The sequence below is a fragment of the Magnolia sinica genome, chromosome 13 (genome assembly GCF_029962835.1).
Source record: "Magnolia sinica isolate HGM2019 chromosome 13, MsV1, whole genome shotgun sequence".
Lineage (NCBI taxonomy): Eukaryota > Viridiplantae > Streptophyta > Magnoliopsida > Magnoliales > Magnoliaceae > Magnolia > Magnolia sinica.
In genome coordinates, this window is record NC_080585.1 from 68,686,669 (window position 1) to 68,758,757 (window position 72,089).

The window sequence follows — 72,089 nt, forward strand, 5'->3', positions numbered from 1 at the left end:
CAAGGGGGCATATGTTGAGGTATAAAAATGGAGGTTCAAGAATGAATTAAAAGGAAAAATCGAAAAGAAGTATCTTGAAGAAATCAAGGAAATATAGAGAAAGAAGGGATCCATGGTATTATGTCGACTCGCACAATTAGTACTGATTGTGTGGGACCACACAAACCCCTTCATTCCATGGTGTTGTGCTAACCTATGCAAGGTGTATTCATTGCGCCGGTCCACACAAACCCCCTCATTGGTTGCGCACGCCCATGCAATGTTGGTATGATCAGAATGAGTGGAATAGTTGAGATTTGATGAAAGGTGGGCCCCATGGCACGAAGATCGAGGGTTCGCACATGTGGAGGCCTATAAATACCCCACTTCCTCTCTCATTTGGGCACGAAGAAGATCAGAGCTTTGGAGAAAGAGAAGACTCTGAAGGTATTCAGAAGGAGAAGAAGGAAGGAAGAAGGGGGCATGTTATGCTGATCCATGCAACTACTAGTGCAGTTGTCTGGACCCGCACAATCACAATTGGTTGCGCGGATATGTCCTGAAGTGTTGTCGATTTGGCTTTTCTTCAGTTCCAGGGTTTCTCTGAAAAGAAGACATAGGATCATTATATTCCTCTTAATGAGATGAGCGAATTACAAGCCAAAATGCTGCCGGATTTGATATTCAAACTCTTTCGATTATTGTATTTTAGATAATCTATCTTAGAATCAAGGGAAATCAAATTATGTAAATGAACTCAGAATGAATAAATATGATGATTGTTCACTTATTATTCTCTCTGTTATGATTAAATAAGATAATCCTCCAAATCAAATGCATTTGTTTCTTATCAAAACACGACACTAGATATTCATGGGTAGCTTTCTTAAGAGAAAAGGCAAATGCTTTTAATGAAGTCAAAAAATTAATTAAACATATCTAGAATGAAAAAGAACTGTCTATAATTAGAATAAGAAGTGACTATGATACTAAATTTGAAAATATAAATTTTGAGAAGTAATGCAATGACCATGGAATATTGCATGAATTTTGTGCTCTTAAAACTCCTTAACAAAATGGAGTTGCTGAGAGGAAAAATAGAGATCTACAAGAAATGGCCAATGTTATGCTAAATAGCTAAAAATTTATGGGTTGAAACTGTTAATACCGCCTGCTACATTATTAATCGTGTGTATATGAGAACAAGTAAAAACAAAACAGCTGTGAACTTTGGTTTAATGAAAAACCTTTTGTGAAATATTTTTGTGCCTTCGAAAGAAAGTGCTTCATTTTACGAGACCGAGAAAATTTGGAAAAGTTTAAAGCTAAAATTGACGAGGGAATATTTTTAGGATATGCTCTAAATAGTCGAGCATATTGTATTCTAAACAAAAGAACTGGGGTGATTCAAGAATCCATAAATGTTGTATTTAATGATCAACCGATCAATCCCAATCATCACCAAGATGATGATGATGATATTATTATGATTAATCAAAGTGAACCATCATCCAAATTAGATTCTACTGATTCAAGATTGGTAAAAGACCATCCAATGAATAAAATACTTGATAACCCTCTTTCTAGTGTTCAAACCAAAAGACAATCGGAAAATAATTGCAATTATATTTCCTTTACTTCCCAAATAGAATCTGCTAACATAAATGATGCACTAACTGATGAAAGTTGGACTTTGGCTAAGCAAGAGCCTAAAAACCATTAGTCTTAAGATGCCTAGTCCATCTAAATATTTTGTAATAATTTAAGTTTTAGCATGTTTACTTGATTTTCTTAGACAATTCATCTATTTTGGTCTGTAATAACTCTGAATGTTTTTAGATTATCTACACACTCTTGTTTCCACACTCTCTGCATTATATATGTCCTTATCTTTGATTTTCATGATCTACCTTTAATTTTTTTTATTTCTTCCCTTGTCAAATTTTGACAAAAAAGGGGGGAGAAATGGATATATATATATATATATATATATATATATATATATATATTAAAGTACTACATGCATGATATGTTTAGAATTGGAATTGGATTTTTTTTTTTATGCATGTGTTTGGCTAAGTGCTCAGGGGGAGCTACAGATGATTGTTCTAACGGTGAGCTTCAAGTGAATGTACTACAGGTGCTGTACATATGTTCTCTTGAACCAAAGCTTCATGTTAATGATGAGTACATGAGATGTTGTAATATATGATTGTATGATGAGTTATGTATAATTGTGTTTTTTCACGAAATTAATAAAGAGAGAGATTGTAAGTGCTTATACTTAAAGCACAATTAGGATTGTCAAATTTCGTAGTCCCAAATGGATCGCAAGCACTCATGAAGATGTTCGACGACTCATGAAGACTACGTAGAGACTAGATCAACATCTCAAGCTTTAAATATGCATGGTTCGAAGTTTGAAGCATTTTGTATGCATCAACCATCAGGTGGTATAAGCTTAGAATGACCCTTGGTTAGGTGTATTTCACATGGTGACATGATAAATATAATTCTAAATAAAATACATCAAAGTTATGCCAGCCTGACTTTTGGTTTGGCCAGCCTAACTACCTTCGGCTAACCCAACACATTACGGGTAAGTATACAACAACATTCGAAAAAACTATTACAAGTTCAGCTAGCCTAACTTGGGATTGGGCCAGCTCGTAAGTTCGCAGGTCAAGTTTTGCCATGCCCTAGACTCGGTGATCGGACTCACATGGAACCCGATAGCCGATTCCGGCCGCAACAACCTCCGTAGTACCCCATTCTCGGTTCCTGGCTCAGGTTCTGATCTTGGGATCCCACAAGGAGGATTTTCATAGCATAAATCTAATCCGATAGAGCATACCCAAGATCATAACATAGTAATATCAGAAAGTAACCATAGGAATGCATTGCAAAATCCATTAGAATTTTAAACTTTTACAGGTACATAAGGTTCAAAAGGAAATACATAAGGTAAGAAAGGAAAAGAAAAGTCTGCAACGGGTCCTCAGCACGCTCCAATCTAATGCCCCACTGCTACTGCACCGACGTAGGATCACCTGCACACATCAATCGTGCATAAGCTTATAGAAAGCTTAGAGGGTGGTGAAGGTGTGTGACAATGGTGCTTAGAAGAAGATATGAGAGAATGCAGAAGGAAACATGAATGATACTAGTCATACAGAGGCTAAGCTATGAATACAGTAAGCCGTAACCAGGGTTATGCAATGCAATACATGAGTACTGGGCACCATACCAAGACGATGTAACATAAGGCTTATATAGCCGATGCTAATGCAATATAAAGTAATGCTAGTCCTCATATCCAATCCACACGTCAAGTACAGTTCCATCATAAAGAATCCACTGGGGTCAAGTATACTGAAGGATGAATGCCGCTCTCCAAGACCGCACAGTAACGCGAGCATAGGAGACCTCACTACCCGCATGTGAACAACCAATCACCAGTGAGGCTCAATGGTAGCAGACCCATTTATGAGCTAGTCAGACTCAGCCTAATTATGCCTTCTCTCTCAGGTGAGTAAGGCTAAACCCCATCTCAACCAATCTCGCAATAGTGGGAGTCGCGGCTTAACGGTATAAGGCACTCGGGTGCTCATGATTTCCACTCGGTCTTGGCATTGAGGCGTCTCCTCAATATCATGAAGGTATAGGGGCTTTCACCTAGGGACATCCTATGCACCCCAAATGCTCAAGTATTATTTTCGGTGTCCACACATGGCCATCCACAATATACCTATGGAGGCTATGGCCCTGATGAAGCAATGACGGATATCCACATGCTATGCAATGCAAGATGCATGAATCACACAATCACCCATGCATCAATCCCAAGTATCTATCGTGCTCAAGAGAGAAAAACTCCATCCCTCAAAGAGATACCAACATGTCCTACAACCATGGCCAATCATACCTCAACCAAGCATGCATATGATGCGTATGGGAGTGGGCCATGAAGATGAATAGGGGTGCCAATGAGGTGAATGAGAAGATATACTTTCTACCTAACCAAGCAGGGTGTAGGCACTTAAACAATCCCTCATAAGGAATATATAACCTCTAGTGGGGGCCCATTTACCTGGGGTAGCCCACGAGACTAAGTATACAAGCTACGAGCCTAAATAATATGGATATGTGCCTAGCAAGAGTCTAAGGTGGGCATTCAACCACACTTAGATACGAACAGGCCTAGAGGGGTCCATAATGGAGACATTCAACCACCATTTCCCAAAGGCATAGCCAACCATAATACATATAGCTACAAGGCCCAAGGCCCACATCCAAACCATATACATAAGCCCCACATAAGGACATAAGAAAAAGGGTTCAATACTACCTTCAACAACATGGACCCAAAGAGGGGCATCAAGGCCCAAATCTCAATGGCCATAAAATCCATGCATTAAGTTGGACTTGGTGGGCAGCCCATGTACACAGATACATGGCCTAAAAGCAAGTCTAAGTTAGGTGAAATGGGCCTCACAACATCAGCCCAATAACTGGTAATTTAAGTGGGCACTCAAGGGCCCAACTCCACCCTTACCTCAGCCCACAAGTCCAGCAAAATGGTGGAAGCAACCCTTACATATTGCTGGGCCAAGCTGGGACGTTCCAGTCCAATCTAAGCTCACTAGGAAGTCCCAAAATCTAATCTAGTTGGGGTCCACATATGATCACTAAAGGTGGCCCAACAATGCTCTAATTAAGCCTAAGAAAATCCTAGCAATATAGACATGTAACATTCACACAAGTTCTCAATATGGTGGGCCACACATTCAATAAAAATTTAGCCTCAAGCAATGTACATTTAAGGCCTATTGCTGGAATTTCAGCCCACCCAACTTCCTGGGCCTACTAAAGTCCAGAAATGGGTCAAACCATGTGGAAAATAATCTCATGATGGCCAACAACACTCTCAAGGAGCCCCACCATATGGAGAATGGGGTACAGCATAGAAAATCAAGTGGGCCTGCTGCTGGACTGTAGGTCCAGCAGCAGCCCAAAGCAGTGGGCATCCTTATGGGTGGGTGGTCCGAGGCCTAGACAGCCTGGACCATACATGCATCAAGGTGGGCTCCACATGCATTAAGGTGGGCCCCACAGGGGACGTCCACCAAGGGTGGACGCTCCCACATGGGCCACACCAATGGAAGAACAGCATGGATGAAACATACATTATGGTGGGCCTGCACGTTGGACGGCCAGCCATGCTGGATGTCCATTAAGGCTCACTGGTCCAGCTAGTTGGCCCCACAAACATGGCCCAATGGGCCTCCAGATACATTAGAGGTGGACCCCAAAAATTGTGCACAAGTCCAGTGGGCTGAGGCCCAAAATCTGCTGCAAACACAAAGAAGACAACAAGGTATGGAAGGAATTTCTGCAATGCATGTTGCTGTCCCAAGTTTAGGCACTCCATTGGAGTGGATCCAGGGCCTCTAAAATTCTAAAAATTGAGGACCAAGGTCCCTCATCATGTATACAATAAGAAGAAATCCATAAAGGTGGCCCACCTATGCCAGAAAAATTTAGGAATTAAGGATTTTATCATATTATATTGTTGGGCTGCACAGCAGAAAAATCTGGCAGTCCAACCATCTTGGCCCACTCTTTTAGATGCCCAAATGAGGTCAGTTGAAACTGAAATTTGACATACATGTAGGTGGGGTCCACACCTTCAAGAAACATATACTACATGGGACTAAACACCCCACCAAATGTCCAAAAATTTGGGCTCAAGATAACCCAAAAATCCGTCCAGATAGTTTCTGGACAACAACAAATAACTAAATTAAAATAATTATAAACATCATAAGATGGGGAAATTATCCCAAATAATTTGTGGTATGGACCACCCCAGTAGGCCCCACAAATATCCAGACCATCCCCACCCTTAAAAGTCCTTTGCATGTACCCGTTTTGGAGCATTTTGGGCCACAACGTCCAAGGAGTGGACTATCAAGAACGTCCACTCCCTTAGGACAGTCTGAATATTTTTGGACCACAAGGTGGGCCACACACACATGATCAGAGATGTTAAACAAGAAAAGAAGGAATATTCGGCCACAAGGGAAGAGGCTCTGCCACATTAAGGCCCTTCCCTTCATCACACAAGCTCAACACATCCACTATTATAAGATTACAAAGATCTACATGATCATGGGACTTTCTACTTAAGATCTATGGTGGAGATGCAATCTCCATCAAGGATCAAGGTTCTAGATGACCCAAAGACTCCTGATCATGAAAGAAGCCATGAAGGGGTCCGTGGAGAATAGCCCCTTACATGGAACATGCATGCAATGTAGGATGGGCTACAAGCCACATTCATGGAGCTTGGGGCCACCACCATAATTTGATGGGCCCTGCAAGCCCCAACATGGAAGAAATGGGAAGAATAACTAAGAAATGAAAGAAATCAGAATTTGTAAGTACATGCACACCCACCTTAATGATCTATCTCCAAATCTACACCACCATGATCTAGAAGCTCCAATGAAGAGGTTGAAAAGGCCAAGCTATATGTCCTAGAGGGGGGGTGAATAGGACAATGCCAAATAAAAACTTATAACAGCGGAATAATAAAGAAAATGATAGCCAAATTAAATAATAATGCAGGAAAGAAAAACAACCTCAAAATTCAGATCTTGAGAGGTTGATACAAACGTTATTCTAAGGACAACCATACACCAAAAACAGAGTTTATGGTAGGACAACCTTATTTCTAGAAAGGTCTTTGTATCAAGTCTCAAATCGAAGAGGAATACAAAAACAAATATGAACTGAATTGAAATAACTTGTAATTAAAGATGTATTGTTCTAGGGACAGCCATACACCATAAAAATGGGTGGGATTCCTTGCTGGAACAACTTTCAAAATGAAATTGAAAAACAAGCTTATAAAGGAATAGCAGAAAGTAAATTCTAAGCTATTACAACATTCTCACAAAGCTTGAAATAATTGCAACATTCACCACCATACATACATCCCACAAAAAGAATAGAAACAATTAAAAGAATAAATCAATCAACCACAACTCAAAGGATTTATAGTGGTTCGCCTGTGTGTTCACCAACTGTTATCCAACAGCCACACAAAAAGCTACTCCACTCCTAATATCCTCACACAGGGGATATTAGCGTTCACTAAAGATAGGTTTTCCCAAGTTAACCCAAAACCCTTACAATTGTGTCTTTGTATGTGGGCTTACACAATTAAAAAAACCCCACTTCGGAGTTTTCCTGGCTTTCCTCAGGATAACCAAAATAACAAGATTTTTTCGGCAAATCTTGAAAGAAACCAAAATAATAGAAAGGAATTTACAATATGTAAAATACCTGAATATCTTCTTCGTTGTAGCAGCCCGGTAGAACCAAATCAAAGTAGATGATTGAATGTCCAAGTTCAATGTCCAGTACTCGATTACAATGGTTCTAATTCTAATAGATTTTAAATTAAACCAAATAGGGCTTGCCTTAATTGATTTTGATTCCAAAGAAAGGGAATAACAATTCCTCTTTTCAAATCAGATTGGAATATAAGAAACAAAATCAATTAAAATAAAGCTAAGAAAAGAAGATATTAAATAAGCACACTTAGCTTAGATGGAGCACAAAATTATCTCTCGAAGTTCGACGAAGATTGGCTTGAATACTATAATTAAATCGATGATTTCTTCCGAGATTCGTGCACTATTTATAAGTGAGAAGATCAGGTCTTCGAGTCTAGAGTGCTCTACGACTAGTCGAAGCTCTAATAAGATATTTGAAAAATCCAGGGGATATGCTCGACCGTTCTACGAGTGGTCGTAGCCTCCTACGACCGGTCGTAGGTCACTTACGACCGGTCGTAAGTTTCCTTCGACCGTCGTAGGTCCCGCAGGTTCGGCTGGACTTCGAGTCGTAGATTCTACGATTGGTCGAAGATGCAGAAACACTTCCTACGACTGGTTGAACAGATTTTCGGACTAGTCGAAGGCTAACAGATTTTATCCGTAATTTGTAACAAACTTACGATCGATCCAGGAATTTCTTAGATCGGTCGAAGCACGTCTAGGACTAGTCGAAGCAGACCTAAGACTGGTCGAAGAACAGACCAATCACTTGTAAAATAACATTCGGCTTATGTATCCGAAATGACCTACTTCTAAGGTCATCCTATGGTCAAACAAACCTCAATCATGAAGTATGGACATTGAAACAAGAGACCATGAAGAATGAGCCTTGAAGTCTTGATGTAGACTAAACCTTGAAGTAGCTCAATCATGAAAGTGACTTGAGTTTGAGTCTTGAGTTCAGCTTGACTTTCAACTTGAGTCTTGAGTTCAGCTTGAGTCTTGCCTTGTACTTTCTTTTTCTTTTCAGCTTGAGTCTTGTGAGCAGTTCTTGCATTCAAGAGTCTTGTCTTGTGATCAGTTCTTTCATTCAAGATCTTGAGTCTTGTACTTGAGAGCTTTGCTTGATGTGAGCTTAGCTTGTTCATGTATGTTGATCCTTGAGAGAGCTTCACTTATGCAAGTTATGTATAACAGAGTATAATAGTGATTTTGGCACTACAAATTTGACAACAAACAGGGATATAAACTATAGCACTTACAATCTCCCCCTTTGTCAAATTAGTGACAAAACACATAACCAAACAAAAGTAAAACAACTGGTTAATACATGCAAATCAATAAGCAACATTTAACATTCAACCAGTTTCAACATTCAACAAGATTAAACATATACTCCCCCTAACTCCCCCTGGGTAACATAACCACTGCTACTCCCCTCACAATCACATTAAGAACAAACCATTCTCTCCATTTTTGTCACAATATGACAAAGGAGAACTAAATAAAGGAAGTCATGAGAGGAAACATGAGGAAGTAAGAGAGTATAGCAAAAGAAATATTCAGAGCTACATAGAGATACTCAAGATAGCATCACATATATCCAGCATTACATCAAGAACAAATATTCAGCATAATACATAAATAGAATCCAACTCATACCCAAGCAAATAAGTGCTAAGTAAAAAAGTTATTACAGACCAAAAAGTCTCATAAAAACTAGTCAGAATTAGAACTTGAAGATGGAGCAGGAATAGAAGGATCAAGTTGGTGCATGCCTTTGTTCAAGCGCCTAAGATATTTGCTCATATACTTGAATTGCAAATCATGAGCAACAGACATGTTTTCCAACTTAACATATATATCCTCAACTCTACCTTCTAATGCACTCAGACGTGCATCAACATCAGATGGTACAAAATCTGGATCATTAGCTGAGTCAAAATCCAGTTCCTAAAAAATATCATACACATATTTCTTGCAATTTAAACAAAAATTGGAATTCAATCTAGCAAATATATACAATATTATACAAGAAAGCATAAATTATCAATTTAAAATGCACATGCCAAGATCAAATTTTATCTTTTTGAACCTGCTTTTATTAAGAGGTTTTGTGAAAATATCAGCACGTTGATCTTCAGTAGGAATATATTCTAGAGATATAACTTTTTCTTCTACTAATTCCCTTATATAATGAAATCTAATGTCAATATGCTTAGTACGAGAATGCTGAATAGGATTTTTTGAAATATTTATCGCACTGGAATTATCACAGTGTAATAACATAGAATCCTGTTTAATTCCATAATCACTTAGCATTCGTTGCATCCAAACAAGCTGTGTACATGATATACTCAGCTTCAGCTGTTTAAAGTGATATAGAATTTTGTTTCTTACTAAACCAGGAAACTAGACAATTTCCAATGAAAAACAACCACCACCGGTTGATTTTCTATCATCTAGATTACCAGCCAAGTCAGAGTACCCAACTAATTGAACATTGGTTTCATGAGGATACCAGAGACCGAGATTTACGATTTGCGACATATCTAATAATTGCTTAGGAATCAAGTGAGATTCTTTTGGATCGATTGATATCTTGCGCAAATACCAACACTTAGAGAAATATCAGTCTACTAGCATTAGATATAACAAACTACCAATCATACTCCGATAAAGTTTTGAGTCAACATTTTTACCATTAGAGTCTTTTGATAGTTTCAGGTAGTACTCATAGGAGTATCGAAATTCTTGCCATTCTCAAATCCAAATCTCTTAATTAGATTCAAGGCATACTTAGATTGAGAAATGAATATTCCTTGATTGTTACTTTACTTGCAATCCAAGGAAATAAGTCAATTCCCCAACCATGCTCATTTCAAACGTGATTTCATCAAATCTGCAAACTCAGTAGTCAAGTCAATACAAGTTGATCCATAAATGATATCATCAACATAAATCTGTACCATTAAGATATGATCATTATGTTTTTTAACAAACAGAGTTTTATCAACAGATCCCATTTGAAAATTATGAATTAAAAGAAATTTTGTTAGTTTCTCATACCATGCCCTAGGTGCTTGTTTTAATCCATAAAGTGCCTTTTAAGCCGATATACATGATCAGTATTTTTGGAATCTTCAAATCCCATTGGCGGTTCAACATAGACTTCTTCATGTAAATCGCCATTTAGAAAAGCACTTTTCACATCCATCGATAGATCTTTATCTTTTTAAAACATGCAATGGATATAAATAGTGATAGATTCAAGACGTGCTACTGGCGCAAAGGTTTCATCGAAATCAATTCCTTCAATTTGAGTATAACCTTGTACCACCGTCTAGCCTTGTTTCTCATTATATTTCCACATTCGTCGGACTTATTTTTGAAAATCCATTTTGTTCCAATGATGTGTTTATCTTTAGGTCTTGGTACGAGATACCAAACATCATTTCTTATGAATTGGTTGAGTTCATCTTGCATCGCAACAATCCGGTTCTTCATTAGTAAGCGCTTCTTTTACGTTAGATGGTTCAATTTGGGATGTAAAACATACATAATTACATATATCCTCAAGTTGTCTACGTGCGAACACCGGTGAGAGGGTTTCCAAGAATTTGTGTGGTTGGATGATCTTTAACAGTCCTCAACTCGGAAATCAGTCTGATTTGATGAAATATCGGGTTTATCAATGATTAGTACTTCATCATTATCTGAATTAGAAGTTGGTGTGTTTAAATGATCATCAATGACAACATTAATGGATTCTTGAATCACACCATCCTTTTGTTCAGAACTCTATAAGCTCGACTGTTTAAAGAGAATCCTAGAAAAATACCTTCATAACACTTCGTATCGAACTTTCCCAAATTTTCACGATCACGTAAAATATAGCACTTCCTGCCAAAAACTCGAAAGTATTTAACAGTAGGCTTTTTATTTAACAACAAATAGTAATCCGTCTTATTATTATCTTTTTGTGTGTAGACTCGGTTAATAATATAGCAAGTTGTGTTGGCTTTGACCCAAAGATTTTTAGAGAGCTTCATGCTATTCAACATGACATTAGCCATTTCTTGAAGCCCCCTATTCTTTCTTTCTACAATTCCATTTTGTTGTGGAGTTTTGGGAGCAGAGAATTCATGTAAAATTCCTTGGTCGGTACAGAACTTCTCAAAATTGCTATTCTCAAATTCAGATCCATGATCACTACGAATTTTACTGATTTAAGAAGATTTTTTAGTTTGAATCCTTTTAAGAACTTTTCTTACTTCTTCAAGGGTTTCAGATTTGTCCCTTAAGAAGACTACCCACGTATATCTGGTAAAGTCATCAACTATTACCAGGATATACTTTTTACCACCACGACTTTCCGTTCTGGTAGGTCATATCAAGTCCATGTGGAGAAGTTCGAGTGGTCTTGATGTGGTATTTGAATTCACCTTTTTGTGTGAGTTCTTTGTTTGTTTACCTATCTGGTACTCACCACATATTTTATCTAATTTCTGAAGTTTGGGTAAACCTCTTACAAGTTCTCGTTTGTTCAATCGATATAAATTTCGATAATGTACATGTCCAAGACGTTTGTGCCATAAGTCAGTCTCGTCTGTATGGACCATGTAACATGTTTGATTAGATGAGCTGGATTCACTAATAATATAGCAATTTTCAGACGTTCTACGTCCAGTTAATATTACAGAACCCTTATTATTTAATATCTCACAGCTTTGATTAGAAAACCGAACATTATGGTTATTATCACATATTTGTGATATACTAAGCAAGTTGTGCTTTAGACCTTCAACGTATAAAACATTTTTAAACACAGGAAGATTAAAAAGTTGAACCGTACCTTGGCCTATTATCTTGCAGTTGCTACCATCACCAAATGTGACTGAACAATCAGACATAACTTTAAGATCGGTGAATAAGGCTTTGTAACCTGTCATATGCCTGGAGCATCCACCGTCTAGGTACCACTTTGAATGACTTGTTGCTTTGAAAGCAGTGTGAGCAACCAAACAGGTGACTTTAGGAACCCATTTCATAACTGTTTTGGGTTTAGGAACATAGTTGGTCTTCTTTTGTGTATATTTGTAGGAATGACCTATAGAGTTAGATTTTAATAGCTCCTTGAGTAAATCAACTATCTTTTCAGCTAGTGGATTTCGATTCTGATTATAGTTGACTTGTATGTTTCTAGGTTTTTGAAAAGTTTTTTAATTTTTAGAAAAATCTTGATAAGTACTTTTCCCTTTTGAGTTTGAGGACTCTCCTTTAACAAACATAGGAGGAGTATACTTTTGTTTAGGAGGTTGATTTTTATCATAGCCCAACCCGAATCGATCACCACATTTTCTTGATCCGGATAAAAGTTTTTCTAACTTTGGATCACCTTGGGCATATTTCCATGTGTCCTTTAAACTTAGAAGAGAAGATACTTCAGTTTTAAGATTCTCAATTTCAGATTTTAAATCAACAATTAGGGAGTTTTTGAATTCCAAATCACATTTTGATTTTTCAAAACTATCTGAAATTTGTGATTTTTCTAAGACAAGCGATTCAAAACAATTTTTGAGTTTAGAAAACTTTTCTTTTTGAAGTTTAAGTTTGAGAATTTTACAACTTTCCTTATATAGGGCATTGTAAGCGTCTTGAAGATCATCTTCATTTTCACATTCACTATTCAGATTTTCTTCACTTGTAGAGTCATTATCTGAAAATGTGAATTTGGCTAGAGTCATAAGAGCTTTGACCTCATTGCCCGACTCAGTTTCAGACTTTTGATTCAGAAGAACCTTCAGAATCAGATGATTCATCCCATGTAGCCAACATACCCTTCTTCTTGGGTTTGTCCCTTTTAGGACATCTATTTGCTAAGTGCCCATATTCTAGACAGTTGTAACATTGACTATCTTTCAAAGATTTTCGAGATTTGGGTCTAAACTTCTTTTTGTCATTTGATTTTTGAAAATCAACTCTTTTCTTGCTTTTGAAAATTTTATAAAATTTTTTAGCTAAAAGAGCCATGTCATCTTCTGAATCAGAATTTTCTTCTGAACTACATTTAGAAGATTTTAGAGCGATAGATTTACCTTTAGGAGCTTTAAAGTTTAACTCGTAGGTTTGTAGAGAACCAACTAGTTCTTCAACCCTCATATTATCCGTATCACGAAGTTCCTGGATTGCGGTTACTTTTGAATTGAACCGTTCAGGAAGTGAGCGTAATATTTTTGCACACACTTTACTTTCTGGGATCTTATCGCCAAGACCCCACATTGAGTTTACAATGTCATTTAATCTAGTGTAAAAGTCCATAAACATTTCATTTTCCTCCATATGAATTTCTTCAAATCTGGTTGTGAGGAGTTGGACTTTAGATTTTTTGACAATTGTAGTACCCTCGTGTGTCATTTCTAATATATCCCAAGCTTGCTTTGCAGTATCACAAGAGATGATTCTTTTGAACTCATCCGGTGATAGTACGCAAGTAATTGCATTTAGTGCTTTAGCATTTGCACTACTCTCACTTTTCTGAAGGGTGGTCCATTGGTAATATGGTGTGGTTTTCATAGACTTTGAACCATCAACCCCAGTAACTTCCATGATAGGAGGATTCCATTCAGTCACTGTGGCTTGCCACACATTTTCATCCATTGATTTGAGGAAGATCCTCATTCCGGCTTTCCAATAAGCATAGTTGGAGCCATCAAAGGGTGGAGGCCTAGTGATGAAAGGCTATCAAAATTTGACATCTTAATAGCTTAAATCGTTAGCTCAGGAATTAAATCCAAGAATTAAAAGGAGCTATTAGGCTTTGATACCACTTGAAAAGGCCAAGCTATATGTCCTAGAGGGGGTGAATAGGACAATGCCAAATAAAAACTTATAACAGCGGAATAATAAAGAAAATGATAGCCAAATTAAATAATAATGCAGGAAAGAAAAACAACCTCAAAATTCAGATCTTGAGAGGTTGATACAAATGTTATTCTAAGGACAACCTTACACCAAAAACGAGTTTATGGTAGGACAACCTTATTTCTAGAAAGGTCTTTGTATCAAGTCTCAAATCGAAGAGGAATACAAAAACAAATATGAACCGAATTGAAATAACTTGTAATTAAAGATGTATTGTTCTAGGGACAGCCATACACCATAAAAATGGCAGGGCAACCTTGCTTGGAACAACTTTCAAAATGAAATTTAAAAACAAGCTTATAAAGGAATAGCAGAAAGTAAATTCTAAGCTATTACAACATTCTCACAAAGCTTGAAATAATTACAACATTCACCACCATACATACATCCCACAAAAAGAATAAAACAATTAAAAGAATAAATCAATCAACCACAACTCAAAGGATTTATAGTGGTTCGCCTGTGTGTTCACCACTGTTATACAACAGCCACACAAAAGCTACTCCACTCCTAATATCCTCACACAGGGGATATTAGCGTTCACTAAAGATAGGTTTTCCCAGGTTCACCCAAAACCCTTACAATTGTGTCTTTGTATGTGGGCTTACACAATTAAAAAACCCCACTTCTGAGTTTTCCTGGCTTTCCTCAGATAACCAATATAACAAGATTTTTCTGGCAAATCTTGAAAGAAACCAAAATAATAGAAAGGAATTTACAATATGTAAAATACGTGAATATCTCTCGTTGTAGCAGACCGGTAGAACCAAATCAAAGTAGATGATTGAATGTCCAAGTTCAATGTCCAGTACTTGATTACAATGGTTCTAATTCTAATAGATTTTAAATTAAACCAAATAGGGCTTGCCTTAATTGATTTTGATTCTAAAGAAAGGGAATAACAATTCCTCTTTTCAAATCAGATTGGAATATACGAAACAAAATCAATTAAAATAAAGCTAAGGAAAGAAGATATTAAATAAGCACACTTAGCTTAGATGGAGCACAAAATTATCTCTCGAAGTTCGACGAAGATTGGCTTGAATACTATAATTAAATCGATGATTTCTTCTGAGATTCGTGCACTATTTATAAGTGAGAAGATCGGGTCTTCGATTGGTCTAGAGTGCTCTACGACTAGTCGAAGCTCTAACAGATATTTGAAAAATCCTGGATATGCTCGATGGAATCAAAAGAAGTTCGATGACATTGCGATCGGTCGTAGGTCACCTACGACCGGTCGTAAGTTTCCTTCGACCGGTCGTAGGTCCTGCAAAGGTTCGCTCGACTTGAGTCGTAGATTCTACGACCGGTCGAAGATGCGAAACACTGTTCCTACGATCGTTGAACAGATTCCGTGACTAGTCGAAGGCTAGATTTTATCCTAATTTGTAACAAACTTACGATCGATCCAGGAATTCTTAGACTGGTCGAAGCAAGTCTAGGACTAGTCGAAGCAGACCTAAGACTGGTCGAAGAACAGACCAATCACATGTAAAATAACATTCGGCTTATGTATCTGAAATGACCTACTTCTAAGGTCATCCTATGGTTAAACAAACCTCAATCATGAAGTATGGACATTGAAACAAGAGACCATGAAGAATGAGCCTTGAAGTCTTGATGTAGACTAAACCTTGAAGTAGCTCAATCATGAAAGTGGCTTGAGTTTCAGCTTGAGTCTTGATTTCAGCTTGACTTTCAACTTGAGTCTTGAGTTCAGCTTGAGTCTTGCCTTGTACTTTCTTTTTCTTTTCAGCTTGAGTCTTGTGAGCAGTTCTTGCATTCAAGAGTCTTGTCTTGTGATCAGTTCTTTCATTCAAGATCTTGAGTCTTGTACTTGAGAGCTTTGCTTGATGTGAGCTTAGCTTGTTCATGTATGTTGATCCTTGAGAGAGCTTCACTTATGCAAGTTATGTATAACAGAGTATAATAGTGATTTTGGCACTACAAATTTGACAACAAACAGGGATATAAACTATAGCACTTACAGAGGTTTCTAAGGTGAAGATGGGCTAGAGAAGGTTGGATTGGAGGGGATTAGAGGGAGAAGGGGCTGGAGGATATGCAAAGGGTAGGACAGTTTGGGGTTGCTAGCAAGAGAAGAGAAGAGAGAGTGAGAGAAATGAGAGGGAAAGAGAGGGTAGCTAGGGAGTTGTAGAAAAAGGCAATCATTGTCTCTCTAAAAGAGACTACCTAGATTAGAGAAATGGAATGATTAGGCTAGGGAGATACAACCAATGTTGGTAGGGGCTAGGCTCTAGCTAGGGTAGGCTTGTAGGCTGTCTAGAAATCCTAAGCCTAGGCAATGACATCACCCATGGAAAAACGTGCATGGCCATGGTGGGGTCCACCAATCACATATCAATGGTACAAATCGAACATGGCCCATAACTTGTGATGTACACGTCGGATTCACGCACGAGATGCGACGTTGGAACCGCAGCGCTGATGCAGATGCTATGGTATAGATTTCAGGTCGATCCGAGTCGGGTCGACGTGACCGAACTTGAGGATGACCACAAATATTATCCGTATGTCACGGGTCGCCGGGATTCGACTGGTAGGACCGCAAGACCTAAAGGAATGGCGTTCACACTTGGGTTAGGGTCTTACAAGTTTCCAGCAATGCATTTCTTCAGATTTCAGGAAAATTGGGTCCGTTGAACCATATATTCAGCCAGCTGAACTTAAGGTTCGTCCAGCCAAATTTTGGTTCGGGCCAACTGAATTTTTGAAAGATCTTATCCTGCAAAAGTTGAGTGCCCTTGGAATGCAATCATTGGAATTTGTCCAACTGAACCGAAAATCAAGCCAGTCGAATTTCCAAGTCCCTTGGCTATAAATAGAAGCCTTCTCTCATTTATTTTAACAATGAAAAATTGTGAGCAATATACTCAAGCAAGTAGAGAAAGTCAGGGCATTCTTAAGCTATTTGTGTGGTAAATTTGATACTTAATTTAGCTTATTCTATTCACTTTCTCAAGTTACTTTTAATCATTTTCAATATAGTAATCGATATTCTACTTGAGAATTAGAGAATTAAATTTGCAGCATTAGGATTTTTATTTATTAATTGACAATACATTAGATCCCTACATTCTTTTAGGGTTGAACACATATACGTATTCGTCAATATCTCAAGAAAGAAGATCACTGCGATCAAGCTACAGTTACATCTTTGACTAGACATCTGAAGATAAGTATTGTATTTACTTTTATTATCTTTTGGATTTTTCTGAGATAGCTCGGAAATCTCAGCGGGTTGTTTTGTGGTGAGCTCATGAAAATCACAAATTAAGTTTTGTCGTGATATCCTGTGAAAATCATAAGAACTGTATAAGGTTATCAAGGTAAACCTGTGAAAACCTTGAAATAGTGAAAGCCAAAATTACGTGGGTAGTAATTTTGAGCGTGGAGTAGGTGTGGGGTTAAGCACCAAATCACTATAACTCCTTGAGCAATGGTGGTGAATCTTTATTTATTTATGGTTGATTGTCGCTTACTAAGTTTGATATTTTGATCTCAAAGATGTTGTGAAATAAGGTTGGTCTGCCTACATCTTTTAGGTGAAGGTTGTCCTACAAATTATTTGGAATCAAGATTTCAATACTCTAAGAAATTGAGAGTGTTTGTTTTATTATTCCTTTGATAAATCTAGGACATCTACAGCTCGTCCTTTCAAGTGGTATTAGAGCGAGGTTGCTCCCTTTTGGGGGGGATTAACCTCCTAAAGAAAGATATAGAGTTATTAAAATGTCAAATTTTGATAATCTGTCCATTACCAAGCCACCTTCCTTTGATGTCTTAATTTACTCTTATTAGAAAGCCAGAATGAGGATTTTCCTTAAGTCTATTGATGAAAGCGTGTGGCAAACTACTTTTACTAAATGGACCCCTCCAATGATGAAAGTATTAGCTGAGGATGGAAACACGTCCATGAAAGAAGCCGCTTATACTTTTTCTTGTGCGGATCCTCCTTAATATATTTCTCTTCTTTGGATAGGATCAGTAGAGAGCTTTAAATTCTTCGAAAAAAGTGACAAATGAGTGGGTTGAATGGGTATTTATAGGAATTCGCATGTGTGATGCTAGAATTTTGCACAATTTAATCCAATTGTGTGGTCGTGTAAGATTGATATTTAAGATTGTGTGGTCGCGGAACCCCTCCTAGTTGCACGGTCGCACCACATGAACCTTCTACCAGTACTCTAGCCATGCCTCACACCACCTTTTTCTTTAGGATCTTACTTCCCTGCAGCCGCACAACTTATACTTCTTTTTTTTTTTTTTGTTAGCTTGTTAGTACACCCCATCGTCAGTTGACACTTCACTATTAGCCACCCCTACTAGGGATTGATACCAAGACCTCAGTGTTGAAACGAGGTATCTTTCACTCAGTCTACCACTTGAGCTATGGATCAGGGTGTCCGCGCAACTTATACTTGTTGTGTGGTTGCGCAACTTATATACCAGACATGTTTTTTAATGTCTCAACAGTTCGATCGATCAAAGGCATCACTCGATCGATCGAATGTGTCATTTTTTGTCCCTTTTTTTTTTCAAATCAATGAAGTTGGCAATTAACCTAATTACTATACATCATTATGTTTGTAATTGTTAGTGTTTGCAATTTTATTCAAGCTTATATGTTTAATTAGTTAAATTAATGAATGATTGAATTGGATTGTATTTTGGGCGCTTAACTTGTAAGTACACACAAGATTACTATCTCTAACACATAGAGTAGTTGCTTAATTAGTTGTATTAATTGTAGTCTATGAGAATTGGAACCTTATGCCTTAATTTTTCATAATTGGTAAATTAGTTAATTAGGTAAAAAAAATAAAATAAAATTAAGTGGTCCTGTTCACCCCCCCTCCCCTCTAAGACTTAGTCGTAATTCTTAACTCCGCTAAGCTTCTACATGTTGTGGTAGATAATTTATGCAATTTACGAAATCTCTCATGAGAACTCCCAACGGTTGCGAGGAAGCTTCTAGGCATTTCCCCCATATTCAGTATCAACGCCTTGGATGATATGAAGAGTTCTCGGATGACTCAGATTCATTCTAGGTTAGAAAATATCTTCAATGGAAAAGATTCATAGCTACTTTCTTTTGTTGAGAAACCCTAATTCAGAGGTTTGGTATTCATCTAAATGAATGGCAATGAATGGCGGAGATCACGAGAACCGGCTCCCCTCATATCGCCAGCATGACAGCTTGAAACGGGAACTTCCATTTTCGAAAACTTCTCCTGCGCAACTCAAATTGCATACCACCTTGTGCATGCAAATTCTTGTGGATTGCACTTTTTTGGTCAAAATCCCCTCCCGAGCAAAATGAACAGTTAGAATAATCTATATGGGTGAAGATGGTGAGCCTCATTTCAAACGAACGGACCTGATTCGTTGCTAGCTGGAAAACGAAAAAAAAAAAAAAAAGAGTAAGAGGAAATTCTTCTTTTGCTCGAGGGTATTCGGTCAAAGCCTGATTTGCATTTCGGCTTTGGTTATTAGTAGGTGCACACCCACGGGTCCACATACGAATCTAAGGTGAGGCCCATAGTGATATTTCGCGGGATCTACTCTGCTTATCTATTTGATTAGTTAATTTCATATCATGGACCCAAGAATAGATTGCATCTAATGCTTTGCTGGGCCACACCACTTGACTTTGTGCGTCTACTGACGATTTCCAGCAATCCAACAGTCAAATCAATTCGAAAGTGTTTATTAACGATCTAGAGGTTATATGAACCACTTAGTTGCAATCTAAGGTTGCTTTTACAATGTGATGGTCAAATTTGTGTAATCAATTGTTAAATCGATCAGAAGAACGTTGGGGACCCAATGATCAACGGATCTGGTGATCTAAGTCTCAAAATTTATTTTCTACAGTTTAAATTGTTTGTCAAAGCATCCTATAAAGTTTTGTTGGATTCATAAATCTAAAAATAGGGTTTCATGTAAAAATTTTCTAGTTTTCAAATAATCATGATGCGTGTACTGTTGGAAAGTTCAGGCTGTTACAAAGGCCCTTACTCGAAATCCTAGGTCACGCCCTTACTCAAAATCCTAGGTTACAAACCTACCATAGTAGTCACTCAAGTCAGAGAGCCTTCAATTTTTCAACTCGTAGTGATTTTATGATGTCTAGTCAGCAGCAGATTTTGAGCTTAACTGGCTAGTGGCAACTCCACTCCAAGTTAATCATACCACTTCTTCAAACAACACAACACTCCACCCACGAGCAAAGCGAGTGCGAGGCGCGAAGCGACAGTACATGCAGGAAATGAGTTTTCCACCAATTAGAATTCAATAATAGTGAGATGATCACTAGAAAAGGTGGGTTAATGTACATCACAATAGGCACGTATGTCAAGGTGACCATCAAAATCATAAAGCATACCATTCCCACTGCAAATTTGATGTAACACACTTAAAGAAAAGGGGGCTTTAGCCTAGGTCCAAAACTGTGGCTAAAAAGGCTAAAAACTGAGGATAAAGCCTTTAGCCTCAATTTTGCCTCGGTTATCCAAATCAAGGTTGAAAGCCCTGAGATTAAAGGATTTAGCCTCAGTTTTAGCAACCAAGGCCAAAATGACTTTTATAGCCTCAGTTCTTCAAGTGAAGCTAAAAGAACCTTTTTAACTTTACTTTTATCGAAATGAGGCTAAATCAAAATTTTAGCCTCCATTGTTTCCAACCGAGACTGAATCCAAATTTAGCCTCAATTGGCTCCAACGGAAGCTTAAATTTTGATTGAACCTGTGCATATTTCACCCATTTAACATTCATCAAGACAATAATCAGCACAATATCAACAAAACAATTAATTTACCAAAACAAACTACAAATGTCTTCCTTTCCTAGCCTTCCACCCATAACATCTTTGAGAGAGTAGTATGAATTTACCAAAAAAAAAAAAAAAACAGAGAACAAAAGAGTACAAGCAGATCATGATGAACTAATAATATTGGATATAAAATGCCAACAGACTTATATGCTCCAGCCGGCACATCAGCGAAGTAGGTCTCAACAATAACCTTAAGACCAGATAAGGACTCTTCCATCTGTAAATGTTTTCAGTTGATGAAAGTCCAAATCCAGCACAAGCGTTGGCTCATCAAACTGCACCCAGGTAGCCCCAGCTGCTTTCAAGTCAGCCAAAACCTCTCTGCATTGATCAGTAGAAAACAAGAAAAAGAATCAATTGCCTAATTCTAACAAATTTATTGCCTTCACTCAAAACACCACAGCTACTTCGAGGAGAGAGCTAACTTGTAAACTGGAATGATCTTCCCAAGAAAAGACAGGAGAAAATGATTTTTCCACACCCTTCGCCAGCTTTGAAAGCAACAGGTACGAAACAGGACCGACGAGAACTGGGACAGCCTCAACTCCAATATGCAGAATGGCCACAGAACGTCAGCCTATCACTGAAGTGTGTAGAATTTGACTGAAAAACGTTGTCATACGTTAGTAGCCTGGTAGAAAAAAGAAGTAATTGCACATAATCTACCTCCTTAGCTTCCTTGTATTCAGACACCACCCTTCGGCTTGCATAAGGGCCTTCAGATGTGTCGTGCAACGCCGCCCTCCAGCCCATGGCGACTGCGATTTCCTGAACTTCTTCAATGATGGATATAGTGTCAAGAATGTAGGCACGCCCACCGGGTCTCAGCATCCAATCCATCTCAAGAATGATGCTGGAGATGTTGCGTCTGAGACAGAACAGAGAAATTGTTAAAGAGGGTCATATGCTATTGAACATGCTCGGCCAAACCTAGCAATTTCCCAGTCCATCCAGTGGACCGCAATGTAGCTGTTGGATGGCTAGAGATTAGCTAGCCCCACATGCACCCTGTCCAAAAAGCACCTCCATATGCAGCATTGTGCAAAATCAGGTGAGTGTGGGGCAAGATGGCCCCCACCATGAGGGGAACATAAGAACAAAACCTGGCTGCATGGTTTTAGAAGAAGGAAAAAAGAAATGCTAAGCATTGACATCCAACAAACCCGTGTCACCAGCTCGATGAGTGAACCATCCTGATTTTTGCAGATGATGTTTCATTTCAATGTGTGGTCCACCCTACATGTCCCATGCATTCTCTGGTTGGCACTTTCGCTGTGTGTAAAGGTGCTTGTGGAGAGAGCTACACATGGGTCTGGCAAACTTCTGGATGACTGATTACATTCATCACATAATCCCACCTATCAGATAGGTGTGCCTTCGGGTACATGTGGAATGTTGGCTATAGTTTATTTTTTAATCATCCATCTGCAGGCCAACAATCAGATGGATGGGATTGCAGGACATGATATATTTTTGCATCATCCCCCAACTTGGTGAGATCCTCTGTACATAACGCTGTTGCGAACCAAAAGCTACAAACATGGACCAATTGTATGCTTAAAGCCTAGAATTGTGTACTAAAATGATGCAGAGAAGACAAAAAAAAATTGCAAATATGTCATATATGCTGGCATCCCACATTTAATGTAAGGGTAAGCCTACCGTTTTTGCTCGATGGAGAAAAGGCCAGATGCATGCAAGAGATCGTAAGTTCTTAAGTATGTGTCAAACAGCTCGCACCTGGAGAAGCAAGTCATGAGAACTAGTATGGGGCATTGGCAGAAATGTGTCATGCAATAGAGAAACACAGGGAAAAATGCAATGAATTCAAGGCGAATGGACAAAATCAGTCCATGATTGAACAATTGTTAGTTGCACAGATCATGAAATGAAGTGGCAATAGACTCAGTTGCAGGAGTCGGGAAGCATCTGTTTCAAAATGACGTGTATCACTGCTAAACACACTTCTATAACCAACTAGGCCCCTGTAAGCATGCAACCAGATAAAAAAAAATCAGCAATCTCTGCAACGAGACACAAGATAGAGTGGATTGAATACAAAAACATGGACAACCATGCAGACAGCCATAAGAGAACATCAATTTTGTAAGGATTGAAGAAAACAAATATTACAAAACACCATGAAGTAACAAAATTAAAGAAAAAAAGAGTAACATGTTGCACTCATGATTCTTCAAAAGAGAACAAATGTTAGATAAGCAGAGATTTTTATGAATGTTCACTCCAATGACTCAATGAAATTGGCAAGGGCTGAAAGTGTTAATATATGAATGTAGCTTCTTTAGGCACATGAACCCTTGAAATAAATCTTGATATCTCAAGGAATTTTGAGCCAATGTTAGACATCTTACACAGTAGGAGTAGGTAGGCAATCTGACCGAGCTACAGTTCTATTTGATTCATCTAATGAAAAATACATGAGTATGGACTACACAAATGACATTCAGGTTTTTCCATGGATAACCTTCATATTAAATATAAATGAACAATAACCTTCATATCAAATATAAATGAACAATGCGCACAATCTATGTAAACGATTAACAAAAAAGAGAAGGCAAGTCAAGAAGTCACATTATTTCTTCTTTACCTTTATCTCCAACCCTGTATTATTTGGAGTTCATTTCAGATTCTACGTAAGTCTAATAATGTAAATTCTTTTTTAATAGGTAATGAGAAAATAAGTCTGACAATGTGAGTTCTTATAAACAAATTGTTAGATACTTACATATTAATATCTATATTTTTTGCAGACTAACAAAATCAAGTTAAAACCATTGAAGTATTTATATTTGGTTAAATATAATACTTCAATGTTCATGTATGTGTTCATATAGGAGCTTGCTAGTTGATAGACCCTTCCGCTTCCTGACATTATTAGAACAGATGTTTCTCACACCTTCTTCACAGAAGTTGGACAAAACCATGGCAACAACCAAGGAAGTTATATGTTCACACACAGTCTACTGGCCAGAGAGTTAAAGAATCAATAAGCTCACATATATCCACTATATCAACATTGTGGTTGGTTAGGATTCCCTAGACATTTCATCACAAGATCTTGCTATTAGGTGTATGTCTCTAAAGTCCTAATTGGTAAGAGTATGCCTAGTTCAAGTTCCCTTGACAGATTGATCCCTTCTTTAGTCTGTGGATGTGGCTTCTATATTCATTATCGAAAATTCCACATGAAAACTGGTATATGATCATAATTTTGTCTCGCTTGTTGGAAGAGGATTCAACCACAACAGTGGAAACTGCAGAGAAGTAAAGAGTATTGCAACAAACGACATGCAGAAATACATTTACCATTGACAGCTTAAGTATCAGAAACATTGGTCAAATTTTGAATGGAGAATGAAAAATTATAAATTAAACCATGGTTAATTTAATAACAAATGGCTATCATGTTAATCTAACTTAACACCATAGTCCAAACCCAATCCTTGCGCATACTCAAGGATGGCAGGAAAATGGCTATCATGTCAATGAAGCAGTGCACACAAATCCTTGCGCCATAAACATTTTCCTAGTAAAGTTAGAAGTCGCACGGTTAGGCAATTCAGATGCATTAACATCACAGTGTAGCAAAGAAAGGCATCATTAGAAAACTTCATCGCTTTGATGTTTGATCAGTAACAAAAACTTTAATACTTACAGTCATTCTATGTTGCAGGAAGTGGGGTGGCACCTGGATAGAACATCCTTTCAACTAAGGCTACTCTAAACAACACCAGATGCTTATGGGTCCACACAGATATCAAATTAATAACTGCTACTGTAATGAATGAGCTGATTTTTCAACAGTATTATCAGTAGCAAAAAGAGGTTTCATTGCTCATTTCAGACCATTTCAGATGCCAATCTTTCAAAGAAGCAAAACTAGAAAACTGATAGTATACATTTTCACATATTTAAAGAATAAATTGCAAGACAGACCTGACCAAAGTATCCTTGAAAAGCAGATCCATACAAGGGAGTGAGATCAACCCCATAATAATTTTGTTCCTGCCAAAAAAGGGCCTAAATAACAATCATAAAGAAATTAAATAATAATTAGGAAAAAAATCTCAAAGACATTGCCAATAGATAAACAGGAGAAGGAACAAAAACAATAACAAGAAATCATAATCTCCCTAAGGTACCTTATTGGCAATTTCAACATACAGTGGTGCCATGTGTATCCTACGAAAATCACAAAACTTCATTTCTCGCCAACCGGAGCATTTTGAAGATCGACGTCGACAGTGTTGGCAGCGCCAGACTCAGATTCGCGATCGAACCACAGGTGCAGAACTCGGGAATCGGGGTTGAAACGAGCGATGAACTGTCCGGAATCAACAGAAGATGCGGAAGAAGAGACGGATGACGTCGTAGAACAAGGAGATACAGAGACGGACTTGCAGATGAACTCCTGGTTTTTGTGGTTTTGCCCCAGAGAAACATACATCCCTCTATCTCTCTCTCTGTCTCTCTCCCTCTCTGGTGGAATTGGCGTTTTTGGATGTTGGGGTTGAGCAAAAGCAGGAAGATTGGAATCTGAGCCGCCAAGGAGTGCAGAGGCTTGGCAACAGCAGAAGAGAACCAAGGATACGTGCTCCGCTTACTTTAATACCATGTGAGGGGTATCGTCTGATGACGTTACAGATGGGGCCAAGTATAAGTGATCTGGACCGTTCATCTGGTGGGTTCTTCCTTTTTTGAAAAAAAAAATATATATATCTTTTTTGGGTTAGCTTGTTAGTACACACCGTATCAGTACACACACTCCATGTTAGCCACCCCCAGAGGGATCGATACCCGGTGGGTTCACTTGTAGATGGAATAATGGCAGGGAAACCTCTCCCATCTGGTTATCTCAGTGGTTCACTTGTAGCCTGCAAATGAACGGTTCGTGTTAATTGAATTCGTATTCGCTGATCAGGGGTTTGGGGAGCATGGCCATTCATGTTGGCCCTTATGGAAGTGGGGCCCACTCGTCAGCAGCGAGTATGTGGTTTGCTGGAGTGTGAAAGATTTCCATCATGTTGGCCCGACAGTGCGGATCCAAACCATTGATCTGATGGCCCCACGATGGATGGGTAAGTGGGTGATGCCTTACAGATCGGGATACCCCAGCCCTTCGATATGGTGGCTTGCACGTACACTGTTGAAATGATAAGTGCAGCAAGAGTCCAGATTCGGTGGGGGAAATGACCAGGTTTTGAGAGGTTTGGGATTTTCAGTCTCAAAGATCACGCCAGCGTTTTTTTTCCCAGGTAGGTCCAATCAGATCAACGGTTTTATCATTTAACCATTAGTCACGCATGAACAGATGGATCTACAAACTCATTTTGGCCTCACTTTTTCACTGACGGAGGCAAAAGGGCAGACTTTTGGCCTCAGTTTCTCACCAATCGAGGCAAAATAACAAACTTTTGGCCTCAATTTCTCACTAATCGAGACAAAATAGCAAACTTTTGGCCTCAATTTCTGACCAAGGCAAAAGGAAAAACTTTTGGTCTTAGTTCCTCACCAAACGAGGCAAAACAGCAAACTTTTGGCCTCAATTTCTCACCAACAGAGGCAAAAGAGAACTTCTGGCCTCAATTTCTCACCAACCGAGGCAAAAGGTTAGAATTTTGGCCTCAGTTTCTCACCAACCGAGGTAAAAGGGTAGACTTTTGGCTTTAGTTTCTCACCAACCAAGGCAAAATGGATGACTTTTGGCCTCAATTTCTCACTAACCGAGGCAAAAGTGTAGACTTTTGGCCTCAATTTCTCATCAAATGTGACAAAAGGGCAGACTTTTGGCCTCAGTTTCTCACCAACCAAAACAAAAAATGAACTTTTAACCTCAATTCCTTTATAACCGAGGCTAAAAAGTACATTTAGCCTCCTTTTTTTAAACCGAGACTAAAAAAATTGAGGCTAAAGGCCCACTTTCTTGTAGTGACATAAAATGTGAAATACGATATCAAGATGATATGAGCAAGGAGTCTTTAAGAATTGGCTAACCACACTCACAACATATGCAAATTTCGATTCAGTGATGGACATTTAAAAGAGTTTTTTAACTAAATGTCGATATAGCTTAGGATTGATAGGAGTATCGCTTTACATGGTGACAATGTATGATTGTTATCAATTGGAGACTCAGCCTGCCAAGCGCCTAGTAAGCTAGTGTAATACAGCAGGTTTAAGGTATACTTATTTTGAGAGATGAAAATCTCCTTAGAGAAATGTGAAACTTCAATTCTAAGGAAAAAAATGGAGGGACCTAAGGTCCATCTCAAAGTTCTTGAACAAGAATAACTTACTCATGGAGATATCAGTAGCATTATCCCCAATAATAAGAACAACATCAATGTAAATGGCTAACACAATAGTGGCATCACTATGTCGTTTGACAAACGCAAAATGATTAGATGAATAACAATGAACATAAATATAGAATATAGGATTGCTGAAGCACTTGAACTAACCACGAGGAAACTGCTCGAGTTCATATCACTACGTGAAAAAGGGAAAAAAAGGACGAATTTAGAGACAGTTCTGGACCGTCTCTAAAAATGCTTGGTTTAAGGACGCTTTAGAGACGGTCGTAAACCGTCTCTAAAATTTTAGACGGCCCCTGACCGTCTTTAATATTGTCTTAAAAATTTGAACGTCCACAAATCATTTAAGACGGTCGTTGACTGTAATGACCGTCCGCATTAGAGACGGTCCTTGACCGTCTTATATGCGGGCATTTGAGACGGTCATTGGCCGTCTTTTACTTGCAATCTGAGACTGTCAAAGACCGTCTCTATTAGAGACGGTCCTTAGCCATCTCACAACCCTGTCAAAAACCGTCTCTATTAAAGACTGTCAAAGACCGTCTCTATTAGAGACTGTCAAGGACCGTCTCTATTAGAGACGGTCCTAAACCGTCTTATAGCCCTATCAAAGACCGTCTCTAATGCTCAATTAAGCTATTCGAAAAAATTATGAATTTCAAAAAAAATTAGTTAAGAAACTTAGAAAAATAATTAACAATGCTTAAGAAAAATTTTAAATTTTTTTTTTTTAAAAAAAAACTACTGATAATTTTGAAAAAAAAAAAAAGATTTCGATAAAAAAAATGATATTTTGAAAAAGAAAATTTTAAAAATTAAACAAAATTGTGAAAATTTTGACAAATTGAAAAAAATATATATATTTTTAAAAAAAGAAAACTAGATTTTGTATTTTGACAGGAAAAATTGAAAAGTTATATATAACAAAAATGAGATAAAAAAAAAATGATATTTTAAAAAAGAAAATTTAAGAAATTAAACAAAATTGTGAAAAAATTGACAAATTGTAATATATATATATATATATATATATATATATATATATATATATATATATATATATATATATATATATATATATATATATATATATATATATATATTAAAAAAGAAAACTAAATTTTGTATTTTGACAAGAAAAATTGAAAAGTTGGATAACAAAAGTGAGATTTCGATAAAAAAAAATGATATTTTGAAAAATAAAAATTTTAAAAATAAACAAAATTGTGAAAAAATTGTCAAATTGTAAAAAAATATATTTAAAAAAAAAGAAAACTAGATTTTGTATTTTGACAAGAAAAATTGAAAAGTTATATAACAAAAATGAGATTTTGATGATGTGTTGTATATCCTTGCCGCCCATACGTTTCTCCAACCCATTTTTTGGCCGGGTATAAAAAATTGTGTAGATTTAAATCTTAAGTGGACCACACCATTGGAAAGAATGATAATATAGTACCTTACCATTAAAAATTATAAAGAGCCCATCGTATGGTTTTAGTAATGTTTATTTGCAATCCAACTTGTTGATAATGTAAAGAAGATCTAGATGAAGGTAAACTACAAAGATCAAATTGATCCAAAACTTTTGTGGCCTTCAAAAGGTTTTTAATGGTTATTCATCATATTATTTTGATTGGTATGGCCCACCTAAGATTATTTAGTTCTTATGATTTAAAATCATATCCTAAAATATGATGGAAAAATATATGGACGGTGTCGATATACATAAAATATATCAAGGTGGGCCCTACTCGGTTAGAGTAACACCCATGAAAGACTTAAAATAGTGAAATGGTACTATAAGGTCACCTCATGGGAACTTCCCATGAGGTTAATCTGTGTGCGCCCCACCATTAAGTATGTAGAACATCAACACCATGCATTTAATGTGTACCCTTTAAGTCCAAAAATCAATCATATACGAAACTCAGGTGGGCCATAGCATCTAAAACTATGTGAAGACATCCCTAAAACATATAAAAGCATTTGGTGGGGCCCACATGAGTTTTAGATGTGTATGAAACTTGGTCTGACTCCTCATCCAAGTGAGACACATATAATGAATGGGTTGGATCTATGAACCACATCTAGGTAGGCCCAATAAATGATTATGAATGTTTTAATGGGAGGGTAACCCTTTCAACTATAGTATGGGTGTGGCCCACCCAAGTCATAGATTGACTTTATTTTTAAGCTCGTGGCCCACCATGGAATGGTGCATCTGATTGACGGGGTAGATCCAAAGTTCAAGTGGACTCACCATATAAAAGAGTGGGATAGTGACAACCACTATTGAAACCTTCTTAGGGCCCGCCGCGATGTTTATTAGAGCTCCAATCTGTTTATAAGTTAATACAGACATGGATGCGGTTGAAACTTGGTATGATATCCCTCATCCAAGTGGGACACACCTAATGACTGGGATATGTGAATCACATTCAGGCAGGCCCAATATATGATTATGAATGTTTTAAGGAAACCCTTCTCTACTACATTTAGGTAGTTACTTGTTACTTTTACCAAAGTAAACTCTGTGGGATCCACTATTATTTATTTATTTTATCCACTCCATTCATCCATGTTAACAGATAATTTGAGGTCTAAAGAACAAAAAGGAAGCATATCCAAAGCTCAAGTGGACCACACCACAGGAAATAGCTAGTGTGATTGAACCTCTACCATTTAAAATTTCTTGGAGGCCATAGAAGTTTTGGATCAAGCTGATGTTTGTGTTTTCTATTCATTCATATATTTTTGATATTATGAACAACCTTTAATCGTTTTTGGACAATCTGATCAGTCCAGATTGAAAAGTAAATAACTTCAGATGTTTAAATCAAAATTCACTCAAATTGTTAATCAATCTTATTTACCCAATATCTCTCTCGTATGTAGCATGATCGGGGCGAGTAACTAGTCAATTTGAGGGTAATGATCAATAAAATAGAGTGAATGGACCCGACATGTAAAATGGACCAAATATTCTAGTCAAAATTGTGACCCAACTTATTGACCTCGTGAGAACCTGTTATTTAATTTATTTTATCCACTCCGTTAATCTATGTTAATGGATAATTTTAGGGTGTGATCTGAAAAATGAAGAAAATTAAAATCTCAAGTGGACCATAGCACAAGAAACAGTTTGATTGAAGATCTATCATTAAAAATTTTTTGGAGGCCAAAGAAGTTTTGGATCAAGCTGATGTTTGTGCTTTCTCTTCATCCATGTCTTTGTGATCATATTAATAGGTTGGATGACAAATAAAAATTACTTTAGACCCTAAGAAGGTTTCAACAGTGGAAATCACTATTCCACACTGTTTCTTATGTAATGGTCCAATTGAGCTTTGGATCTACTTCAATTTTGGGATCAACCCCTAAAATTAGCATTAAAAAGGTAATATTTTATATCTAATTAAAAGGTAATATTTAAATGATTTAAAATATCTAAATATATATATATATATATATATATATATATAATTAAAAGGTAATATTTAAATGATTTAAAATATTATATGAAAAAGAATATTGAAAAGTTTAGAAATTTTAACTATGTTTGAGAAAAATTTGTAGAACAAAATGATGCTTTTGAAGAAAAAAATCGAAATTTTGAAATTTTTGAGAAAAAAATTAAAATATGAGAAATTTTTTGAGATTTTGAAAATAAAAATTCAAAATTTGTATTTTAATTTTTTTTGAAATATTTTATAATAAAAATGATATTTTTAAGGTTGTGGCCCACTGTAGAATGGTGCATCTGACTGACGGGGCAAATCCAAAGTTCAAGTGGACCCACCATAGAAAAGAGTGGGATAGTGACACCCACTATTGAAACCTTCTTAGGGCCTGCCGCGATGTTTATATGAGATCCAACCTATTTATAAGTTAATACAGACATGGAATAAGGTGGGACATACACAGTTTTGATGTGTCCCCTTTAGCATATGAGATATCTCAAAAATCATCCGTATACGAAACTCAGTGGGCTATACCATATCTAAAACTATGTAAAGACATCTAAAAAAAATATAAAAGCACTTGGTGGGGCCCACATGAGTTTTGAATGCAGCTGAAACTAGGTCTGACCCCTCAGTGGGACACACATAATGAGCTTGATCCAAAACTTCTCCAGCTCCCAAGAAGTTTTTAATGGTGGAAGTGCAATGCCCAATTTGTAGTCTACTCAAGCCTTGTTCCTGCCTAATGTTTTGCATGATACCTTATAATGATCTGAGAAAAAAGATTAGGTTATAGGACTCTATAGGGCCTACAAAAATATATGTTTTATATCGAAGCCGTCCATCTATTTTGAAATGTTATTATAGGGCTCTATAGGGGCTCTATAGGGCCTACAAAAATATATGTTTTATATCTAAGCCGTCCATCTATTTTGAAATATTATTATAGGTCATGAAACTAAAAATTAGGTATATTGAAGGCTAAAGTGGACCACACGGTAGGAAACATGGAGATTAAATCACATGTGCTTCCTATGGTGTGGTCCTCTTGCGCCTTCAATCTACTTTATGTTTGGTATCATGTACTAAAATTATTTATTAAAATTAATGGATGGAATGGATAAACAAAATACATCATGGTGGGTCCCATAAAACTCTAGACAGGACATCCATGTTCGTCTTACCCCATCCACCGATTGGCTACTCTCCCAACCACCAGCCCCATGGCTGGTGGTCGGTGCTCTGTGGGCCCCACCATGATGTATGTGTTTCATCCATTCTATTCATCCATTTTTAAAGATCATTTTATCGCTTGATCCTAAAAATGAGAGGGATATAAATCTAAGGTGGACACACCATATGAAAACAATAGTGATTGGATATCCACCATTAAAATCCTCCTAAGGCCCACTGTACTGTTTATTTGACATCCAACATGTTGATTAGGTCAAACAGGCCCAGATGATGGGAAAAAACAAAAATCAGCTTAATCCAAAACTTTTATGGCCCCTAAAATATTTTGTGGTCGACGCTCATTCAACACTGTTTCCTGTAATGTGGTCCACTTGAGATTGGGATATACCCCATTTTTGGTCTCATACCATAAAATGATCTGTAAAAAGAGATGGACGACATGGATGCAACACATACATCATGTTGGGTCCCACAAAGCACACCGTACGTTTCCCAAACTTGGGCGCGCGCTCAAAACAGAGCCGCGCCCAAAAATGACTCCATTTCTCTCTCTCTCTCTCTCTCTCTCTCTCTCTCGCTGTTCCCTAACCCTCTCTCCCGATCTTGTTCCAACTCTCTATCTTCCTCCCTCTCTCTATTCGTTCCCCAATCTCTCTCTCTCTCTCTCTCTCTCTCTCTCTCTCTCTCTCCGTTCCCCAATCCGTCCCTCCCTCTCCATCTCTTGTGGTCTGTTGTCAAACGCCCTACCCACGCATGCCCTCTCTCTCTCTCTCTGAAGCTCGGTTGAAGGTCATTCATGACAGTGAGGTATCTCTCTCTCTCTCAATCTCTCTCAATCTCAATATCGATTTAGGGATTTGGGGATTTAGGGATTTAGGAATTTGGGGATTTAGGGATTTGGGGATTTAGGGTTTAAGGTGGGCCCTACTGAGTTTACTCAGTACAATAAGGGCCTGTTTGGCCGGGCAGAATGGATGGGATTGGATGGTATTAGAGTGGATTGCATGGATTTCAAGGTAATGCTAGCTGCGTCAGTGGATTGGTGCAAGGTCTATGGGATTGTTATATCTGGTCTGTTTGGCACGCTCTCTCTCTCTCTCTCTCTCTCTCTCTCTCTCTCTCTCTCTCTCTCTCTCTCTCTCTCTCCCTGCTATGGTGGTGCTGTTGGTTATTAAACTTGTCATAAGCTGTTACTATTAGGCTTTGATTTTGTTTTGGAGTCTTGGTTTTGCTCAGATCAGATTCTGCTTTTTTAAAATCTTTTTAAAGTCAAGCTAGGAGAGTTTTCAACATCATCAATGTTTTTTTTTTCTCTCTGCTTGTTTGTTTGTTGATGAAGGCGACATTTTGAATGGTGGGCTGTGAGATTCGAATTGTAAGGTGCAAAGATGGTGTAAGGCAGTGAGATCATGGTATCTTCTTTTATTTGATTAACAAATGGTTCCTGAATGTTTGAGGTATTATAGAATGCTCAAGCTAAGTTCCTGAATGTTTGAGGCCTCATTATACAATGCTCATGCTGAGTTTGTACAGTATGTTCAGGTGAGTCAGTTTATACAAGTCGGGTCCATGGTTCAGTAATCCGAACTTTTCATAGATGGGCCACATATGGAAGGATCCTGAGATTGGAAGATCCCAGCTATAGAATATTTGGCCTTTTCCAGGTTGAATGTAAACCATTGCTGAGTTTTCTTTCTCCAGCGACTATTTGTCAGAATAGCCCCATCTGTACAAACTGAAAAACAGAAATGGCTGAGCATTGTATGAAAGGCCAAATGGCTTAGATGTATATAATTTTAAGGATGGGAAAGTTTCAAGTTGTAACTGATGAGCATTCACTGAATTCAGAATTGGGGTGGATCAGGTTTTAGTTTTTTGGTTTTCTATCTCTTGCAAATAACGGATGGTTGGGTATCTGATCCAATTTTGAAGGGTTTCAGCTTTGTAACTGGTGTAACGAAATTTTGGGTCGTTTGAATTTTGGGTTATTTTGGAGGGTTTTATGTGTGGAAAGGGTAATGGCTGCAGGGACTGATTTATCGCATCCTTTTACTGTATTAGATGGTCGATTCTGTAATGATAATAGGCCACCCATTGGCGATGAGAACTCCGAGGCCCTGGAGAGCTTGAAACAGATGAATACTGGGAAACCTCCTCGGCACCTTTCGGTCATTCGGCATTGCATCAGCAGTGCTCAGCTGGTGGCTGAAGACGAATTGGTGAGTTTTTGAATTTCCCCTTTGTTACGGATTTTTTTTTAATTGGACATTTTATGTTTGAAAATTACGGATATGCCTGAAAAATTATAACCATGGGCATCTTGCTGCCTTGGGAATCGAGCTAAATCTAATGTAATTGCTACCAATCTCTCTCTCTCTCTCTCTCTCTCTCTCTCTCTCTCTCTCTCTCTCTCTCTCTCTCTCTCTGCATGTAGGAGTTGAATATTGAGAATATTGGCCCCAAATCACCAGCAAACGAGAAGTCTGTGTTTTTACCCATTTTTCACTCTGGGAGTTGTTCAGATAAAGGACCCAAACAGTACATGGAAGATGAGCACTTATGTATAGATAATCTACTTGAACATCTTGGAGAAGTTGCAAATTTCCCACCACTAGGGGCTTTCTATGGGGTGAGTAACATAAATACTGCTGATGCATCTTCCGATTTGTCATTGGTTGTTAATTTGCCATACCATTCATCCTCATCTAGTACAATAAAATCATGGTATGGCTAGACGCTTGCTTTTATGGCTAATGAAGATAAATGGTGTAATTTATTTTATATTTTCAGTTTCTTTACTAATTCCATTCAATCATGATCATGGAACCTCTCATTTTCCATCATTTGAAATTTAAGAGATAATTGGGGAACAAACTATTTGGTGGATTTGCACCCGTTCATTGATTATGAAGATGATTATGATGATAGATTATGTTGGAGATTTTGTTTGAGTTTCAGTACATTTAAGGATGGGAAAGTTTCAAGTTCTTTTATCGGTAGTTCCACATGTTGCATATCAGTTGGGTTAGTTTAAAACAAAGAGACATGGTGATAACCCTCCTGCCTGTGAGTTGATAGTTTTGGAACTCAAAAGAGTTGTATGCATTTGGGTTCTAGTTAAAATTGCCAAGGCCACAGTACAATTATCAGTCACCTTTGTTTCATGAACCAAGTCTCCAACATGCCTTACATGCATCAACTTGCTTAAATACATCTTGATTTTTAAGTTGGTATTGAAATGGGTGAGCTAATGCAATACTGCGGGTTCTAAATACCTTAAGTAAAGATCTCTCTCTCTCTCTCTCTCTCTCTCTCTCTCTCTCTCTCTCTCTTTTTTAAACCTCATTTGGGTTCCTGATAAAATTACAATGGTCAGCCTAAAATGGTCAATCCACCTTACTCTTATGAACCAATCTCCTACATGGCAGAGTGAGATTCTACTGCTTTTCTTACCAATCCTTTTTTTTTTTCATGTCCGCTCTTTTATGTGTATCTTTCACCTGTCTCAATTTTCTTGGATGGATGATGAATGTATTTGCGAATGTAAATGAAAATAAAGAATTTATAATATATAACCTATTCTCAAATCCCAAAACCTATAACCTAAACCTTAACCTTAACCTAAACCTAAACCTATAACCTATAACCTAAACCTAAACCTAAAACCCAAATGTAAACCCAATCTCGAACCCGAACCCGATTTCCTAAACTTAAACCTTAATGTATTCTAGAATCCCTAAACCTAAACCTACACCTAATCCTAATCTCAACTCCCTAACCTAAAACCTAAACTCAATTCCCTAAACCTTAACCTATAACCTAACTTAAACCTAAACCTATAACGTACGCTTATAACCTAAACCTAAACATATAACTTAAACCTATAACTTTAACCTAAACATAAAACCTAAACCTAAACCTATAACCTAAACCTAAACATATAACTTAAACTTATAACCTTAACCTAAACATAAAACCTAAACCTAAACCTATTCTTATAACCTAAACCTATCCTTATAACCTAAACCTATTCTCAAATCCCAAAACCTATAACCTAAACCTTAACCCGAACCCGAACTCGATTTCCTAAACCTAAACCTACACCTATTCTCAATTCCCTAAACCTTAACCTATAACCTAACCTAAACCTAAAGTTATAACCTACACTTATAACCTAAACCTATAATCTTAACCTAAACTTAAAACCTAACCTAAACCTTAACCTATAACCTCTAACTTAAACCTTAACCTTAACCTTAACCTATAACCTAAACTTATAACCTTTACCTAAACTTATAACCTTAACCTAAACCTATTATCAAATCCCAACCAGAAACGATTTGAGACGACATTCAGTGATACTTTGCTAAATATGAAATTTATGACCTTTAGTAACTTGGTTAATTAAAAAGAAATACGTAGTGGCTTGATCCCAATTTGACTTTTTAGATACGTAGGCAGCCGTTTGTAATGTACTAGAATATTGGTGCAGCCATAAATCTTTTTTCTCCTTTGAATTGTAATAGATTGTATTGGTTGCATTTTTCTCTGTCATATAGGTTGTGGCTATCAAAGATATAATATCACCTCCTTATAGGGAAACATTTAATGATGTGTACAGGTAAATTTATTTTTTTTATTCCTTATATTGTTTCCCAGTTATATTTATGTTAGTTTCAGAGTACAGGTAGCAATAGAAAGTGTTGGTCGATTGTGGCTTATAGACAAAGGGGTGAGTAACCAATAATACGAATATGGGAGGCCTTCCCCAGGTATCCAAATGCTTTTAGATATAATTATGTTGTTTTTAAATGTATTAGATCGAAATTGATGGAGCAGACCCGGATGTGCGTCGGAGCTATCCGGATGTTGAGCGGGGGTCCCTGGAAGGTGGGAACCGCTGTTATGACCATGATAAAGCTGTCCATTTCCTATGGACAACATTGGAGTGGCCTGACCATTTGGACAGGCCATGTTTATGTATTAACTCGAAATTGATGGAGCAGACCCGGATGTGCGTTGGAGCTATCCGGATGTTGAGCGGGGTTCCCTGGAAGGTGGGAACCGCTGTTATGACCATGATGAAGTTGTCCATTTCCTATGGACAGCATTGGAGGGGCCTGGCCATTTGGACATGCCGTGTTTATGTATTTAATCGAAATTAATGGAGTAGACCCGGATGTGCGTCGGAGCTATTCGGAAGAGCGGGGTTCCCTGGAAAGAGGAAACCGCTATTATGACCATGATGAAGCTGTCTATTTTTTATGGACAGCATTGGAAGGGGTTGGCCATTTGCACCGGATGGCCGTGTTTATATCTATATTTGTAGGGACCATACCCTTAACCTAAACCAAAACCTATGACCTAAAACCTTAACCTATAACCTAAACCTCAACCTTAACCTAAACCTAAACCTTAACCTAAAACCTAAACCTAAACCTAAAACCTAAATGTATTCTCAAATCCCTAAACCTAAACCTACACTTAATCCTAATCTTAACTCCCTAACCTAAACCTATACCTAAACTTGAAAACCCAAACATAAACCCAATCCCGAACCCGAACCTAAACCTTAACCTTAACCTATTCTCAATTCCCTAAACCTATATCTTATAACCTAAACCTAAACCTAAACCTAAACCTTAACCTATACCTATAACCTTAACCTAAACCTAAACCTAAACCTATAACCTTAACCTATAACCTAAACCTAAATCAAAACATATAACCAAAACCAAAACCAAAACCAAAACCTATATCCTAAACCCGAACGCATTCTCAAATCCTATAACCCATAATCTAAACCTAAACCTAAACCTAAACCTAAACCTATAACCTATAACCTAAACCAAAACCTATAACCTAAACCAAAGCCAAAACCTATAGCCTAAACCCGAACCCATTCTCAAATCCAAAAACCTAAAACCTAAACCGTTAACCTATAACCTAAATCAAAACCTATAACCTAAACCAAACCTAAACCTAAAACCTAAACCTATAATCTATAACCTAAATCAAAACATCTAATCAAAACCAAATTCCAAAACCCAAACCTAAACCTAAACCTAAACCTAAACCTAAAACCTAAACCTAAACTTATAACCTAAACTCAAATCCCTAAACCTAAACCTAATCCTAATCCTATAACCTAAACTCAAATCCCTAAACCTTAACTTATAACCTAACCTAAACCTGTACTTATAACTTAAAACTATTCTCAAATCCCAAAACCTATAACCTAAACCTAAACTTTCCCTAAACCTATAACCTAAACTCAATTCCCTAAACCTAAACCTAGACTTAAACCTAAACCTATAGCCTAAACTTAAATCCCTAAACCTTAACCTATAACCTAACCTAAACCTATACTTATAACCTAAAACTATTCCCAAATCCCAAAACCTATAACCTAAACCTAAGCTTTCCATAAACCTATAAGCTAAACTCAATTCCCTAAAGCTAAATCTACACCTAATCCTAATCTCAACTCCCTAACCTAAACCTAAACATAAACTTGAAAACTCAAACTTAAACCCAATCCCGAACCTGAACCCAATTTCCTAAACCTAAACCATAACCCATTCTCAAATTCAAAAACTATAACCTAAACCAAAACCAAAACCAAAACTTATAATCTAAACTCGAACCCATTCTCAAATCCCAAAACCTATAACCTAAACCAAAACCAAAACCTATAACCTAAACCCGAACCCATTCTCAAATCTCAAAACCTATAACCTAAACATACACCTTAACCTGAACCTATAACCTATAACCAAAACTTATAACCTAAACCCGAACCCATTCTCAAATCCCAAAACCTATAACCTAAATATAAACCTTAACCTAAACATATAACCTATAACATAAATCAAAACCTAAACCTAAACCTAAAACCTAAGCCTATAACCTATAACCTAAATCAAAACCTATTACCTTTCCCTAAATCTTAACCTAAACCTATAACCTATAACCTAAATCAAAACCAAAACCAAACCTAAACCTAAACCTATAACCTATAACCTAAACCTAAACCTAAAACCTAAAACCTGATGTATTCTCAAATCCCTAAACCTAAACCTACACCTAATCCTAATCTCAACTCCCTAACCTAAACTTTAACTTAAACTTGAAAACCCAAACCTAAACCTGATCCTGAACCCGAACCCGATTTCCTAAACCTAAACCTTAACCTATAACCTAACCTAAACCTATACTTATAACCTAAACCTATTCTCAAATCCCAAAACCTATAACTATAACCTAAACCTTAACCAAAAACCTATAACCTAACCTAAACCTAAACATATAACCTTAACATAAACCTAAACCTATAACCTTAACCTTAACATATAACTTTAACCAAAACCTATAACCTAAACCTATTCTCAAATCCCGAACTCGATTTCCTAAACCTAAACCTTAACCCATTCTCAATTCGCTAAACCTATAGCTTATAACCTAAACCGAAACCTAAACCTATACCTTAACCTAAACCTACAACCTATAACCTAAACATAAACCTAAAACCTAAATGTATTCTCAAATCCCTAAACCTAAACCTACACCTAATCCTAATCTCAACTCCCTAACCTAAACCTAAACCTAAACTTAAAAACCCAAACTTAAACCTGATCCTGAACCCGAACCCGATTTTCTAAACCTAAACCTCAACCTATTCTCAATTCCCTAAACCTTAACCTATAACCTAACCTAAACCTAAATCTATAACCTAAACCTAAACCTATAACCTAAGTGTATTCTCAAATCCTTAGACCTAAACCTACACCTAATCCTAATCTCAACTCCTTAACCTAAACCTAAACCCGATCCCGAACCCGATCCCGATTTCCTAAACCTAAACATTAACCTATTCTCAATTCCCTAAACCTACATGTTATAACCTAAACCTAAACCTAAACCATAACCTAAACCTAAACATAAACCTATAACCTTAACCTAAACCTAAACTTAAACCTGTAACCTATAACCTAAACCTAAACCTAAAACCTAAATGTATTCTCAAATCCCTAAACCTAAACCTACACCTAATCCTAATCTCAACTCCCTAACCTAAACATAAACCTAAACTTGAAAACCCAAACCTAAACCCGATCCCGAACCCGAACCCGATTTCCTAAACCTAAACCTTAACCTATTCTCAATTCCCTAAACCTATAGCTTATAACCTAAACCGAAACCTAAACCTATACCTAAACCTAAACTTAAACCTATAACCTATAACCTTGATCTAAACCTATACCTAAACCTGTAACCTATAACCTAAACCTAAACCTAAAACCTAAATGTATTCTCAAATCCCTAAACCTAAACCAACACCTAATCCTAATCTCAACTCCCTAACCTAAACCTAAACCTAAACTTGAAAACCAAAACCTAAACCTGATCCCGAACCCGAACCCGATTTCCTAAACCTAAACCTTAACCTGTTCTCAATTCCCTAAACCTATAGCTTATAACCTAAACCGAAACCTAAACCTATACCTAAACCTAAACCTAAACCTATAACCTATAACCTAAACATAAACCTAAAACCTAAATGTATTCTCAAATCCCTAAACCTAAACCTACACCTAATCCTAATCTCAACTCCCTAACATAAACCTAAACCTAAACTTGATAACCCAAGCCTAAACCCGATCCTGAACCCGAACCCGATTTCCTAAACCTAAACCTTAACCTATTCTCAATTCCCTAAACCTTAACCTATAACCTAACCTATACCTAAATCTATAACCTAAACCTAAACCTATAACCTAAGTGTATTCTCAAATCCTTAAACCTAAACCTACACCTAATCCTAATCTCAACTCCCTAACCTAAACCTAAACCTAAACTTGAAAACCCAAACCTAAACCCGATCCAGAACCCGAACCCGATTTTCTAAACCTAAACATTAACCTATTCTCAATTCCCTAAACCTATATCTTATAACCTTAACCTAAACCTAAACATAAACCTAAACCTATAACCTATAACTTTAACCTAAACCTAAACCTAAACCTGTAACCTATAACCTAAACCTAAAACCTAAATGTATTCTTAAATCTTTAAACCTAAACCTACACCTAATCCTAATCTCAACTCCCTAACCTAAACCTAAACTTAAACTTGAAAACCCAAACCTAAACCCAATCCCGAACCAGAACCCGATTTCCCAAACTTAAACCTTAACCTTTTCTCAATTCCCTAACCAATATCTTATAACCTAAACCTAAGCCTAAACCTAAACCTTAACCTAAACCTAAACCTAAACCTAAACCTGTAACCTATAACCTAAACCTAAACCTAAAACCTAAATGTATTCTCAAATCCCTAAACCTAAACCTACACCTAATCCTAATCTCAAATCCCTAACCTAAACCTAAACCCGATCCCGAACCCGAACCCGATTTCCTAAACCTAAACCTTAACCTATTCTCAATTCCCTAAACCTATTGCTTATAACCTAAACCGAAACCTAAACCTATACCTAAACCTAAACCTATAACATATAACTTAAACATAGACCTAAAACTTAAATGTATTCTCAAATCCCTAAACCTGAACCTACACATAATCCTAATCTCAACTCCCTAACCTAAACCTAAACCTAAACTTGAAAACCCAAACCTAAACCCGATCCCGAACCCGAACCCGATTTCTTAAACCTAAACCTAAATTTATTCTCAAATCCCTAAACCTAAACCAACACCTAATCCTAATCTCAACTCCTTAACCTAAACCTAAACTTAAACTTGAAAACCCAAACCAAAACCCGATCCCGAACCCGAACCTGATTTCCTAATACTAAACCTTAACCTATTCTCAATTCCCTAAACCTATAGCTGATAACCTAAACCTAAACCTAAACCTATAACCTATAACCTTAACCTAAACCTAAACCTAGACCTGTAACCTATAACCTAAACCTAAACCTAAAACCTAAATGTATTCTCAAATCCCTAAACCTAAACCTACACCTAATCCTAATCTCAACTCCCTAACCTAAACCTAAACTTGAAAAACCAAACCTAAACCCGATCTCGAACCCGAACCCGATTTCCTAAACCTAAACCTTAACCTATTCTCAATTCCCTAAACTTATAGCTTATAACCTATACCTAAACCTAAACCTAAACCTATAACATATAACATATAACCTAAACCTAAACCTAAAACCTAATATATTCCCAAATCCCTAAACCTAAACCTACACCTAATCCTAATCTCAACTCCCTAACCTAAACCTAAACCTAAACTTGAAAATCCAAACATAAACCCGATCCCGAACCCGAACCCGATTTCCTGAACCTAAACCTTAACCTATTCTCAATTCCCTAAACCTTTAGCTTATAACCTAAACCTAAACCTAAACCTAAACTTAAACTTTAACCTAAACCAATAACCTATGACCTAAACCTAAACCTAAACCTAAAACCTAAATGTATTCTCAAATCCCTAAACCTAAACCTACACCTAATCCTAATCTCAACTCCTTAACCTAAACCTAAACCTAAACTTGAAAACCCAAACCTAAACCCGATCCCGAACCCGTACCCAATTTCCTAAACCTAAACATTAACATATTCTCAATTCCCTAAACCTATAGCTTATGACCTAAACCTAAACCTAAACCTAAAGCTTAACCTAAACCTAAACTTAAACCTATATCCTATAACCTAAACCTAAACCTAAAACCTAAATGTATTCTCAAATCCTTAAACCTAAACCTACACCTAATCCTAATCTCAACTCCCTAACCTAAACCTAAACCTAAACTTGAAAACCCAAACCTAAACCCGATCCCGAACCCGAACCCGATTTCCTAAACCTAAACCTATAACCTAAACCTATAACCTAAACATAAGCCTAAAACCTAAACCTAAACCTAAAATCGAAATGTATTCTCAAATCCCTAAACCTAAACCTATACCTAATCCTAATCTCAACTCCCTAACCTAAACTAAACCTAAACTTGAAATCCCAAACCTAAACCCGATCCCGAACCCAAACCCGATTTCCTAAACCTAAACCTTAACCTATAACCTAACATAAACCTAAACCTATTACCTGCACTTATAACCTAAACCTATAACCTAAACATAAGCCTAAAACCTAAACCTAAACCTAAAATCGAAATGTATTCTCAAATCCTTGAACCTAAACCTACACCTAATCCTAATCTCAACTCCCTAACCTAAACTTAAACCTAAACTTGATAACCCAAACCTAAACCTGATCCCGAACTCGGACCCGATTTTCTAAACCTAAACCTTAACCTTAACCTATTCTCAATTCTCTAAAGCTATAACCTATAACTAAAACCTAAACCTTAACTTAAACCTATAACCTAAGCCTAAACCTTAACCTAAACCTAAACCAAAACCTATAACCTAAACCTTTACCTATAACCTATAACCTATAACCTAAACTTATAACCTATAACCTAAAACCTAATCCTAAACCTAAACCTAAAACCTAAAACCTAAACCTAAACCTATTTTAATGATCAGTTTTATTTTTAAAAAGTGCCCGCTTTTTTGGAAGAAGTTTATGCAATTCTTCATGATTCTGAATTATAATGTTTAGTTGGTTTAATATTTTTTTTTTCAGGTGGAAGACACAGAGAAAATTGTTGCTGATTTTTTTTCTTTTTTTATTTATGATGTTAAACTTATATGTATTTGTGTGGATGAATGTAATGTGGATAAGATTGCTTGTGTTTGGATGGATGTAGTTTATATTTGGATGAATGTAGTTTATGTTGGATTTACGTAGTTTGGATTGTTTAGATGGATGTGAATATTAATATGATGAAATATTATTATATAACAGGTGTATATCAGGAAGAATACGATGAAATATATATATTGACCCTCGTATAAAGAACGGTCTATGGCCGTCCTTCGAAGGCCTATAAGAGACGGTCCATGATAGTCCTTTTTAAGGACAGTCCATGACCGTCCTTTTAAAGGACGGTCTATGGCCATCCTTTGAAGGCCTATAAGAGGCGGTCCATGACAGTCCTTTTTAAGGACGGTCCATGACCATCCTTTTAAAGGACGGTTTATGGCCGTCCTTTGAAGGCTTATCAAAGACGGTCTACGACGGTCTTTTTTAAGGACGGTCCATGACCGTCCTTTTAAAGGACGGTCGATGGCCGTCCTTTAAAGGCTCATAAGAGATGGTCCGAGACCGTCCTTTTTAAGGACGGTTCACGACCGTCCTTTTTTAGGACGGTCCATGACCGTCCTTTTTTCGTCAATAAAAATGATGGTTTTCGACCGTCCTTTAAGTAATACGACATGTCAAAATTTGACGGCCCTTGCGACGGTCCATGACCATCCTTTTTGGTCATTTGAGACGGTTTTCGACCATCCTTTTTTCACAGTTTTGGCGTAGTGTATAAAGTCTTCTTAAGACGACATACTTCGCCATAAGATTCTTGATGGAGAAACCAAGTGGAGGATGTATGCAGATTTCTTCGTGAAGATACCCATTAATAATGCAGTCTTTATATGCAACTAATAAATAAGCCAATGCTAATTGGCTATGATGAAAAGTAGGACATGCATTGTTGAGTTGCCATTAGAGGGGTAGATACCCCACCCAAAATGACATAAACTAATCTACAGGATTTTAGTTAAACTTCATAATCGACCTTCAATTGGCCTAAAACAATACCGCAAACTCGAACAGAACATATGGAGAGCATCCCCAAGACGTCGAAGAGCCAAACAATGGACTTGATTGGGCAAAATCCACTAATGGGAATTGTGACATGGTGCTCTCTGGATTTGTTAGGTGAGATGTGTGGCCGGTAAGGTGGCGAGACTATCCTGAAAATGTGAAAAACTATTGGCAAGAATTGGATTCATACTAGTCCAAAAAGTCCACTTATAAACTTGCTATAACTCTTATCACCCAAAGGGCCTCAAAATATGTGAAATCAAGCCATATCAACACCAATGAGAATCCAATTACCACCAGCCACCTATATAAAAATTTAACTCCTCTCCCCCATTTATAACAACACAACACTTGGGCTTACTTATGAAGGCTTGAGCACGTTTAAGAGAGGGGTTGTAAGAGCTAGAAGAGGTTTGTAGGGGCTTGGAAAAAATCTTTCATAAGCAATATCTCTCCATTATGTTGGAAGGTTGCCATATTCAAAATAAAAGCTTTTTAGAAGAAGTTTGCTAAAGTCTATGAGTAGCGTTGGGATCGGGGATACCCTGTCAACTCTTTGATAGAAGAGTGTCTGGTATCCCCTTTCCCTCGTTACATCTCAAATCAAACTTGCACTCTAGTCTACACATTTTATCTTGCATCTCTACTGCTACTACTTCCATTTATTTCTTACCACATTCATCTCATTGTTAGTACACCGATTTGTGCATCTTGTTTGTCAATCACATAAGTCCATGTGTCATATAGTCTGTTGAGTCCTTCGAAGCTTAAGACCAGAGACAGAAGATGAAATGAGAATCAAGGATCAAAGAACATGTAAATGAGGTACCTTAGTGACCCTAGCCCTTGACCCAAACCAACCATTGAATGTCTAAATGTTCCTGACCTTATAAGTAAACCTTGTTAATCATCCCTTAACTTTATTAGCTTAATTAGAACATGATAAGTAAGGCTAGTAGAGATGCAAAGCTACTATGAAATCGTAAGCCCAAAACAATAGTTTTTGATTGATCTTCGATCACATCAAGTTGTCGATGGGACTTGATCCAATTGAAGGTCCACTCAATCAGATCAAAAAATGAGTCCAGCAACCAATAGAGATAATTCTCAATTTTCTCGATGAGATCGACAGAGGGTTTGATCCTATCGAAGGACCTTTAATCCCATCAACGGGTCATTCAATCATATCGAAATAACCATTAACTAGTCATTTTATAACTGTTACAAATTAGTTTTTTATAAAAGGGCATTTCATTTTTAAACATTTTGATGGGTTTTTTGTGTAATAGAAGCTTAGGTGATTCCATGATCATATCTCCCATCCTAAGCCTCTTAGTCCATGAGATCTAAGTTATTTTCTTTATGATTTATCACTTGAAAGAGGATTTGATCCTTAATGATAAAGATGAACTCGTTCTCCTCCTTATTATAGATTAGACTTGAACTAATAGTTATATTTTTGTCTAAACCCTATAAAACACCCATCCTTGTGAATCCCCTAGGCATTACAACTTCTCATTAGTTATATGAGATTCTACCCAACCTCCCATCACCTTGGTCACTCATTGGATCATCACATGCAAGGTGTTTAATCTTAGAGCTAAAGCATTGGCAATGCATTAGCATCATGATTGGGGGAGCAATTAAAGAGTTAATTTAAGCACGGAAGAGCTTTGAAGAAACGACTCAAGAATGGTGCATCAACGGGGCTTAATTCTATAAGTGTCATTAGGTAAGTCTATAGTCTCTTTCCTTTTGTGTGTTGAGGGTAAGAGTTTGTGACTCAAATTCGATAGGTTCTTGTGTAGTACTTAGGCTCTTGTGTAGTGCCAAATTCAACGGAAATGAGTGTGTATGTGTTAGTCTTCGTGGGAGCCTCCAGCGGAAGTGAATGTAGGTCCTTAGACTAGAATCAAGGTTATTGGTTAACTGATAGAAAACCAACTCAAGTCTCTTGTGGGAGCCTCCAACGGGAGTGTTAGCCAATAGGTTCTTGTATAGGACTAAGATTCATAGCGAGTCTATAAAAAACCACGTAGAGTCTCTTACGGGAGCTGATCTCTATATAGGATTGTAAAGGTTAGAGGTGAACTTGATTTAAAACCTCCGATAATGAAATCTGATATACTCATGGGTTGAGTGCATCCATTGGGAGTGTAGTAAAAAACTGAACCAATATACATGCTTATGTTAGGGATTGTCTTTTAAGCACTTGTTTAGTTATGCTTATGTAGTGAATATTTAATTATATGTATGTATGATTAGATGAATGCTAGAAGTCGATTGGTAGCACATCCCACACACATGTACACTATCATTTATAGACTACTTGCTTGAATGCCATATCATTTGTAGTCTATGTGATTAGACTCACAAATGACTTAGAAGCCTTAATGTTAAATTATTTTACTTAGTTTGTTTTGCACATTAGTTTAAGCTAAGCAATTATGTTTAAAATGCATAATTTTTATTTAATCTTAATCACCCCCCTTCTAGGACAAAGCCATCATTCACTAGCTCTGCCAAGCTTCCGGGCATAGCCCCTGGGCCCACCACGTGCAATTTCCCTTACATCTCTACTGTTATTGCTTCCTTCTCTTTTCCTTCTTTTACTCTGGTAATTGTCCACTTCGACTCTGAATGTAGTCATCTAAAGCTCCTCAAATCCTTAGAAAATTTAAAATCCCGTAAAGTAGAGATTGCACTATGTTGGGTGAAAAAGAGTGCCTAACTCCTTCCTTTTCTGTCATAGAGGTCATTAGAATCTTAAGTCATATACCAATTTCATGAGTAACTTGATTTGAAAAATCTTTGATTCCCCAACTCTTACATGATTCAACAGTTTCTAACCGATCGTAGATTCTAAGCTCTCATTGGCTAGGGGCAACACCAAGTTAACTGCGTTATCATATCTGAGTAAACACTACACCCTAACTACATTCAACATGAGAAGAAAGCCAAGAGTGTGCGTAACCTGCTCGTACAAGGTAGCATTCACAGAATGACGACTCTACTAGGGATTGTTCTAGTGGTTAACCACTAGCTAAAGCCCGACTCGAAATACAGGATTTTTCATTTTTTTAAAGAATTTTTATAGTTATAGGTTTTTACATTTCTACACTTATTAACAACTTCACAAATAACTTGTTGGTCCTTCACTTTACATTTTTGTCATTTACTTTCCAGCAACTCCGGTAACTTTATGGTCCTATTTACATTACTGTGATTTAAATTCCTACAACTCCAAATTTAAATTGAACCCATTTACATTTCTATTATTTAAATTCCAATAACTCCAGTATCTGCTGGTCGTTTACTTTTTATCATTTACTTTCCTATTATTTCAGTACCCACTAGTCATATTATATTTCTATCGTTTTCCTTTCCATAGACTAGAGCCCTTATATCACTAGTATCTTGAGGCACACACTTCATTGCTAAGCTTCTAATATAAATAAAAAAGCAAAAGAAAAAAAAGGAAGTCGATAAAAAAGCAAGGGGAAGATCTGTCACAGTTGGACCCAAGAACCATCTCTGAGTCCATTGCCCATTAAGGTCTACTCCCACCTACCACAGCATTATTCGTACCCATTCTCATGTTGCGATGTCCATCCACGACGATTGCCCACACTACCATCTCCCTAAGGCTCGTCGAGGCTCCTTGTGGAAGAATCCTCAGCTCACCCATCCATGTTTGATATGACCCTCATCCTGAAAGGCTAAAGGAGCTCGTGAACCACTTTCTCTAGGGTGGGGCCGCTCCCTTTGAATAGAGCCCATTTATGCAACCACTGAGTATCCCAATCATCTAACCAATTCCAATATTATCTCTAACCAAGTCATTTACTAGCACAATTATAAATATCCTCCCATAGCAGGGAAACATTTTAAAACATATGCTCCCCCTAACAGGGACTAGTGTCAATTTTCAACACACACTCCCCCTAATGAGAACCAAGGTAGACCATGACAGATACCCTTGGTGGGAGCCAGTTTCAATGTAACACCCCAGTGTTACCATGAAGATCTAAATTAACTTACATGTGTGTGGGAACGCACATGACTTACCTTACACATCATCATTCAATGGTCCTCAATCTATCCATCTCGACCCTCTAGTACAATCTTCATTCATATATCAAGGCATCTAACCATTGATTCTCAAAGACAAACATCCTCTCATCACGAAAGTGACATTTATCTTTTGGAACCCATCGCGTTGTTAGGATCCTAATGGCGATGAAAGTCTAAAACTTGCCTTATTAAAAAGATTAAACCACATGTTATCAATCTTAGGCCTTAGATCGTCAAATCCACCCTTAGTTGGCTCCATAATGTCTGACATAAAGGCCCACCACCTAATTATCACATTTAGGCAATTAGACCGCCAATCCAACCTTTGAATTTCGTTTAGGCAGAAGTTAGGGCCCTTGTAGCCGTTGATGACCAAATTGGACATTATCTAGCCATCGGATTGAGGCGATTCTACACATGAAAGGTAAAAATCTTAATGTACAGCCCACCTGAGCTTTGGATCAGCCTGACCTATGGCCAGGGGTCCTGCTTGGACCAATGGAATCTAATGAATGGATTAAATTTTGTGAGGCAAAATGTGGACCCCACTTTTAGAATTGTGAGTGCACCAGGGGGCGTGCACCCATTTTGCACCGAACGGGAGACCCAATCAACCTTGACCCGACGAATGAGGAAAGAGCTCTCCTCCCTTTCAAGTTACCTACCCTTGTGCTGACAAATGGACAGTGTCCGTTTGGGACGTGCTGTGGCCCACCACCTATGATCGGATGAAAGATACAAACCATCCATCAGGCACGACTCCTAAATCTGACCAAAACCCAGCTCCTTCCACATGTGGAGATGTTGTATTTTGTTTCAAATTTTATATTAAAAATGAAATTTTAAATATTTTGGCTTCCCTCCACATTTGAAATTTTTAGTGTTTTTGAGTTGTGGGTTTTGTCCCACATCGGATCTAACAAAGAAAAACATCTTATATATAAGATAGGCATTTTGCTCTGGGGCTTAAGCCCCATTCAAGGGGCATGTGAATTTTGGTTCTGTGGGGGGGTTTGCTAATATCTCTAATCTATGCCATTGACCACACATACATGTGCATGCCGAGCCAAGTCGTGTCGTGCTATACTGAGCGAAGCTGAGCTGAGTCTAAGTCTATGTCTGTGTGCGCAACACAACGGGACGGGACGGGATGGGCTGGGTTGGGTGCAGGTGTGGGTGCGGGTGTACTCATGTGCATGTGTGTGTATGGGTACTTACGGGACTTTATTTGCGAGAGTGTAATCGCACTTGCACCTTTTCGTTTTAAACTAGAGAGATGTATCTGTTCGGTTGGTCGCACCTGTTGGGTTTAAACTTGTAACACCCTATACTTTTCAGTACTCGTGTGTTACCATATAACCTAAATATAAATACAAACATATCCTATTTGAACATTTACTTTCATTCTAGCCTAAATTTGACCATTAAAAGTTACCTTCATCTAAAGAATTGACCATGAATATGAAGAATGGACCGTGCTTCTATATCATAGCGACCAAAGATCTTAAAAGAGACACGATCCACATCTATAGGAGATCTAACTGCTCAATTAAACTTATTATAAATATCCACCTCAAGTCAGTAAACGTGGAAGTAAGTTTAGATGGTTCAAATGTTCCTAACCGTCGGATCGAGATCGACCTAACAATTCTTAAACCTGATCCTCACCATTGGATCATATGGCCCCTAAATCACTATAGACTATCACTAAAAACAGAGCTTAGAACACCTTGGACCGTTGATGTTTAGCTTCAGTTTGATCTGATTGTTAAAACTGTCAGTAAATGTTAATAAAAATCACAAAAGTAGTGTGGCCCACTTGAGCTTCTGACCCCCTTCATCTTTGGCCAGATGTCGCAATAAGACTGGTAGAACCTGATTGATGGTGCAGATCTCACCGAGAAGCACTATGGGCCACACAACCGCAGTGTACATGCACCAAAGTCATGTACACTCGCTGTGCACAGGAAACTAAAAAAAAAAGGAAGGACTCCTTCCCTTTTCCAGCCGTGTGAAATTTTAAACAGACAGAGTCCATTCTTTATCATGAGATGGCCCACCGTCAAGGACCGCCTCCATAATCCAAACCGTTCATCGTGTTTCACTAGTGGAGCCGAACAAAACCTGAGCAAATCTAGCGTGTCGAACCCCTGCACGTGCACACAATCAAGAGTGTAAACTGGCTATGCACGACCGTTTTTCTGAAAATGAAAACCACGTCCATTTCTCCTTGTTGCGCTGACACTTTCCAATCCTAACCGTCCATCTGTGAGCAATCTCTGCCCCATAGTCGTACCTAACCTAATTTTATGGTTGGAGACGCTAGAGTCATGCGGCTGAAGGAATCTCCTATGGAGATAAATGGCTCGATCTCGTTCACTCAGGAGCTTCTAGAAGCTCTTTCAACGCATCAAGAGCATTGGATATAGGGCAAGAGATAACTAATCTCTTTGGATTGGAAGTTCAGCGAGAAAATTTCCCTCGCACGATATTTCATCCACAGCTGAAAATATCGAATCCCACTATGACGTGGGGATACTTGTAATAGATGGTGGGTCCCATAGTGACCTCTGATCAAATCCACACAATCCATACAAATTAGATAGAAGGAAAAGCCATTAAACTGTAATCCGCCATTATCAACCTCATCATCTTCTCCATTAATCCGAAAAACCCATCTTCCTTAAGTGGACCCCATCTTCAGATCTGAGTCGTTCATCTGTTGGCTTATAGCCTCAGAGGTTCATCCAGATAGCTGGATTACAGCCATGTGATTCTGATTCAAACATATCACCTCAAAAACTCACTTGCTCGGACAACTAACCTATAACTAATCAAGTGATTAGTTGGCATCTGAAGCCTTTAAAAATAGGTTAATAAAGCCTTGTAAAAGGCTACCTTTTAGGACAACCCTTTCCAAAAAAGGAAAGCCAGAAAGAAAAGGAGAATGCGCCGTTTCGACTACCACATCGGGTTGAGTCGACTCGGTTCAAGTCGTTGCAAGTTCAGGCCGAGTCCAGGGCATCACCTGGTTGTTTCCAATAGAGAATGAAGAAGGAGAAGAAGATAAGCAAGAGAAAGAGAAAAAAGAAAGTGAGAGGAGATGAATCGAACTATTCGAGTTGTAGCGAAGCCAGGCTCTATCTGATGCATGGAGGACGAACAAAATAAGAAAGGAAGGAAGGAGAAAGAAGAAGAAGAAGCAAAGAAGAAGGAGACATGAGAGAGAGAGAGAGTGCGTTGGTTTATTGCACCAGCTTGGTTCGAGTTGAGTCATTGACTTGGTCGGGCTCAGTCGAGTTGAGTCTAGACTATGTTGGGTTCGACAGAAGCTAAGAGAAGAAAGAAAGAAGAGGGAAAAGAAGGAGATGTACCGGTTGGGTTGCTGGTCTGAATCCATGTAGAGATCAGGTTGTGTAACTTGTCTCTGGGTTGACTTAGCGAGTCACGTGGTGAGTTCAGCATAAAACCTAGCCTGAGTTCAGTTATTTTCATCCTCTGACTGAGATTAGATAAACTCAGCTATGTCAATGAAGAGTTGTTACAGCCACTGTTCAAACTCAGGTTCGGAGCCGAGTTTAAGCGATATTCTGGTCGGATGTCGGGTTGACTTAGTAGGTTCTTCATGGTCTGCGATGATTGAGTTCTATTAAAGGCTGGGATCTGATTCAACATCTTTTGGAGAGAATGCTTGGCGAGGCATCCATTCCATGGGACCAAATGGAAATTGAAGCTTCATAAGCTAGAACCGAATGAGCTGAGTTATGAACTCGGTGAGTTAACTATTTATTTTCATGATTCATAAGTTGAATTAACGGTCAGATTAGGAATGTTACTAATTATTAATGTTTTGAGTGCAGGAAAAATCATTTTCCTCATATTAGAAGTTACCTCTTTCAATCAACAGAGTTGATCGTCTCGTTTGAGGTGAATTAACCTCTCAAATTGGAATTCAAGTTTAAATCTAGGTTAGGATTAATCGTGGTTGAATTCTAAATGGATATAGGGAATTTGGCATAAAAAAATCGACCTCTTGATCCACCTTGACTCATTTTGGAATTGGAGTAGTAGAATTTGTTGAGTCAATTCCTAAAGTCTCCTTTAAAATTTTAAAGTGACCTTGATTTGGGTAATTAGTTTTAAAATCTTGATTTTAATATGGGATGTTTAATCCCATCTCTAGATTTTCTCTCTTACAATTTGCATTTGGGCTTTATTACACCTCCTGAACCAGGAAAGTAGAATCTCCAATCCAAGGTGAGGATTACCCTTCAAGCTTTTCTACATCTTGATAGTTAGCCTTGTTTATTCATCTTCGATTATTTATCTTATTGATTGCTTAATGTGGTTCATTGCTCTTATTAATTTTGATTCCTTCTAAATGATTGATGAATTGGATTTAAATTCAATTATTTGAACATGCGATCAAATTTAAATACCTCTATTCGGATTTAAAATGATCGTTTTAAATATGCATATGCTAGCAATATTAGACGTAATTTAATTGGTCATTCATGATTACTTGATGGAATGCTTGGAAGTCCTTAAACTAGTGGTCATTCTGTCTAATAGATTAAATGAAATTTCTTTGTTGTGGATCTTTTTTGCCTATGTGGCTTTGATGAGCTATTTGCCTTTTGCGGCTTTAATTGGCTATTTACCATTTGTGGCCTTGATGAATTATTATTAAATAACCCTTTGATGGTAAGTTCGACTCATCGAACTGTGATTGACTACTAGTTAATGAGGTTACCTTTACACATCCTATTTGTTAGTCTCATGAGCCAGGGATGGTGGTATGGGACACTATACCCGAGCTATCGGCCTATGTTGGGTGACGAGCCCTCCATAGTGACCTTTTAACTTCCTTAAAATGGTTGTTTACAATTGAAATAATAATGGTTGAGCTAATCATGCATTTTCATGGCATATGGACTTTACCGGGTGGTCGATGTAAGACACGGGGATTTTCTTGGATCACTATGAGTTGCATCATAGAGTATTTTACTGGGTGATCCCAAGTTATTATTTCGTGTATTCGACCCGCTATGGGTTGTCCTTATTGCATGGACTTTTTCGGGTGCCTAGTCCTCCTTAGGGTGTACCTTTGAGTACTTTTCCGGGAGACTAGTTCACCTTGGGTGTCCTCGTTGCATGGTCTTTTTCGAGTGGCTAGTTCTCCTTAGGATGTACCTTTGAGTACTTTTTTAGGTCACTAGTTCTTCTTGGGTGACCTTTTTGCCAGCTGGATGTGCATCCCCAGGTCTGTGAGCATGTGCATGCATTCATGCATTTAAACAAGAATATATTTATGGGATTTATTCAATGTATGCATATCTGATAAACTCTGTCTTATTAATATGATGGTCATTGTGAAATATTCATTATAAACTGTTCCTGATAACTATGTTTAATTATCTTGATGATACGATAAATCTTGGGGGTTATACCTCACTGGGATAGCCATTGATGCTATCAAACCATATTCAGTGTGTAGGAAACGCAGATGACGTGCATGTTGATGTTCATGTGGAATAGGAGGAGCCAGATAATCTTATGACTCTCTATTCCTGATTTCATTTGCATTTAATTTGTACTGTCATGTTTTATAAAAACTTAAGACATTGTTTTGTATAAGTTTTTGGGCAACCAATCGAATATTTGGACTCCCTCTTATACTTGATTTGCTTCTATTCCGCTAGATTACTAACTCTGATAAAGAAAAAAATGTACTTGCAATTTGGGTATTTTTAAAGTTTAATACTCAAATTTTTGAAAAACGAGTAGTGTACTTGAGTTTCGGGAACCTGGGTATTACAAATGGTATTAGAGTAGAGTTTAGACAAATCTTTCCTTTAGGGAAACTAAAAAGGAGAGCTTAACTAGTATTGAAACGTTATTCAAACTAGTATTGAAACGTTATTTAAACTAGTTCGTAGGACAACCTTCACCCAAACAAGTTTAGGTAGGACAACCTTATTTCATGAAACTTGAAAGAATCAAAATTTCAAACCAAAGAAGAGTCAATAAAAGCTAAACTATTACAAGCATTCACCATTTTAACTTAAAAAGATTACAACCATTCACTACATAAACATAAATATAAAAAGCATTCACCACAACACCAAGAATTATAGTGGTTCAGTGTGTCAACAACTGTTCTCAAACAACCACACCTACTCCACTCCCAATAATCACTATCCACATGATATTGGCTTTCAATGTAAATAAGGTTTTCACAAGAACACCTTAAAACCTGATACAATTGTGATTTTACCAGGCTATCACAAACAAGAAACCTTTCATTGAGATTTTTTGGCTACCTCAGGAAAAACAAATGAGATTTTCTAGCTATCTCAATAAAACCAAAATATAAAAGAAATATACTTATCTTTTCCTTTGAAGACGTATCTGTTGATATAGCCTAGAACCACTTCTCTTGAGCATAGATTGTTCAATATTCAATCATATAGATAAGGGTTCAAGGTTTTAGATTGATTTTAAATAGATTCAAACCAATGGCTACTTGTTTGAATTCCTTTAAGATCTCAAAAGAAGAGTATTTACTCTCTTTATAAAATGAAATTGACAGTATAAGAGATAAGGAATTAAACAAAAAGCTATTAAAAGTATTTAATAAATACCGTGTAATAGCTTGAGAATAACAGGGACTTCTCTCTCTCTTGTAGAAGGATTTGATAGAATTGAATTGTATTTTCGGATTGAGAGAAAGCCTCAATTTATAGGCAAAGAAGTTGTTGCTTCGACTCGTTTAAGAATTGGATTCCATTCCAACAAATTTTCAAATTTAAGCACGAGAAGATAAAACAGATCTTTGACTAGTCGAGGGCCCTATTTGACTAGTCAAGTAAGGTCTTTGACTGGTCGAGGGTGCAAGAAATCTGAACTGATTCAGTTGCTGGAGTTCGAGTTGATCAACCCTCGACTGGTCGAAGGCCCATCTTCGACTGATCGAGCACCCTGCTCAACTGGTCAAAGATGTAATAGAAAATCCATTTTTTCTACGATTTGAACTAGGACTAGTAAAAAATTCTTGGACTAGTCAAGCCACAACTTAGACTAGTCAAACCTTAGCTAACTATAAGCATAAAAAACCCATTTAAAGTAGATTTTGAAAGTACTTAAACCTAAGGTCTTTCTGGGGTTCACTATACCTGAAATGACTGAATGTTGAAGTAGATTAGATGCTTGAACTTTACGGAGCTTGATCTTCTAATAGATTCTTCAATAGAACTTGATTTTCTTGATGGAGCTTGATCTTCTACTAGAACTTTAGTAGAACTTGAACTTTAACTTGAACTTTCCATCTTAATTTAAGTAGAACTTAAACTTTCCATCTTGATCTTCTACTTGACTTGAACTTTAGTAGAGCTTGAACTTTCCATCTTGATCCACATTCAAAGGCCACTTCATAAGTTGTTTTATCTAAACAAAATTTGACAAACAAGGTGTGCTTTACACATAATAACACTTACAATCTCCCCCTTTGTCAATTTCGTGACAAAACACTTGTTACTACAACAATTAGAATGAAGTCTTGTATTCTTGATCCCATGTTGTAAAAGGTTTGTTGCAGCTTTGATGAACTAGTGAAAATTTTACTACCCTCCCTTGAGCTTCCCCTGTATTATGACATACATTCTTCCATTCCAAAGCATTCTCATATATCATTCATTTCAATCATATAATCATGTATCATGCATCTTCATTCTACAAGTAATAAACTAAACACCTCTCCCCCCCTTTGTCACAATTTGACAAGGGAAAGAATAGATTACTATCAGAAAAATAAGACATTCAAATAACCATGAAAGTAGAAGAAGAAAAAAAGATATGAATTGATTAGGAAGCAAGCATATGTAAATGTCAAGTGAAGGATAATAAGCATTCAAGGAGTTTAGTAGAGTAGAAAACAGTCATCAAGCAACCACACAAAGTATTAAGGTTTATAGACCAATAATAGAAATAAATCTAGTCAGATCCAGAGGAAGAGGGAGGAGGCATAGAAGGATCGATCTGGTGTAAACTTCTGGCAATACGATGAAAATACTTTCGCATATATTTCATTGAAGATTTTTTATTTTGCTCTAGATTGTCTTGAGAAACCCTCAACTCAGTAACCTTTTCCTCTAAGGATTTGAGCCGATTATCAACCTGAGAAGGTTGATAGTCTGGATCAGCTGGATCGTTTGACTCATCATGCTCGGCAAATATATCGTCCATCTACGTGTCCTCCTGTGCAGGTGCTTCTTTCTCATCATCATCTCGCTGGCCCGAAAGAAATTCCAGATTCATTTTGTTTAAATTTGCATTATTAAAAGGTAATTGTGACTCCGGTGCCTCGGTTGAAGGTATGTTGACATTGCAATGAAGAGCAAGGAAAGTCAAGAGATAGGTGAATGTAATCAAACCATGACTAGGATGAATTTAAAATTGAACGATCAAATAACACATTAAGGAAGGAAGACATATTGGAACACTAGTAACTATAGAATGAAGGACACGAGTCATGAAGGGAGTAAGCTCAGACTTATTCACGAATCTTGGATACACATTGGATGTGAAAATTCGATGAAGGATGCGATATTTGGGAATCATCTGGTTAGCACGGAGGGCATTACCAGATTTTCATTCAGCATCAAAGTGACATAGTCTACGAGTGATCGCCCGTTGCTCAGTATGAGTCAATCTATCGGTGAGATTGGAAATGGGAATGCCATTATCATTGACAGATATATCAGTCAATGCCGAAATCAAGTGGCGATCAATAGTGACTGGCCTTTCTCTAAAATTAATTGTAAAGGTAAGACTTTCAAGGGACATGTCTCTTATGGACGCATACATGGCTTGCGCAATGGAACGGTAAGTCATTCCACCCCAACCAAAAATATTTTCTCAACCGATATTTTTAAAGATAGGCATAGGCTGAAATGGTGCAATGTGATCAACATTCATAGTCCTTTCTATTATAACCTCTCTAGTGTGGAAATCGCTAACATGCAATGAATCTTCTTCGGGGCTTCTTAGGGTTCTCATGCTAATGGGAGTTGACCTAGAGGAGGAGCCGCCATGGCCCTTGCGAGTTGCCTTCCTCTTAGTACGATGCTCCATTTAGAGATTGCACAAGAAAAGATTAAGATAAGTAGATGAGTTGAGTCTAGATCAAATTTTTACTCAAAACCCACTACAAAAAGGTTGAAAATCACAAATACACCACAAATACAAGATAAACTAGAAAAGATTAACCCAAATCTAGAAGAAAAATGGAAAAGGACCACTTACAATGAAGATTGGGGGATGGGTTCGTCAAGAGAAGTCACGACTAGTTGAAGAAGAAGGTGGGAAATGAAATAGAAAAGTGATTTTTCTCCCTTTATTGGCCAAACCCGCGCTTTTCGACTGGTCGAGCATGTCCTCAACCCATCGAAGGTTGATTGATCGAGGATGTACTCAACTGGTTGAGCAGGTCACAATTTTGAAAATTTTTATTAAAATTATTTATATGTTATACATTCAAACATTATAAATATATAGCAATAATAAAAAATGCATAAACAACATAATTAATTAATTAAAAGTACACAAACCAATATCATGCTTTAATTTGGAAAATCTATTCATGTCGATCGGTTTTGTCATTATGTCTGCAAGCTTCTTCTCAGTCTGAATATATTCTAACGCAATACTCTTGTTTGAACACCAGTACGAGGGTTACCCTATATCTGATCGGTCGAATGGTCTTTGACTAATCTTAATTCAGTATTAACTAATTTAGATAAACAGTCAGGTTTATCTATAATTTTGACTTCATTGCCATCTTGTTTTGGAGTGGGTGTGATCAAGTGATCGTCAATCACTACATTAATATATTCTTGAATCACCCATGTTCTTTTGTTAAGAACACAGTATGCTCGACTATTTAGAGCATAACCTAAGAATATTCCCTCATCACTCTTAGCTTTAAAATTTTCCAAATTTTCTCAATTGCGTAAAATGAAATATTTTCTTCTGAAAGTCTGAAAATATTTGATAATTGGTTTCTTATTAAACCATAACTCATAGGCTATTTTATCTTTAGCTTTTCTAACATACACAGGATTTATAATACAGTAAGCAGTATTAACAGCTTCAGCCCATAAGTTTTTTGCTAAGTTCATGCTATTTAGTATTACATTTGTCATTTTCTATAAAAATTTGTTCTTTCTTTCAACAACTCCATTCTATTGAGGTGTTTTAGGTGCAGAAAACTCATGTGATATACCATGGTCATTACAGTACTTCTCAAAATTGCTATTTTCAAACTCAGTACCATGATCACTTCTAATTTTGATCACATGTACCTCTTTTTCAGTCTGAATTCTTTTTTAGAATTTTTCTGACTTCATCGAGAGCATCTAATTTCTCTCTTAAGAAGGCTACCCAAGTAAATATGGTGAAATCATCAATTATAACCAGAAAATACTTCTTTCCACCTCTACTCTTCATTCTCGTTGGACCCACCAAGTCCATATGGAGTAGTTCTAGAGGTTTGGCTGTGGCTAAGGTATCATACCCCAAATTCAGAACCTGGGAACTACCACTTCCTAAGTCCTGAACTCAGGTCGGAGCAACTCCCTCGCCACTTATTGGACTTGATGAACAGTTAGCGAACTTACCGAACACTAAAACCCAACTCATGACGGAGGAATTTTTTTTCCTGAACGGTTAATCTGTTTAGGTGGTTACACATTTTGTACTGGTATTAACGCATATCGAAGAGAAGATCTTGTTCGACGTGTCACACATAATATAGTGCACGAGCTCAACAGTAATGAAGGAAACAATAGCAAACTCCAATAGCTCTTGCATGCATCCTGAAAAAATGTAAGTCATCTATATGAGCAAACCATAGCTCGTGAGTCTACTACGTGCCGGGAGTAAAACACGGCTTATCAGAGTGCTCCCGTAAAGACATCCAAAACTACTATAGGCATGTTATCAACCGAGCATGTTATCATATGTGAGCATGTTATCAATTAAGCATGTCGTATAACTACACATGTTATCATGAACATGATATTAATAATAGGCATGCCACTCAACAAGCAACCATGAATCATGAGAATAGCCAATCATCATGAACAAGATAATCAAATTCCATTTTCTACTATATGGCATACGATGGAAAGGCAACGGCAGAGCTGATGCGTGGAGTCGAGATGATAGTATGCAGTATCGCAAGCCAGTCCCATACCAAATTTGGATAGTTAAACTTGATGTGGTAAACTCCTAATTTCAGGTTAGTCTCATTCGTAATTGAAATTGTAGCCATTGCGAAGGTGCACATAATGATTTATTTGCGCACTACCAGCCCGAGTGAATAGTGGATGAATGAATGCATGAATCAAATGCTGAAAATCTCTCATTTTTGCGAGTACATCTCCACAACACATGATACATCTCCACCAAGAATCACGAACATACCACACATGGGTAATCCACCATCCTCACATAAGAGTGGGACAATATCCCTCATCATATGCTAGTACATTTCCACCAGAAATCACAAACTTACCACACATAAGTAAACCACCATCCTCACATAAGAGTGGGACAATGTTTCTAAAAAGGAAAGTATTGGGTGTGTCAACCCCTACCCATCTAGCCATCAACTTAACAATGGGGGACCCTGATTTGTTTCGCCCTACCCGACCTCAGTAGTCGAAATACCACCCACCTCGACCTGGCACACGACGGTAGGTAGGCTCGTCACACCTCTTCCCTTCCTAGTCCCGACAGTGGAAAGGACTCTTGCACCCATCATATTGTACTCACCCCCACTCGACACACGACGAAAGAGGACCCGATTGGCCAATCTTAGTGGGTTCATTGAAGGATAGGCGTCTCCAATATCAAGATCTAAGCCCAGTGTGACCATAGCGCACCCTTCTCAAAACTTCTCAATAATATTAATACTTGGGGCCATCACAAGGCCTCAACACAATCATCTCACCAAACTGGCTATCACGTGGCCACCATATAAAACATTTGCTCATGAAATATGTCATCCATGAAAGCTCACACAAATGTATGATCACAATGGTATCTATATATCTCAACTCCTCTGGACTTTCATCCACACACAAGGACCAACATGAGGGCCCAAATACTACCATACGGACCAACACAAGGGCTCCAAATAACCATGCGGACCAACATGAGGGCCCAAACATAGTATATCGATGCATGTCAACCTCATACGGACCAGCATGAGGGCCCAAATCAAAATAATATCCAAAATCTCTCAACTCCTCTGGATCATGTCCTTGCATATGGAATAACACAAGGGCTCCAATTTCATGATGTGTTCATGCATGCATATAAAATGAATGCTCACAAATCAACCATGTGTATCAAACTATCAGGTTGATACTAACATAATAATGTTAGGATAAATTAAATTGCCAAGGCATGACACATAGATACTCAAAAATAGACCCTCAAGTCATAGTTAGCCCATTGTCCGCAGGAATGTTCATATACACCCTTAATCCTTTCTTGATACGGGCCGGATCACGACCTTAGTACCCATAAGCAATGGGCCTTAACTTGGGCCCAACTAAGATTTAATCATCAATTTATAATTTGGTCTTATGAGACCCACGTTGTGTTTAAGCTACATATTTCATACTATATTTATCACATATTGGCTGCATAACACATGCCATAATCATCATGTGTGAGCTACACATCACACATCATCCACACATCGCAACATATCATGTGCATTCACCATACATTACATCACATGCCATAATCATCTCATGCCCTCATGGGCGCCACTTAACAATAGTGTCAGTTGGCCTAATAGACCAGCAAGATAATCAAAACATCATTCCGTTGACCATAGAAGTGAGCTCACTTGGCCTCTCATCCAACGGTTACTCATAACCAGCTTACATCCCAAGTTCCATGGACAAGTAGGCTTTCATAAGCCCAAGGCACTAGACCCAACACAAGAATAGCCAATGTGACGCAAGGGTCCATATATTTAAGTGTCTTCAATAGCACACCAAGGCCCTATACCTCTTGTGAATACTTAACAAATGGCCACCAGGGCTTATATAACACGCACATACATAAGGAGCATAGGTTATGGTGGTACACAAGTTCTAACATGTATCATCATTTTCATAGACATCATTCAACATTAAATTTATCCTCATAATATGTATCATAATTATCATAGACATCATTCAACATCAAATTTATCCTCATAATATGTATCATGCAATCATGTGCATAGAGTACATAGCATATAGGAATTCACATGCATCATCAATATCTCGGCCATCGTCCAACACTATCATTATACATGCCCTAGGCATTAGTTGTCTATCATGCATAATGTTATCCTTACTCCACCAACATCATTTATTTATCATTATCTATGCATCAAGTAAAACATTGTTATATTATCCACATTATCATCACGACAATCAATACGTGCATTATTAAATTGGATATCAAGCATGGTGGTCAACTAGTATGTTTTGTCATCATGCATATAAATATATAATATCATCATCATTTTCATGAGGATCATTTCCACTTCATGATTAACATAAGAAATGTCATAAGTACCACACATAATTACTCATCCATCATCAATGCATATGCTATAATTCACCATCTATTAAATCATATCTATCATTTCCACTAACAACTCACTATCATCATTATCATGTTTCCATACATGTATCATCATCTCACCCATCACTAGGTGCGTCCCACCTAGTGTGAGTTCCACATTGACCTTGGACTACACGCAAGGCAAGGGATCATATAGGTCAAGTGTGAGTCCCATTTGATGAACCAATAGGCCAACTCAAAGGCATAAATGCCCAACTGCAAGGCTTTCAATGGTGTGGATCTAATTCCACAACTAAGTGGGCCCCACACATTCCACCATTAACTAGAAATGATGCACAATCTCAAACATAAAAGACAACATGCTAATATCTTTCATGTCATATATCATATTGGGCCCACTAGCCAAATACACAACAAACTGAGAAAAAACCCAATTATCCAGTTTATGCATTCTAAAATAAGCCTCGCTAACCGTGGTCCACTTGATTAGAGGTAGTATGTAAGAAGGTACACTGCCTAGTAAGCAATGGGCCTACCCAACGGGCTCAAGGAAGGTTCCATTGTGGGCTTCTCACTTCCTAACGATTTCTCTTAATGTTGGGCCTGCTTGGACCTTAGGGTTGCATCATTTAGATGGGCCCAAGGCCACCTATATCTTAAGAGAACATTTGGACAGAAAGATCTCTCCACTCAATATTTTAGAAGTTATATAACACCCATTTACAAAACACTTTAGGTGGTCCTCATTACATGAAAGGTAAGGCCCATACAAGATAGCCCATACTAGATGGCTCACTTAAAGTTTTTAGCCCAACAACACCTGAGAGTTATTTTTCAGAGTTTAGATGTTGTATTAAATACTTTGGGAAGGTGGTGGACCCCACTGACGTGGCCCCACATAAATTTTACGTCAAACAGATTTTTGTGCAATGTTGGTTTTTGGCTATCTTCAGTTCAGATTTATGATCATGTGGGACCCACATATGGTGAAAGGAAGGATTCGTCTGGTAGCTCTATGTATGAGCTTTAAAAGGTATAAGGCGAGCTCATTGGTTGGGTCTATACAATTTACGGTGCTGGCCCAAACATGGCCACTTAGAAAAACTGTGCAGGAAATATAGTGCAGAATTAGTTTTGACCCAATTTTAAGTATATCCCATGATCACAAGGGACTACATTTTAGTGTGTCATTAGGTGCCCTTGGTTGTACTATATATGTACTTTAAAAATTATAAGTTGGGACCAACTGGTTGTGCACATATAATATTTGGTATAAGGCCAAACATAGGCACTTTAATTTTCTGCACATCACCTATGGTCCTCTTCTTTAGCTCCTTGGAATCCTTAGCTCCTAAGCTCTCTCTTTGATGGTGGATGATGAAATTTGGATGGTTGGATGGTGAGATTTGGTGGTAGGGAGATGGGTCTTGCTTGGGTTTTTTTTTTCTCTCCTTAGTCTCTTTCTCTTGGTTGCTAAGGTTTTGGGTAGAGAAATGAGATGGGATAGAGTGAAATGAGAGAGGAGTGGTGTTGTAAGAAGAGGTGACATGGAGGGTATCGGCTTAGTTGACTTTTGGGGTGCATGAGGTGGTATGGGATATAGGTTGCCTTACATTGTTGGTAAGAAAAGGGATGAGATAGGTATGGGTTAATTTGACTTGATGATGGGAGAGGTATGGGTTGTACTTGACTAGTGATGTGACAGGTTGGGTAGAGATTCCTCTCTTAGGATTCTCAACGTGCGGTGTTTCTTCAAAATATATGCGGGTCCTGTAAGACCCGTGTCCTAATCCATACTGTTCCGTTAGCTTCCGCGATCCTTCCGGTCAAATTCCGGCAACCTTCGCACCGTATTCGGTGTTTGCGCACGATCCTAAGCCAGGTCCCGCGCACCGACGTCGGCTTGGTCTGAAAGTTATATCATAGCGACCGCGTCGTCGCCGCGGTTCCAACGCCGTGACTTGCGCACTGAACCGATATCCAGGCAAGAAGATGCCGATCAGCGTTTATTCCGAAGAAACACCGCGCGTTGCGGATTTCGAGGGAATCTCTACAATTAGTCCCATCAATCAACCATTAAAGCATCCCATACCTCAAGTACAACAACCCATCACCACCTTTTACAAAAGTCCACCATTCTTTCCACCTCACCACTCCTCTTTTCCAAATTTCAACAACAACCATACACCTTTTTACAATTTTCAACCCAAACCATCCCCCATCACTCCATCACCCATCTCTTTCTCTCTCTCTCCCTCCCTTTACAACTATCTCTCTTATTCTTTTTTTCAAAAAAAAAATCCAAATCCAAGAGAGAGCACCATGAGTCCCCCATGGTGAGAAAACTTCATTTGTGAGGTCCACCTTTCCCACCCCTTCATCTCTCATCTCAACCATCCATTTCTCATCTTCCACCATCAAAGGGTAGCACAAGGAACTAAGGAAGCCAAGGGAGCAAGAAGATCAAGCGGTGGGTGTTTGGATAGGATAGTTTTGATGTTTTTAAGATGGGCCAAGTGAGGCCAACCGATCAATGGTTTGGATCTCGCTTTGGACCCTAAGATGTGGCCGATGGCCCACTTGGATCATCATGATCATTCCATGACGGGGCCATCCTCCATGGACCCCATCATGATGTTTACCTTCTTGTATATTTAGGGTCATCTAGACCGTTTAATTTGGTGGAGAAGGGATCTCCACCGTTGGATTTAATTTTAATGGGCCACATAAAACGGGACCCACTTGATGTATGATTTAGTGCAAGGGAGGGCCCATAGTGCCGGGGTCCCTCCATCACACGGTCTCACTCTCCATCTCTCTCCCTTTTATCTTATTTATTTATTTATTTTATTTTTGTAATAATGAGATTATGTGGCCCACTTGAATGGACCCACCATGAGGTAGGTATTCATTCCAAACCATTTTATAAGTGGGGCCCACCTTATATGTGTGGTTCCATGCCACCCATCACTTGGTGGCCCACCTCCAACCTACACGCCAAGTCCAGCGTCCAGGGACGCTGGACGTCTGATGGGAGAAACACAATTACAAGCTTTTTCCCTAAGCTTGGAATGGTCCACTCATGTAGGCCCCACCTTGATGCATGTTTTCAATCCATGCCATCCATTCCCTTCCCAACCATCTTTTAGGCGTTGAGCCGAAATATGGGACCAATCAGACCTTCGAGCGGGCCATACTGTAGCAAATGGTGGTCTTCACCATTAAAACCTCCCCTATTGCTTTTATACGCCGAAACAGGCCCAATATTGGGCTTGTTTTGTTTGTTTAGAGCCATGGAGGGCCATTGGATGGGGTGGATTGCTTGGATGTGGACCCCACCGGTAAAATCCTCAAGCAAAGGGAAATCAAAAAAAAAAAAAAAAAAAAAAAAGACAACACCCGCCCCAGCGCCCGGGCTGGCGGACGTACAGCCTCCCACGGCTGTAGCTATGGGCCCCACTTTGATGTTTATATGTTATCTAAACCGTTCATAGGGTGGGCCACTACCTGACATGGGCCCACCCCAAAAATCAGCCTGATCCAAGACTCAGGTGGCCCACACTGTGTGAAATAGTGGGATTGAACATTTACCTTTGAAACTCTTTTGGGGTCCACAGAAGTTTTGGATCAGGGTGAAAAATCTTGTCACCCTTCATCGAGGTCTGCTTGACCTCATCAATGGTTTGGATGGAAAATAAACATTATGGTGGGCCCCACATGGAGCCCACAGTGATGTAAGTGTTTTAGTCTCACCGTCCGCCTGGACGGTGGACGTGGAGCCGCTGTGATGAATGTGTGGGCCCACTGTGATGAGTGTGTGGGCCCACTGTGATGTGTGTGTGTGTATATATATATATATATATATATTATATTTCATATAATATTATATATATGTATTATGTATATATATTATATACTATATACATATTATATACTATATTATATGTATATATTTTTATTTTATTTTTTTATTTTTTTACTAATGTTGAGGCCCGTGATTGAGGCCCACCTCAGTACCTGTGACTCATGGTTGAGGCCCACTTTGATGTATATAAAAGGCCCATGGGTTGAGGCCCATCCAATGTATTAGAGGCCATGGGTCGAGGTTCATTTGACGTAATGCGGCCAATGAGTTGAGGCCCATTTGATTTGTACATGGGGCCCAATTGGTGAGGCCCATTTGATTCATATAAGGCCAGGTGAGTAGACCCATTTGATGTACATATGGAGCCCAATTGTCGAGGCCCATTTGACACGTGTAAGGCCCATAAGCTTAGGCCTATTTGATATGTTCTGAAGCCCCCGGGTTATAGCCCATTGCAATGTACATAAGGCCCATTGGTGCGGCCCACTTAATGAATATAGGCCATATGATACGGCTCATTTGATGTATTAAAGGCCCAATGGGATATACCAAAGGTCCATTGCAATGTGCAATCCCGACATGATTTATGACAGTCGTGCCTTGGGAGCAATGTTGGTTTGACGTCCACATTGCAAGTACAATGTTGGTTAAATGTCCGCATTATGCCTTTCCCTAGGGCCCATTGGCGGGCCCATGCGTGTTATGTGCAGGTCGTCTGGGCCCACCTTCGTTATGCATGTCATCCATCCTATATAGCATGTTTAAATTCCATAATTCATGATCATATGCATCATATGTATGCTTGATATGAGAGATGACTGATCATAGCATAAGTCTTTGGGTAGATTGTTTAGGGACTCCCGCATAGGGGGTGTTGGCCTACATGAGCGCACGATACGCGCAGGATTGCTGCATGACTGAATAGTGTGATTCATGCATTCGCATTGTGTGATATGGTTACTCTACGCCCTAGCGACATCAGGGTCATAGCCTCCACAGACGCATCGTGGTTGGCAGGATTGGATACCGGAAATACTGTTCTACATGGGGTACTATAGATATCCTGGGTGAAAGTCCCTAAACCCTTATGGTACCAGGAGGTTGCTCCAACGTCTGAGCCGAGTGGGTGCATGAGCGCCGAGTGCCGATTACCGGATGGTTGCGCTTTCCACCGTGTCGTGGTCGGTTGGAAGGGGGTGCGGCCTTACCCGCGAGAGTAGGGGCAATGCTAGGTTGGTTCGACCGGCTCGAGGAATGGGTCCGCTATTGACGAGCCGAGCCCGATATTGGCAGGCGGATAGTGAGGTCTTTTCCACTCACCTTATTGCGCGCGATGGGGCGGCAATCTGGCTTGGAGTGTACTAGACCCCGGTGATATTCCAGATTTGAGCCATATTGACATGTGGACTTAGATGAGGATTTGTATGCTTGACTTGCATTTTGCATTGCATGGCCTTGGTATGGCCGACATCATTCTTTGCACCGCATGGCCTTGGTACGGCTAATGGGATTCTTAGCATTCATCAGCATGTTCCGCATTACTCTGATACTGCATGACTACATTATCACCTTGAGCATACACTTTCACCACCCTCTAAGCTTTCTATAAGCTTATGCACGACTGTTGCGTGCAGGTGACGTTGGATCGCAGCAGCGCTGAGGCTTGGACGCGTGGCTGATCTTCTTTTGGAGTTTTGGTCTATATTCATTGTATTTCCCTTATGCTCATTGTACCTGTAAAGTTTTTGATTATAGTGGAAATGTGATGGAGTTTTTGGTCGTTGTTTGTGGGTTATGCCTTTGGTTATGCTTATTACGAATCAAACTGAAGTTAAAAATCCTCCTTGTAGCATCCCAGGATCGGAACCTGGCGAATGGGCGCTGGGAGCCGAGAATGGGGTTCTACGTAGGCTGTCGGCGATCGGGAATTTTGTGAGCCCGGTTTCCGAGTTTGGGGCGTGACAGGTCCACTACTCATTGCCTGGGTATCGCATTGGTGCGCAAGACATGACATTGGAACCACGGCGATGGTGCGGTCGCTAGGGTATAAGTTTCGAATTGAGTCGACTCTGATTTACTGGATGCGACTTGAGGTTACGCTTAATTGCTGTCTATAGGTCACAGGTCACAGAAATTTGACAGGAAAGATCGCGGGAGTTGGTGGAATGGTACGGTACTAGGATACGGGCCTTACAGCTCTCGTATCCTAATAAAAATTTTGTCCTCAAAATTTACACTATCATGTAATTAGACAGAACTCATAATGGAAGAGAAATCATAGTATCATATATAATCAGAGATAATACAAAATACAATCAAACATCGAAGAGATAGGGATAGGGTTCACGAATCTCAACCTCTCACTCCCAAGATGCCTCATTTACACTATGATGACCCTTAATGAACCTCGGATTCTGGTCGGAAACGATCGAAACTGGGATACTTTGTATCCTCACAATCTCATCAATGACGAATCTAACAAGATGGTCTTAAGGCCTGGTCTCACGAATCGCCGACGACTCCTCCTGACGACTGAAGGTCTTGTTGGGCTGCATAAAATCTTCCTTCGGGCTGTGTAACACCCCAAAAATTAGCGCCTGAGTACATAGACTCCAATCCCGAGTTTTCAGGTGTTAACCAAATGAAAATGTACATGTGGCCTTGTTCAGATTCACATCAGTTCCACACACGAGCAATCAGAGTAGCGCAATTTAAATTTGTGGATCCAAAGCAAGGTAGAGATAACAAAAATAAATAAATATGGGGCCGACAGTAAAGATACAATTAAAATATAGTGTTCGCCCAAATGAGAATTATACAAATCACAATAATTGTAATAGGAACAGAAGAACAGCTACCAAGCAGGAAGAAGCTAGAGATCTACTGGGTGCCCCGAGCGCACCACCCAATGGTCCTATTATTGAGTTATTTGCATATGTCAAATAGAAAGTGTCAAACGCTAACATAGTGAAGAAATATCCCCAAGATTGTTACTTGGGACATTTTAATAATTAGTAGGTTCACAACAAATATATATTAATACATATTATACATTCAAGCATGTTATCTTTAATGCATAATTATTAAACAAGTTACACATGTTACCAACACAATCAGCGCAGTTAATGATAAACAAGAAATCAAACAATTTCTAAATACTCTTGTTAAATGTGTATATGAAGGTATGACATGATGCATGCCCTTTCCAAATAATACTCCTTCACACGTGACTCCGACTACCTGGTTCACAAATGACAACACTCCCTCATCACGCGACAACCACGCCTATTTCGCCACATTCTAAGCTAATGCAATGTGGTGAATGATTATGTTAGCTGAGTAATTATTAAGTTTAATTCATCCAGCATATTGGCGAAGTTAGGATACCGATGTTATATCATGAGTCTTTATTCGGAACACGTGGCTCGTTGCCGCACGTAATGATTCTTTATTAGTGTCCCTTAATCCAAATTTAGGTGTCACCTATTTATTTCACAAATCAATAATTCCAAAGGTATGGTATGATACCTAAATGTATGAGGATCAACCCGATATGGGTCGTCACCCAAACCGAGTATGATCGCTCAGTTCCGAGGTGCGGGCTTATCACATTAAATCAAATTAATACAAAGGAAAGAAGTTCGTCACCCAATTCCATTTATGCCTGGGTCGTTCAAATGGTACTCTGGCATGGAACCATCGGCCTGGTAATTTAATGGGGGCCATTCGAATAAGGACCTATCGCCTCCATTAGTACTCGATGGTCACTATGGGGAGGCTCATCACCCCAGCATAGGCTGACAGCACGGACATAATGTCCCATACCACCATGCCCGGCACACGAGTTTTAGGATCATATCAATAACGGTTATGAGTAGACTGAATCAATGGTAATGGTGACATCCTAGATTCTATTGAATGTTATACAATCACCAAGCACAAGAATGATCGAACATGCATTACATGATGCGAACGACTACGGAGGACCTCGAGCAAACCAACATTGGGTGCAAAGCATCCCGTGTAGCTCCAACTACTGTTAATCATCTGTGTTCAACTTCGGTCGGCCGTATCCCTAAAGCGGGATATCCATATAGTTACATAATTTGTGAAGCTCGATCCACCGCAACAACACAATTTAATCATCCTAGTATTTCTAAGTATTCAACATTCAAGAATTTTTATAATTTTAAGAGTTTCATGTCATCCAAGCATTTCATCGAGCATATTATTAATCAAAAAGAAAATAAATGTATTTAATAATTTTAAAATACTAAGTAGAAGCTTGGGAGTAGATCGTCACCTTTAAGTTAAAATCCAATACTTGAATGTGGCCTTAGCGCCCGGAATTTGGGAAAACACTCCAAACCTAATTTAAAGTATAAGACTATCATTAATGATGTGAATTTATTCATAATTAAATATTAAACAATGAATTATGGCTTAACTAACTTAATTTGATTGGTCCATCAACTAAGTTTAACGAACAGGGACTCGAAATCGGCGCACAACCTAAACCGCAATGGAATGGGGCCCGATTATGGCTCCCGTAAGAGTATGGACTGCTCCAATTGATAATTGTGACTTAAAGCACTAACATACTCAATCCTAATATTAGGGGTCGTTTGGCACCGTCGATTGGAGGGGATTGGAGGGGGTTTCCAATCCACGATGAGAGCTTGGATTACACCTAAAATCATTTCAATAGTTGCATGTGTAACACGTATGTCATTGTACACTATCATTCTATTGGGCACATGGCCCACTAATGATGATCAGCACTGTCCAAACATTGTCCATGTAAATTAGCATCATCCAAACATTGTCCATATTAGTCAATGATTAAAATTCGTTGGTTAGTCACTCAGATATGATCTTGTGCTTGTGGTCCATCCGAGACTTGGAATTTCATCATTTTTAGGCAAAACATATATTTCAGCGGGCTTATCATAACCATAGTGTCAAAAATTATATATCTCACAAATTAGAGATATTAAAGTTGATTTAGTAATTAAATTTAAATCCTTGTAAATATACCTTGCATTGGTATTTTTGAATTAAAGTTGATTCACACTCTAGGGTGCCAAACACACTAGGATGATTGCCAATCCAGGGGGTTCCAAATCCACGCTTCCAAATAGGCCATTAGGGTTTGCGAGAATCGACGGAAACAAAAAAAAGGGGGTTTCTAACCCTAATGGCCCAAAATGAAGGAAATGAAAGAAAAAGATGGAAAGACATGTAGGGAAACCTCTTACCTAGCAAGTGAGTGGAGAATCCAACCCAAAATCTTCGAATTTCATCCGTGGAAGACATGAGATTGGGAATAAAGACGAGGTCTTGCACGAATCCGGCAAGCATGGGGATTGGATGCCATGATCTGGCCACCGGGGGTGCATGTAAGGTGGTGGCTCCCACTTTCTCTCTCCTCTCTCTCTCTCTCACTCTCTCTCTCTCAGCTACTGGAAACGGCTGAGAGAGAGAAGGGTTGGAGCTTATATGGGTGGGATTATTTTAGTTGGCCCCAAGGTTTGAAAAATCCCAAAAATGGCCAAATAGGGCTTGATTTGGATTATAGGGGTTGCTCTGATGCCCCCCTAGACATGAAATTTATAGGATAGGTGGTCGATGGCTCAATGAAGGGCTAGGTAAAGTTTGATCGAAAACGGATGCAGAGTTTTGCTGGAATGGCCCGGTCTG

General features: G+C 38.2%; 1 protein-coding gene and 1 long non-coding RNA gene across 3 annotated transcripts; one reads left to right on the forward strand and one right to left on the reverse strand.

The window, feature by feature from the left end:
• Positions 1–21,045: 21,045 nt before the first annotated feature.
• LOC131223837 (uncharacterized) lies at positions 21,046–23,569 on the reverse strand. Its single transcript, XR_009160728.1, has 2 exons — positions 21,534–23,569; positions 21,046–21,429 (listed from the first exon to the last, which is right to left on the reverse strand). It is a non-coding gene; the product is annotated as an uncharacterized LOC131223837 (long non-coding RNA).
• A 10,365-nt stretch (positions 23,570–33,934) lies between these two features.
• LOC131222276 (probable protein phosphatase 2C 27) lies at positions 33,935–34,921 on the forward strand. Of its 2 annotated transcripts, none has more exons than XM_058217294.1 (2): positions 33,935–34,323; positions 34,554–34,921. In XM_058217294.1, exons 1-2 carry the CDS (start codon positions 34,123–34,125, stop codon positions 34,836–34,838), a joined length of 486 nt encoding a protein of 161 aa, XP_058073277.1. In that variant the 5' UTR covers positions 33,935–34,122; the 3' UTR covers positions 34,839–34,921. The 2 variants fall into 2 exon arrangements, with proteins under 2 accessions (XP_058073277.1, XP_058073276.1); XM_058217293.1 differs by having other exon boundaries at positions 34,539–34,853.
• Positions 34,922–72,089: the final 37,168 nt, after the last annotated feature.

Coding starts and splice junctions, on each gene's coding strand:
- LOC131222276 (XM_058217293.1), top strand. CDS start 34,123: ATGGCTGCAGGGACTGATTTATCGCATCCTTTTACTGTATTAGATGGT. Junction 34,324..34,538: donor TGGTGGCTGAAGACGAATTG/GTGAGTTTTTGA, acceptor CTCTGCATGTAG/GAGTTGAATATTGAGAATAT.